Here is a 71922-nt window from a genome sequence, read left to right on the forward strand (position 1 = left end):
ATGCAGAGAGGATCAGCCAAAGCATTTGCTGCGCGGTTCTTCTTTGCTCTAGTCCTGCCCACCGCACCACCTGCCAATTAGCTGCATACCATCCGGTGTTGCGACTGTCATTTGGTCAGTAGTAGCTGTGGGATTGAATTCAATGCAACACATTTGTGTTGTGCCGTAAGGCGGCGGGGAGAACGACTGAATTTTTAAACTGAATGTGTTGTTGAAGTTACTTTTCCTACTGCATTTCTTTTTCTTGCAACTTTGTGCAAGCTTATGCTTCTCATACAATGTTTCATTTTCTTTTGCATTTTTTACGACTGCTTGTAGTAGCTCATGTGTTTCCATTTGTTTTTGTTTCTGCAGCATGGGTATCTATATAACTCGATGGTCGGCGAAGCGGCTACGTGAGATAGCCAACATCGTCAAAGAGAAAAAGAGGGATGTCATAACCAAGTCCTCTTTCGGGGATTTGCTTCATATCTCCCCTTTAGCACCTCCTCCAGAAGCACTTGTCGATTTCATAGTCATGAGGATTGATACTAAGAAGCGGCTGCTCAAGTATGTGTTTGCTGTTTTTGTTTTTGCTTCATTTTTTTTCTATGTTGCATAAATTATTTTGATCTTTCTTTTTCTCGAAACATGTACTGATTTTCTCATGTCTTCTCGCAGGTTAAGTGACCACAAGAAAATCCAACTCACAAGGGATATGGTTAAGAAGCTATTTAATGTGCCATCCGGAAGCAAGCCACTTGAATTTGGGAAAAGGGGGAAAGCAGATTTCCGTGAAATTTATTTGGAAGGCGAAAAGGCTCCAATACCAACCACAGTCTCTGTCCTATCAAACGCTGATGATGACGATGAGGATACCATTAATAGGACATGGATTCTACTTTGCCTTTCGTTGGTCCTAGCTCCTCGTACCGGAAATATGGTGCCTTTGGAATATCTGCACACTTTGCAAGACATGAGTATTGTCCACGAGTTTGAGTGGGATGAGCATATTCTGTTAGACACGATGAAGGAAGTTAAGAAATACCAGGATAAGAGGAATGAAGGCAAACTAAAATTCCATATTGGCGGTTGTCTACCAGTGCTTCCGATACTTCCCTTCATTCCCGCAGCATCCCCATTTTTTTTGTTTTCCGAAGCCTATTGGTTTTTACAGTGGCTTCTGCGTCTCTTCTTTTTTGTAGGTAATTTACATGGACCACATTGACATCCCAAGAGGATGTATAGTTGATCATACCATCGATTATTCTCTGCCACGGGCTTGTTTTGTGAAGGAGTTGGATTTCACCGCTGTTATTGCAGTTGATACCATTGAAGATGGTTTCGGGAAGCGCCCTGTAAGTATTCTTTTTTTTCAAACTGTTCAAACAATACCTTCAATGCAACTCTGTATTCTGTTTTATCACATTTTTTCAAGTGTTTTTCAATATGTTTACTTTTTTGGATTTGCAGTTCAGCTCCACTTCACCTTACGCAACAACCAAGTTTCTGTCATACATAGAGCAGCTTGCCAAGTTACCCAACAAAGCTAGTATGTCCGCAACAAAGATTCCCGATATGGTTGGTGCTGATGGCGTCCAACAACCAACATAAGGTGCTACAAACGAAGCTGATGGCACAACACGGAATGTGCATGAGCCACCTCTGAAAAACACGGAGGGTGGTGATGATGTGTGTGGTTCTTTGGAGGACTGGCTGCACCCTCTACCAGCATTTGACGAATTAGAGGTGAGCCATATTGCATTTCTTCTTTTCTGCAACTCTCTGCTTTTTCCCCGCATAATATCTTGTTTGGTTGACAGAAAATATGAAACTTTGAGGCTAATGTCGTTCCCCCGTTCTTGGGTTTTTGTTTTTATGCATTCCAGCTGCCCCCACACATGCGTGCTATATTCAACAAGCATAAAGACATCCATGCTGCAGAACTTAAAGGTGCATTGAACTCATTTGGGAGTTTGTTGGAGGGCATCTACCTCAAAAGAATGGGCCTGATGTTGTCCAAGGCATCCAAAGCTGGATTTAGGAGTGACGAAGCGAAACATGATGTCACTTTTCATGCAGCAGCAGCTCCAGCTCCTCGCATGTGCAAAGCAACTGCTAATGACTCGTCTCCGCAACAGCAGAAGAAACGGGATACTAATACAGGAACTGCCAATGCATCAGGCACAATTTCATCTCCACAGCAGCCCAAGCAGCCTAACAACTTGGAACAAGGTAATACATCAACTGCTCAATCCACCGTTATTGCCTCGTCTATGCAACAAGCCTCTCAGCCGGACAACACAAAGAGTGTTGATCCAGGAGTTGTAGTTGGGAAAACAAATGCTGACAAAAAAACCCATAAGAGTGAGAGTGAGAACAACATTGGATATGATCGCAACAATGCAAAGGGAGAAGATATATGAAGTCGCGTGAATCTGATTAGGAGACCAGGAGAAACAACTCTCGAAGACGGGCCTTTATTTGGATTGTTTGAACCTGGAAGCCCCGATGCCTTGCTGTTTCAGGATGTGCCACAAGTTGAATCACCTCCACGATCACCTGCTGTTGATATCGAGTCTTTCATGGAGATTCGAGCAAGGAGCCCTTTGTTTGATAACCTTTTTGCTGCCGCTGCTTCACCCGGTCCTGTTTATGATGTCACTCCACTCGCGACGTTCCCGCCAATATCAACAGGCCCTGCAGGTTTATATAAGTTGTTCCCGTGATTTTTTGTTTACGCAACATATCATCCTTTCTTTGTTTTTTGAAACTTAGCACATGCATGATTCAAAATTGTTACTCATCCGCTGTCTTTTTTCATTTTTTTGGGCAGAAGCATGTATTGATGATACAATAGAGCAGGCACAGGTTGAAGTCAGCAGCGGGCAAGGCCATGATCAGAAGCATCCTACAATTAAGAGAGCTGCACCGACCGAATCAACCGCAGCAAAGTTGCCAAAAATGAAGAAGAAAAAAATTGATGCAATGGATGATGCGATATACCACAGGTACTGTTGTACCAATTATAAGATAAAGGACCCACGCAGACGCGAGCCACTGTAAGTTTTTTTCACGCTTTTTGCTCTTTTGTGTGCTGAGAGAAAATAAACCAAAGGAATAGTTTCACAACTTCTAACCAAGTTTCTGTCATCTCTTGTAACAAATTAGCCCTTCGTTCATAAGGATAGGTGGTTTCGATATTTCATTCAAACATTTCAGCAACGGGCTCAAAAAGCGGGCTCATGTGAACAATGAGGTGATGTCACTCTATATTGAAAGTTTCAACATTGAGCACATGTACAGTTCAAGCAAGCCAAGGAAGTTTGCATTCTCACCACATGTTGCTGTGAGTTAACTATCATGTTTTTTCCCTATTGTTGTCACTTGTGATTTCGAAACGCAACATAGTTGGTTTTAGAAGACAGCCACATTCCCTTTTTTCACCTTCTTTTTTGTTGCAATTTTTTTTGCTTATATATGCAGTCAAAACTCTGTGTGGGCCCAAGTTCATTCAATACAAATTCCTGCACGAAAGATTTGAAAAGGGCCTGTGAGAAGAACGACATTGCCAAAGCTGACCAAGTAAGGCTTTTTGTTGATCAAAGTTCTGTCTACAATTGCAATAATTTTTTTCTACCTTGTTATGCAACTATGCCCTTATATCATTATAGCATTCTTATTTGTGATAGAGGAATTGCTTTGCAGTTTCTTCCATCTGTTACAAAAGTTATTTTCTACCTTTGCTTTGTTTTTGAGAGGAACAAGTTCATTTGTTCTGCTTTGCCAAATAAGTTCAGAAACTAAGTTCATTGTTCTGCAACTAAGTTCATTGTTCTGCAACTATTTTCAGAAACTAAGTTCATTGTTCTGCAACTATTTTCAGAAACTAAGGCAATTGTTTCTGCAACTATGTTCAGAAACAACCATCCACGGCACCATCCAACCATCGTGACCCTTTTTTCTTCTTCATTTTTTGCAGTTGTTCTTCACCATTGTGAAACAAGACCATTGGGTGGTCGTTGTTCTAAACTTGATTCGTAAACAGTTCAATGTGTTCGACTCCAACATTAGAGACTCTGATTATGTCAGCATCCTCGAGAAGCCTTGTTCCAATTTGGTATGGGGTAGCATTTTGTTTTTCTTCTTTTTTCACCATGCTTTTTTTCAAATCAATGTTTCGGAAGCAACCAGTCTTACATTTTTGCAGATAGAGAACTTCAAAACTCTAGTGAGAGGAAGAAACCCTTGGAAGCACAATCTTGACATGTTTGAGCGCTTCAGTCCATCAGGCTACCCACAACAGTCAACAACGTACTGTTTTCCGCAACTATACATTATTTTTCTGGCAACTTTTTATTTCATATATGTGATCTCATTTTTCTCCAACCTTTTTTTACTGGCAGATTTGATTGCGGCTTGTTTGCTATTCTGTACATGGAGAACTTAACTACAAGGGGGTTAAAGCCATTCAATACAGTATGACTTTTTGCTTTTCCTCTTTTTTTTCTACTCATTTTTTGTGCGGAATCTGTGTTGCGGAATCTCTTTTCCGGACACACTAGCTTTTCCCTTTTTTTTGCTAGCAGTATCTAAACATGTTTTTTTTTCTTTTGTTGCCGTGTATGATCAGGACACAACCTCGTTGCTCAACTTCCGCAAGTACATCGCAGCAAAGCTTTTCAAACATCCGCAAAACACCCTCAGCTCGGAGGAGGAGCTCGAAAAGTTGCTGAAGAAGTCCTAGTTTCAAGTGAAAAGACGACCGCAACAAGACCTAGCTAGTAGTTTTAGGCTTCTTCTTTTTTTAGTGCATGTGTGCGCGACATGTGTTTTTGCAACTGAGTTCTCTAGTTACTTCATCCTGATCCTGATGTGTTACAGAGACATTACCTGATCTTTTTTGTCATTGATCACATGTAGCTGGGGCATGCCATCTTTTTCGAGCATGAGAAATATAATTTGCAGTTACCTGATCCCTGATGTGTGAACATGACAAAATACAAATTGGGCAGTTACCTGATCCTGATGGTGTGTTTCAATTTTTTTTCATGTTTCTGTAATGTGTTTTTTCATGTAACATTTTTGATACAGTGGTAATCTTTTTTAATGGATGCATCTCTGCAACATATGCACGCCATGCAAAAATGAAAATCAACATAACGAAGATTATTTCTGTAAACAAGATCATGAACAGGGGACAAACTGTATGTTTGCTGCAACTTTTGCATGACCATTTTTTGCAATAATTTCTACGGCACGACCTCTGATGCGGATGTTTCCGCAGCAACACCTCGGTTTGCGAGGGTGATCTTTTAAAAAGAACAACCGGTAGACGCGTAGCAGCCCCATCTCACATCAACTTTTTTTTTCAGTTTTTCTACAACAAATTATTTGGGAGCAGGTTCATTGTTCTGTTTCTACAACAAACCAAAATGAAATACTTTGGGAGCATGGGGACAACTAAACAGGCAATTTTTCTACAACAAAGCATTTTGTTACAAAGAAAATTACACATATTTCTGAAACAGGATTTCTACTGTAACTCAAGTTCACAAAACATTTCTGCAACAACATTTTCTACAAAACATGACCTTCATTGCAGAAAATAGTGTATAACAAACTTTTGTTGCAGAAATTTAAAATAGTATTTTATTGCAAAAAAATAGATAAGAAAAAGATTCTGCAACAAGTATCAGCCTCTGTTTTCCAAACACTGAGAGCAAGTACTTTTTTTTACATTTACCATGATGAAAATAAAACAAAATTTTTGTCTATTATTTTGTCGCCTCCCTGTTTCTGTCTATCTTTTCCCTACAGGTTCAGTTGCGTCATTTGGGCAACTCTTTGATCATTTGCCATCACAGCTCTCAAGTATTGACATTCTGGGACTGCATGTCCAACCCCAGAGCAGAATTGGCATTTTGAGGGCGCTGCTGCCGCCTCCATCGCAGCTTTTAGGGTGCCACATGTCTGAATATTGTGTCCCAATTCATTGCAGTGCTTGAAGCGAATAGTCCTTTTTTGAGTTGTTGTCTTGTCCGATGTTGTTGCTTTTTTCCCTTGTTGTTTCATCTTCTTTTTTTGTTCATCATCTCGCTGCTCTACAAGCATCTTCTTTCTCTTCTCTCTGTCAGTTGGTCGGACTTTCTTAGGCACAAGAGCTGGGTTTTGCAGCATATCGGAGCGTTCTTGTTGTGGCATGTCACCATTCACTGTTACCGTTGTCGCAGCGGGTGGTGTTGGAGGTTCACTCTGTTGCGTGGCTTGTTGATCAGGCATGGCTCCTCTCTTGGCCGCTGCTATGGCAGGCTCAAGGGCTTTAATTGCATCATCCAATATTCTATAGGCATCATCATTGCAACATGCATTAGAGGCAAGCCATGTCAATCTTCGACACAAGGAGTTGTATTTCAGTGTGTTTGTCGAGGGGTGCCCAAAGTCCAGCAAGCTGCCAGTCCTACCCATGCTTGTAGTGGCTGCTTCGGACCACCTCTCCAATAAGTATTGTTGTGGAATTGCTTGCACATTGAGATGAACCATCGCCCTTATTATGTGTGCACAAATCAGCCCATTCATCTCAAAGTAGTGGCAGCTGCACTCAAACAACCCTTCATCCTTCACAACATGCACAGAATACAGCTTCGGGTTCTCATAGGATGTTGCTTTCAGCTCAAACACGACACCTTGCCCTTGGTAGTCAGTGTCTTGGTTGACAATGAAGCTAGTAGATGATGTCACCTGTTTCTGAAACTTACCGAAGACAGTGCGGGTGTAGTACGCAGCAGCTTGGCGCTCGATGTTGTAGCTGCAAGAACATAAAAAGAAATAGGTCAACAACAACATTTTTTATTTTGTTTTTGAATTTTGGGCAAAGCTCAAAAGTGTGCCTACCGAGAGTATAGAGGCGGAGCTGTTGTTTCACCAGTGAATCCAACATTGTCCTCACGATCAAGCATAGTTTCTTGACACATTTCATGTTGTTGCACAAATCTCCAAACGGAATCAGCTGGTCGAATAAGGGTCTTAAAATATGAGTTGAGCCCCTCAGACCTGCCTGTTGTGCTCGTGAACGGGAAGAATTTGTCCTTGAAATATGTTGGAGCCCACGTGCGCCTTGTTCACCACATATTTTTGAGGTGTCTGTTTTCTGCAACTTCAAAACAATGCAACATGTGCTGCCATGTTTCCTCAAATTCCTCCACGGTTTCGGATTGGTTGATACAAGTGTAAAACACATCTGCAAAAGCCCCATCTCTGCTCAATAGCCTTCCCAACTTGGACCGTGCATTGCTAAGCACATGAAACTTGCAACACCTATGGCAAGTGTTCGGGAACACTTGATCAATGGCTGTTGCCATTGCTTGGTCCTGGTCAGTCATGATGTTGGTAGGATGCTCGTTATCCATCGCAACCATCCACTGCTGGAAAACCCACTTAAATGTGTCAATAGTTTCATCCGGCAACAGGGCACATCCTAGTGCAATTGTCTGGAGGTGGTTGTTTACACCAACTATAGGAGCAAATGGCATGGTGTATCTGTTTGTGCAGAATGTTGTATCGAAGAATACACAATCTTTGTATTTCGGGTACAACGCCCTTGTTCTCCCATCAATCCAAAACAATGCAGTCACTGAGTTTGTTGCAGGATCTTGCTGTTTCGCAAAGAAAAATTCTGGATTCTCACCCTTCCTCCTCTCAAAATACTTCACTGTCATATCCATGTCTCGGAATGTTAACCCTCTGCGGAGCTTTGCACGTTCATTTGTAACATCTCTTTTCGCATATGGGAGTATCCTAGTGTCACCTCCATGGATCCTTCCAAGGACGCTCATGCATTCTGAATTGGAGAGGTTCACATCATGCAACGTCAACAACAGTTGGTAATCCTCGCTGGGTATGCTGCGGTGCGAGCGGTAGTACCTAACACGCTCCGGCTGATCCATCATCGGATATGTATGCTCCGCAACAAAATAAGTCATTGTCCATCTCCCCTCCCTTAGCCCAACAATCATATGCGCCTTACAATCATGACGGAGCATTCTGTTTTTTTGACGTTTTCTTGTGACATCCATCCCCTCACTAGGTTGCCTGCTAGAGTTGCTGGTTCTAGTTGCAATGCTCTCTGAACTGCTGTTGGTTTCCGTTTTAACGGGCTTTCTAGCGTGCACACATCCAAAGACCCTTTTTATGAGGGTTGCATCCTCTTTCTTTTGACCTCTCTTCTGGGTGAATTTTGAAGTAGATATATGCGTTCCAAACCCCAACTTGAAGGCATAGTCATTGTAGAATTTGCGAGCATCGTCAACTGTGTCAAACACCATCCCAACATAGGGCGGCAACGGCTGCGAAGAAACATCTCCATCATCTGAATCATATTGGCTTGCATCTTCAGCAAACAACAAACCTTCTGAATCTTCGACATCAGGAGCAGAAAAATTTCCATGGACATAGCTTCCTTCACCTTCAGTTACATGTTCCTGCAACACAATTATTGTGAACAGTCACATCATACTTCAAAAATCACATATGATAGTTGGAACAAAATCAAAATCAATAGTAACTGAAACTGGGAGCAGGGGGGCAACTAACGAGGCAATTTTTTCAGGTTCTCGTTCTGAAACTAAACAATTGTTTCAGAAGCTATAGAGGCTCATTTTTGCTCTGTTTTTTGAGAGGAACGGGTTCATTGTTCTGTTATTCCAACTAATTTCAGAAACTAGGCAATTGTTTCTGCAACTAAGTTTAGAAACATGCTCATTCTTTCACTAGTAAAAAAATTCAGGAACAGGTTCAGAAACTAAGCAGGTTCAGAAACTAGGCAGGTTCAGGAACATGTTCAGAAACTAGGCAGGTTCGGGAACAGGTTCAGAAACACACAGGTGTTCATTCTTTCACTTTGGATCAGAGCTACAGTTTCAGAAACTGGATGTCTCACCGAATTTTGTTGACGGGATCTGCTCGATGTGGGTTTAGGAAACACCACCGAAGGATTTGTGAACCAACTTGAAGATCCAGCTCGCGGCGGAAGCTCCCCGAAGGCGCTTGAAGCTGAGAAAGATGGTCGTGCTCGGTCAGCTAGGTTGGCGTCCGATCCGACCATCTGTCGCGTGATGTGGTGCGCCATGGAGTTCACGCAGGTTGCGGGCGGCGTAGGTTTGTTGGGGCCACGGTGGTTTGCGGGGCAGCGCCGCGGTGGTTGGAGGCGGTGGCTGCGGGGTGCACAGTCTGTCGGAACCGCAACAGCCTATTAGTTTCTGAAACTGAGCAGCAGTTTCAGGTTTTATTTGGTCGGAAGATATCGGATCGGACGGACGACATCGCTTATATCGAACGGCTATAACGGTGATGGATATTTCTTACGTATCCGCCGGTGGACGCGTAGCGTCTCCCTAAAACTAATGACAAAAGTTAGACAAAAAAGAAACATGACATGATGTGACCTTGCATAAGAAAACGTAGGCAGTATTTGAAAAAAAAGACAGCAGGTCCAGCGGGTAGCCGCCTGGATCGAAAAGGAAAAGAAAAACGGCACCACTCCGGACGGCTTTCGCTTAAACAAAAACTACCACGACCACGACGACGCGACCCGAATTAAATTCGTCGCCGGCAAACCGCACAGGAACCACGTGCGAAATAGCGAACAAAAGAGGGCGAGCGAAAACAAACAAATCCGGCAGGCGGGGCCCACCACCCGCCGAACCGCCCACGCACGCAACCGCATCGCATCCATGAGATCCATGATCCATCCCGCCCCGCTCCGTCGCTGACCGCCGGGCCCCGCCCCCCCCCCCCCCCCCCCTCCCCTCGCCAGGAGCAAACGACGCGAGCTCCCTTCCTCCCTCCCTCCATCGCGTAGCTTCCTTCTTCTCTTCCTCCTCCCTCCGCCTCTGCCCCCTCTCCCTCTCCCTCTCCACGCGGCCGGACCAACCAACCAACCAGAGCGAGCTCCCCTCCCTTCCCTTCCCGCCGCCGGCGACCGGAGCCTCCCCCGCGCCCGCCCCGTCGTCGCCTCCCCGGCCCGTCGCCGGCGAGGCCCCGCGGCCTCCACCGCCGGCTCCGAGGAACAAGGTACGCGGAGCCGCTCTACTCGCCGACTGGTTCGGGGCTCCTGATCTGCCTCTTCATTCCGTTCTTCCGCCCCTGGTGCTGGGCTGAGGATTTCACAGTCGGGGGCGGGATTTGGATCTGCGGGGAGAGGGAGGTTTAGCGGGTGAGCAGATTCAGGAATCCGCGCGATTAGCTGACGGCTAGGGGGAGAGAAGCAGGGCACGATTAGTGGCATGGTGCCGAGGCCGTCCCTGTAGCTTAGATCCCGTCGCCTGGGGAGAGGAGGGGCGGTCGGATCGCTCCGCCGCCTTGACCGTTGACAACCGCCGCCTCCGCTCCGGCTGCGAGGGGGGCAGAGCTGGCCGCCTGCTTGATTCGAGTAAAGTAGAGGCGGTCCTGGCTTCTGAGAGCCTGGTTCTGGATTCCTAGTGGCTACTGCAGACAGACAGACACATTTTAACATTTTTGTTTTAGGTTATGGTCCGGATGTTTTTCTTGCAAAACGTTAGGGCGTTCCATATTCCCCCTGTACGATTTATGTGCCCCCGAGCAGCTCAAAATGGTCCGAAACTTAGTCGATTAGCTATGAAGCATTGATGCGGCAATTCCGACGAGTATATGTAACTAATCAATAAACCGCCATGTCATGAAGACAGAGGATAATTGGATGCGTGAGAGATCGAATTACTGCCCCATTTTTTGCTTACATGCCTCTTTGTTCTCATGTCTTGGACGACCGAATGATCAGCAATTTCCTCAATCCTCCTGGTAATCTTGCAAAATGCATCGTGTGCTAGTATTACAATTTGATATAGACATAGCACATAAGCATGAAAACAGTTAGGAAATTGGCTTGTAGCTTGCTGGAAACAGTAAAGAAGTGGCAACGAAATTTGTTACATCCATGACCTGCCGAGTCTGTTGATACTGTTGTAGCATGAGCCCATGGAGGATATTTCTGATTGACAACATCAGCCCCAGCCTCTAAAATATCAACTATAATACTGTTGTTTACACTCCCACCAACTGAAGGTTTGCTGCCTGCCATGCCCCTGCCGGCAGATGCCTTGTTGGTATGTCACTCCCTAGGCAGCACAGCAGCAACATCAGTAAGTCAGAAGCAGCATTATACGCCCTAGCTAGTTGCATTCAACAGCATCAGCAGCCCAGCACCTGGCAGCAAGGGAAGGCGGGCCTGCTATAGGTTTATGTGTGGGCATCTACTGGGTTTACCATGTCACGTGTATCTGGCATAGTGTATCGGCCGCGTGTTGTAACGGACACGCCAGACCTCGCCGTATTGGTGCTTCATAGTCGTTTAGCATCTATTCTTACAATGGATTGTTATGTTTTTTGCTTCTACATATGCTTCTTTATTGTCATGGACAGACATGATGGCTTACCCTTACTATAATATTGTTATGTTGCAGAGATGACTGCTTAAATAGGATAATTATACCACAAGGCAGTCTGGTGTTATATGCTGAGGAATCAGGTTTTAACCATACGATCACCAGAAACTAGAAATGGAGGATGGCCTTGAGCTTAGTTTAGGCCTCTCTTTGGGTGGTGGGTCTTCTGGGAAGTCTAAGGCAAGAGATGCTTCACTAGAGCCTAAAGCGGAACCTCAAGTGGAAGAGAGCAGTAGCAAAGGTGTCTCGCAACCTCCCGATGCTCCTTTTGCGCATTACTATCAAGCAACTGCTGAGAACCAGGAACATAGTAGCAAGCAGAGGCATAGCCCTGCTACCCCGCCGTTTGGGAACTTCTGGGGACAACACGGGGGCTCCTCTGCTCCAGTGGCAGATGGATCCAGTGAACTAATGGCTCACCAATCTCAGCTTCCCCAATATCAAGAGGGGCGGACTCCAAATAATATTGGAAATAATTCTGAGGAAAACATGCCAGTCTCAAGTAAACGAAGGCTGCTTTCTGAAGAGACGAGTCTTCAGAAGAAGCATCATTCTGCTGCTGACCAGCCTGATGCATTCAGTAAGAGCTCTGAGGGAGGTGTGAAAAATGCACCGATTTCAATTAGCACGGATGATGGTTCAACCGGTGAAAATGAGGATGTTGCAGACTCGGAAGCAGAAGGCTCAAACTCTTGGTTGGTTGCACAGCGTGAAGACAGTGCCAAGGGCTCTGTGGTAAACAGAGGATCCGATATAAAGAGATCCAGTGATGATGCTACAGGTGGATTTCAAGGGAAGAGGCAACCGAGCTTTTCAGGAAGTGAATCTAGCTCTGGAAAGTTGCCGCATGGAAATCCCTTACAAGCATCGAATGCAGTGACTGCGCAATATCAAGGCCATACTCAGGTTTCAGCACCCCTGGGCATAACTAATGCACCCAATTTTCCTCCAATGTATACAGTGCAATTGAGGCCACCTGTAAACAATGGACCAGCTGTCCAGACGGTGGGTGGTGCCTCCCAGGTTTCTTTTGGTTACCCAACAGGTCAGCTACCAATACTTGAAACGAGCTCTTCATGGGCATTTGGTACTCCGCCTCAGGCTATTTCTTCTTTTGCTGCAAAGCAAGCCGAACGAGCAGGAGCCAGACAAGCTGATGATGGAAAGAAACCTCAAGGTTAGCTCACCTCATAGCACTCATACTTATGTGGAAATAAATAGAGGAAAGAGTCATGTTGCTAAGGTACTCTAAAAAATGTCGTAAAATGACTCCTATATATGTCTACCTCTCTAAATGACATATGTATTTGTTAGGTAAGAACACTGGTCTGGATATTTCAGTTAAGAGTTTTAGTCTACTGTCCAGTCCCAAATGCCCTTGTTTATTAGTTTCTCCATCAGTTTGGTATGACAGAAGCAATCTGGAGGTGTATAGTTAGCTCATCTAATTCGGAACCACTTTAATTACTAGCAGCACTGCTACTTCTTGATGTGCAAGTGATTTCCTGTAATCTAGTAAGGTGAAATAAACATAGTTGAAAAGTAATTCCTCATTAAGCTTCTTGTGTGCACAGCTATACCTTTTGTTCGTTTAAAATTTGGAAAGTTAATCGCTTCCCTTTCTTTTCTTTATGAACTGCAGAGGCTGGCGCATCCTCCTCTGCTCTTTTGGAGGATGGTAAGGTTGTCGAGAAGGTATTGCCTCTCATGGGCTCGGGCTCTGGTATAAGGCCGGGCATCGCCCCAAATGTCAAATTCGGAGGGTCCGGATCATACCCTGATCTTCCCTGGGTATCCACAACCGGGAGTGGACCAAATGGCAGGACCATATCAGGCGTAACGTACAACTTCGGCAGAAACGAAGTGAAGATCGTGTGTGCTTGCCATGGCACCCACATGACGCCCGAGGAGTTCACTCGACATGCTAGCGTGGATGCCACGGGCCAGGAGAACAACGCCACCATGTCGGCGTTTCCTGTTGGGAACCAAGCTGCCTCGGCCCAAAACTAACTAATTCAGCGGCCTGCGCGCCGGTTCCAGAGAGTGTGCTTGCTGCTCCCTTTGTGTCCATATCATCAGTTCAGTATATTGTTACTGTGTTGATTCAGACCCTATTGATATACTCCTACATTATGTAGACACATGTGTCATGTTGTAACTTTGGCTCCATTTGTTGTGCACGAAACTGATGTATTTATTGTAGCTCCTCATTATGTGTCCTCAAGGCAGAATAGTACATTGGCTACATCCAGCAAAATGGTGTCATGGGGCTGCGTTGCCATGCTCTTTGCCATTTGGTGATGAGGCAGGAAGAACAATAGCAGCATACATATGTGTTCTTATAAAGTCTTTCATTTCAGTGGAATGATTTTGCAACATGGGAACGTATGTAACATACTCCGTCCGCTATTCAAGTTAAATTTGCATCAAAATTTGGGACGGAGGGAGGGAGTATTACCTAACATTTTCGAAAGTAGAATATGGATACCAAGTTCATGGTCAATGGCAACATCAAAATTTCACATAATCAAGCGACGTCATCTCCCGTGCGCTACAGCATTTACATTACGAAGTATACTGATGGTCCAGAGATCTTTGACAGGTTCAGTATCTAAAAATAAATAAAAATCAATGCTAGCTCTGCTAGGCAGATAAGCCATCAGCGTTACACAACAGACCCGGCTTCAAATGCTTTAATTGCTAGGTTTAACTAGCCGCGCTGACACTCCAGCTGCTTCGTGTTCTCCAATAGCACCTGTTTCAACACCACAGCATAACCAATCAGCATTCAGGTTTCATAATATGGGGAATGAATGGAGTACAGACAAGTGTCAATTTTTGTCAATGGTAGGACAACAAGTTTGGAGAAAATGTAACTGAGCAAGGGCGGCCGAGAATATAAGAACTAAATAGCAAAGGAAAGGTCCTTCTTAACCTCTCGGATGTAGGTTGCGATCGCTTTGCACCCTTCGGTTGCAAGGTCCATGACAGTCTCGAATGTATCCATTGGCAGTTTCGCGTCCATCTGAAAATCATCTTCCAAGCATTAGTGTTGGCACTGAATCAGTGATGCCACACAGCAAACTAAGCACATAAGAAATGTGTGCTGCAGATGAGAGGTGGGCTAGGGAGACCCTGAAACTTGGAGCAATCAAAGTTTATGATCGTTTTGTAACCTGCAGAAGAGTCACTTTGTCCATCTTTGCAAGAATGCCAACGGTGACATCCGCGCCTCCAGCGCTGTCTTCTATATAATTCAGATCTGAAATAACATATTAGAATGGTTGAGGCTTCTTCTCCTGAGATGATTCTCAGCATTGTCATAGATGCAAGAACAGAATTTTAATTCCCATACCAAGCAAGGGAGTAGAGCACAGATACCCAGCACTGCAAGAAGTGACTATGTCTCGCATTGGAATCCCAGCATCTGCAAGTGCTAGTGTTGCAGCATTGATGCATGCAGACCTGGTTCCTGATATACACGCAGTCATGACCAAGACAGAAACTTAAGTCATATTTACTACCATTAATGCTACAATCATTTCGAAACAGACAGAAATAACAATATGCCCCAGCAGCACTGGGTAACGGAAACAAGAAAATGTGTGTTTATTAAGTAAAATATTTAAACAATCTCTGGACAAAAAGTAGGCTTGTGTTGTGTGCCTTTGGTTTGGCGACGAAATGAAGTATGTTCTACAAATAGTTATAGAAGTGCATGTAGATTAGAAATGGATCTGAAAGATTCAAATACAGTGCGCTTACCACCATCAGCTTGAAGAACTTGGACAAATATGTCAATCTACAAAACAAAACCAGTAAGAATTCAAAGTGGATCCTGTTTATAATTCAGGATAGAGGTTTCTTGCAGCGCAACTGATTAGATGACTCACCTGTGAGTGTGGCATTAAATGTGTTAATATGCTTGCCTCCATTGTTTGTCGAATAACAAGCGAAATTTCTGTTGATCGCCTGTCACAAAGTTGTAGATTCACCTTGTTACCATATAGTTGTGCAGGAAGTGAAATACTCCCTCCGTCCCAAAATTCTTGTCTTAGATTTGTCTAGATATGAATGTATCTAGTCACGCTTTAGTATTTAGATACATTCATTTCTAAACAAACCTAAGACAAGAATTTTGGGACGGAGGGAGCATTAAGTACACTATAACTGAAGCATCGTGTTATTCCCTTTGCATGCTGTGTGTTCATTTGTTCACCACAAAATACTGCATGAATCAACTAAGCTATACATCAACACTGTCTGTTTTATTTCACATGAGGAAATTCCTGATCTTCTACTTTAATTGCATTGCAATATGATCACGTTACCGGCCTAAAAAGCTCTCAAGATGATCCCCTTAAGAACAGATCAGACATAATTCAAAACTAACAGTCCCCGATACAGAAAATGGTAATGGTATCAGAAATAAGAACATAACATGGAGAAAAAGAAGCCTGGAAATAACGATATGAAAACCTGTCATGTCGAAAGAATGTAATGATAATAAATGAATCCACTATAGTCAGCGGTTAAGTTATTTTCATCAGTTCCTCCTCCTTAAGCTGGAACATACCTGTCACCTTTTGGCTTTCTCCTTCGATCCCCAGTGCTAAATTCTGCCATTCTGTACTCACAACGCACCTGCAGTCACATTTCTCAGGAGCACATCCTATCAAGAGAGCCGTCAATACTTGATGCGCTTGAACTAATAAACTTACCAAAGCCTCTTTATTGTTTTGTTGCTGACTCCTGTTTTGGATCTGAATGTGTAAAACAAGCAAACATAACATTAGGTTTAATCTGGGATTTGTAAGCCATCCATATAGAGGAATAATAACTTGTATGAAAAAGAAATATCATAGCTACACAAGGAAGAGCCACCCTAGGTCCTGTGGAAATACTCCCCATGCTCTACTGGCACTAAAGCAGATCACTAGAGCCAGTCTCCAACATTGATGCTGCCTGCTGGTCGCCGATGACTCCAACAGCAGGGGCTTGATGAGCTGGTGCTTTAATGGAAATGTGGTGTGGCTTGCCCTTTTTAGTTTGTTTCAGTAGTTTGCTTTTACTGCTTTCTGAACTTGGCGTGGATGCCTTGTATATGAGGGCTTCTAATCAATGTAAGGAGCCAGGGAGCTCCTCGCTGTTGATCTGAAAATGTTCAACTGACACCATTGACCTTACGGGTTTCCTAGAACATGTTATTTGCAGTACCAAAACACCAGAAAAATCTCATTATTGAACACCTAGACATGCTGCGAAGATGTTGTCGTTGGCAAAACAATCTGATGATGGGATCAAGGGGAACTAGCTTGCGGCGTGGGGCTTAGTCTGCCGTCCTAAGAACAAAGGTGGCCTGGGTGGAATCAACCTCAAAGTGCAGAACCAAGGCTTGTTGCTGAAACAAATGCACAAATTTTACAACAAGACAGAACTCCCATGGGTGCACCTTATCCGGAATGCCTACTACAATGACAAAACCCCCCAGGCCTCTGATCCTAGTGGGTCCGTTTGGTGGAGAGACCTCCTTAATCTGTCAGACGTTTATAGGGGAGTGACTAGAGTCAATGTGGCTGCTGGCGACACTGTTATTTTGGAAAGATCTCTGGTGTGATAAACTTCTGAATATCTCACACCCCAGGGTGTTCTCCTCCGCCAGATGTGAGGATATCTCGGTCAGAAAGCTGCTGTCATCGGAGTCACTTCGCCAGGTCTTTCATCTCCCATTGTCTATTGAGGCCAAAAATGAAGTGAGAGATCTGCAGAGAGTAACTGAAGGTTTACAGCTTCGATCTGACTCCAAAGATGCTTGGTGTTGTAATTGGGGTGGATATGTCTTTAAAGCTGGCAAGTTTTACACGCATTGTTTCAGTGAAATGCAAGTGGATGAAGCTTTTCTCTGAATCTGGAAGTCCAAATGCACCATGCAGTGGAAGGTGTTCCTATGGCCGTTGCTTGCCGATCGTCTCAACACCAGGAATATGCTCAAACGAAGGCACTACAGAGTTCAAAATGATGAATATAGCTGATTGTTATGTGCTGACCCTCGGAGGAAAATCTGTCCCACCTGTTTTTTTTATGCCCATTCAGTGTGGCTTGTTGGGCAACCCTGGGCATTATCGGGCCTGACATAGACTGTAGACTGCAAATGATCCATGCTGGTAGAGCTGATTGGAAGATGCCAATGTTTATGGATGTGTTTGCAGTTTCCACTTGGGGGACTTGGAAAGAGCGAAATGATAAATTGTTCAGAGGGATCCCACCATCGCATGGCTCCTGGCTATCTGGTTTAAGGGAGACTTTGCATTGCTGGTTCATAGGAGAAAGCAGAAGGTAGAACCTTTCATTCTCTCTTTTGTACAATCTTTGTAATTTCTTTCTGATTTGTAGTTTTGTATATGTACTTGTGAACCCCTCTAACATTTAATTTAAAAGTCAGTGGGAGCCTTTCCTAGTCATCAAGGTTCAAAACATGACAAGACTGTTGTGTCGTCTCAGTGCTCCATGTCATATAATTCCGAAAAGTAACTAGAAAGCTAAAAATAAATCCGTTCATAGACACTAGATCAAACGTGTTGCATGAACTTCAAAAGAGATCCCCAAAATCAGTATATATCCGGAAACTAACTAGAAACTTCACAGTAGCCTTTCATAGACATTCCATCGAACATTCCGTTAATCCTCACGGGCATTAGCTCATACATGGCATGTGCGATTCAAGAAAACCTGCCCCAAATCAGCTTAATACCATTCATCAACTACAGAACTCGCGCTAATCCCTGACAGACACTGCATCGAACAGTTGGAGTGCGCGAGAAAGATGAGGGACATGGACGTACCTCTCGGGGCCCGTAGACGGCGGCGATGACCCTGGTGTTGCCCATCTCGAAGAGCGCCGAGCCGTCGGCCCTGGAGACGACGCCGACCTCGCCCTTGAGCTGCCGCATCTGCGAGACGCCGGCCGCGAAGAATCAGAGCCAGCCGAGCTGGAACCAGACGAAGGCGAGAGGGAGGGAGCGGGGGCTCACCTCGTTGGGGCGGCGCCCGTCGACGCGGAATCCGGTGAGAGGGTTGACGTACTCCATCGCCGGACTGTTTTGCCCTCTCCACTCCCGCTTCCGGCTCCGCTTCGGCGGCGGCGGCGGCGGCGGCGAGGGCTTTGGTGCGGGTTAAGGTCCTCTGACGTACTGAGAAGTGAGAACTACGTACTGCCGAGGGAAGTCCTTCCCGTATCACCGTTCGCTGGGCATCCGACGGTCGGTGCAGCCGTCGGCCCAGAAGAGATGCGGCCCATTTCAGAAAGAAAAAAAAAACGATCCGTTTGTGAGCATATCTGTCGATATTTCGTCTTGTCAAAAAAAAAAAATCTGTCGGTATTGCAGAAACAAAATTTGGAAGCATATCGTTGATGCTGTCCATTTGTGAGCGTATCCGTCAATTGGGGATCGTTGTAATATAGTGCAGGTGGCAAAGGAGATGAATTGAACTATCAAACTAAATTTGACTAAACCGAATTTTGAGAGCAGATATTGTAATGTAGTGAAGGAGGCAAAAGAGATTAAATAAATTAATTGAAGTGAACCGGTCCATAAAATTAGATTAAAAGTCACTGTAATACAGTAAATAAGACCAAAGAGATCGACTAAACTTGACTGAAATGAACTGTGGCCCAAGCTAAACACTTAACATTGCATAATGAAAATGTTCCAGATGCTTGCTTCTTTAGGCCTTGTTCGGTTAAACCTCTCCTCGAAAGGATCGAAGAGGTTTGGAGGGGATTAAGAAGAAATTTGATCTGTAAGGGATTTAATCCTTTTCAATCCACTCCAACCCCTTCAAACAACTTGCAACCGAACAAGGCCTTAGGATGACTCAAGTTAGAGCATTTGACTTCCACAAGAACAGAAATACATCACCATAACCCAGTAAAAACATCGTCTGTGATTGGTCCCTGTAAATTAATTAACTAAAAAAGTAGGATCTTTTCACATTATCATATCCTGATTGGTCCCTGTGATTGGTCATATGAGGAATATTAGCAGCTCGTTCCTTTTTCATCCTCTCGCGCTGTTTCCCTCTCCCCGTTCCATTGGGCTGGGCTTGAACGTGCATGTGGGCTGACTGCTTCTCATCTGTTTTGCTGGTTCCCGGTTGCTACCGTCGGATGCCTAGCCAACGGCGATACGGGAAGTACTTCCCTCGGCTGTAGTTTTTGGTACGTCAGAGGATCTCGTATTCTCGTTCTTCATTCTTTAAAGCGATCCTGTTTATCGCTCACCTAGGAAATCAAACAAAGAATGTTTATTGCTTGTCATGTGAGCTTGAATACTTTATAGAGCGGCCATATTTATTGTGCGGTTTGGGCAAGTCAAGCTAAGAAAAACAAATTATGCCAGCTTGAGTAGCTTACAGTACCTCTTCCAAAGCGGTGCTTTTGACGAATCTTCAAGTCATTTTTCTTATATATGCGGTTTTTTTACCTGCTTCCCTGTTTTTAGTCTCATTCATTGTTCATGTATTTTACATTTTTTTTATTTTTTTCCTCTTTTAATTTTTTACAGTTCAATTTAAATATATATGAACATTTTACAAAACCACGTTATAAACTTTTTAATAAATGCGTATTTGAAAAATGGAATGAGGATACGCAGTAATTGTGCCTGATTGTGGTTCTAGATGAAGATACATAAATTGTTCTAACATTTAATTATATTTTGTAAATCCACATAAATTTTAGAAAGTTCATATTTACCTCTTCAAGGCACACCATAATGAAAGGAAAACAGAATAAATAATTGAAATACACAAAAAATATGTACAAATAATTATTGTATTTTTTAAATGGAACGAAAACTAAAGTCTGGAATAAAGAGGAGAAGTAAACAATAATATAAAAATATAGAAAACGCATGGGAGAACCGCTTAGATTTGGATAAGAAGAATAAGAGGTAGGAAGAAGAGGTATACTACGCTAAATGACTTTAAAAATCATACTCCCTCCGTTTCGAAATATATGTCCTTCTAGAGTTTTTACTAGAAAACTACATACGGATGTATATAGACATACATATTCATTTATTTTGCTCCGTGTGTAATCTTCTAGTGAAATCTTTAAATGACATATATTTAGGAACGGAGGAAATATAAATTATGCACTAAGCACGGTTCGATAGGGTATGTACCTTGTTGAACAATTTTGCTATATTATTTGACTTTCTTATGCTGACCCCGTTCCTTAGGATGCTTTCCCGACACGAGCCAAGACACGATGTGTTATGTAATAGAGCAACTCTAGCACACCTTTTATATCGTCATATGATCCATAAAATAAGCGTCAGTTTACGATTTTACGTGAAGAAAAATGATCCGAACAAACCACATAAACTCATCCGACCCTTAAAGTTTTTAAGCTTTACCATCAAAACTGTTCTCCCGCCAATGATGATGAAAGCCCTAGACACAAGGGAAGTTCTAATAAGTGAACCAAACGAAAACAACACATATGTACACAATGCATGTCACTGCATCTTCACCCATGCCCCAATGCTCGGCACGTCCTTGCAGTATGTGAAATCTTTCACCCCCACAAGCACGACATGTTTGAATTTTCTTTTGCCAGTACTGCCACATAGTCATTTCAATCATTTGATGTATTTCCATTCACTTTTACTCAACTGACATTCTACTAGAAAATAAAACTATTACACTGCATATATATATTTATTAAGTTACTTCAACTTTACGTCCTAAATTCTTCCGCAGCAGCAACGTGCAGGATATCATCATCTAGTATATGTACAACGATTGAAATCAATTAACCATCCGATAGCGCACACACAATGCATGTCACTGCATTATCCTCGCCCATGCGGCAATGCTGGGCACGTCCTTGGCCACCACATAAACGAGGTAGTACCCCGGTGGCGCCAGCTCTGGCTTCCCTGGCGCGTCCACGGTGATCATATAGCTCCGGCCGTCCGCGATGAAGGACGTGATGGGCAGGATGAGCAGGCGCTGGTTCATGGAGTAGCCATGCGTGGTGAAGGGCGGCGCGTACATGGTGACCATCACGTCGGCCTCTACCACTGGCTCCACCGGCGTCCAGAACCTGAATGTGAACTTTGCCCCGTACCGCATCCCCTCCCTGGGCACCGACAGGACGTCGATCTTGGGTCGGTTGGCGGCGAGTCTCCTATCGAGGTAGGGCGGCGAGAAGCGCTCGACGCGCATCTCGGTGGGGAAGTCGACGCCGCTGAAGTTGTACCCCGAGTTCGTGTTGCCGCCGGCCACGAGCACGGTGGCGTCTGGGAGCAAGGCGGCGGTGGAGTGGTAGACGCGCGAGATGGTGGACTCCGTGAGCGGCCGGAAGCGGGACTCCTGCGGCGCCCACGGCGAGTAGAGGAGCGGCGTGCGCACGGGGGCCCGCGCAAAGCCCCACCCGGCGCACCCCTTGGCGGCGCCGTTGAGCAGGAGCAGGTCGCCGGTGGGGAGGATGAGCATGTCGCCCATGACGCGTTGCACGGGCATCTCCTCGGTGGCCCATTGCGCGTCCTGTTTGACGAGGTTGATGCGGCCGCAGTCCTTGAGCGCCCATCCGTACGTGCCGTTCTCGCCCAACTTGAACGCCGTCTTGTTGGCGCCGCCGCAGATGATCACCTCCGGCTCCAGTTCGGGGCCGCCCTGGAGCTGCTTCCCGCGGAGGTCGAGCGGGAGCATGGCGGACATGGCGGAGGCCGGGTAGTTGCGGGATCCGCCTGGGAGCGGCGGGATGTCGCGGATGACGATCTCGGAGCGGTGGTCGAAGATGATGCCCCGGTCGTTGGCGAAGATGAAGAGGTTGCCGTCGGGAAGGAGGTTGACGAAAGGGTAGAGGTTGTTCTCCACGTCGTCGGTGGTGTCCCGGAGCAACGCGAGCGGCACGGACTGGTGGTTGAACATCCCGGGCCTGGGCAGGGGCTCGAAGGAGAAAGCACGGCGGCCGCCGAAGACGGCGAAGCGGCCATCGGGGAGCATCTGCTGGGTGGCGTACCACCGCCCTTCGAAGAGGCTAAACGGGTGCTCCTTCCAGTCGCAGGTGTCGCAGGGCGAGAGGTAGCGGACAACCCTGTCGCCCTCGAAGTAGCCCCCGGACTGCACGAGGTTACCGTCGGCGTCGAACCCCCCGGCGGAGCACCAGGTGTCGGTGAGTATCTTGAGGGGCCGGATGGCGCCGGTGGTGTAGTCGAACTCGACGGCGTGCGCCCAGCAGTCGGTCCTGTGGCGGCGCGGGTCGTGGCGGCAGTTGTCGAACCGGAGGCGCATGAGGGAGCGGCCCGTGGTGACGGTGTCGAACATGATGGCGCGGCCGTGGCGCATGATGGCGATGTGCATGGCGGAGACGCCGGAGTTCTCGCTGACGATGGTCCAGGCGCCGTCGGGCTTGTCGTCGCGCACGTTGACCCTGAGGGAGATGGTGTCGAGGGAAGCCTTGCTGGGCTCGCCGATGGGCGGCACGCGGGTGAGCCCCATGGTGTTTGGCCGCGCCGCGCCCTTCTCCTCCTGCTCCGTGCGGGGCGGGGGCGGGCTCTTCTGCGGACCGTCGCCGAACGGGTCGAGGTATTCGCTCTCCGGCCGCGCGCGGAAGATGTTGAACGGGTCGAACAGGGCCTCGACGCCGAGGAAGGAGGCGAGGAGCGCCATGGAGAGCACGCCGGCGCGGAGGAGGGAGGAGGACCGGGCCATGGCGCCTCCTTCCCCGATGAGCTCGGCCGACCTCCTCGTCCTTGATTGGATGTGCCTAGTTGCCAAGGTCGGTAGCTCCGGCCGGCGAGCTCATGCGGCTGGCTGAGCTAAAATTGGGTCGCCGCGCTGAACGCGACGGCACCTGTGCCTAGCTACCCATTAATAGCGCGCGAGGATGCATGCAACGACGCGCACGTTCAAATATACCGCATGCATGTCCTTGTGCGCGCGGAAGTTCGTCGTTTGGAGAAACCACCTGTTTGTTCTGCGCGGGGAAGCTTAAAATAAAATTACGTTCTTCCCGAATGTGCATCATTGCGGAAGTTCGTCATTTCGAGAAACCACATGATGATCTGGTGTGACAGACTCTACGTATACATATAACGGGTGCAAGACAGTTTTGCGCACTTGGAACGCTCGGGTTAAACAATAAGAGCCTAGCATGTACACACATGACCTCGGAATACAGGAGATCGTAAGGTCGAGCATGAGTCATATAGTAGATATTATCAACATGGAAATGTTCACCATTAAAACCACCTCATCTCAAGTGATGATGGGACATGGGTTGGTGGATTTGGATCATGTCACACTCAAACAACCTGAGGGATGTTTAGTTGAGTGAGAGTTCTTAAGTAATATGATTAATTTAACTCATTATCATGAACATAGTCAAAATGCCTTTTCAAATTATGTTGTAGATGATTAGTTTGCGCTGTTGCTCCCCTGGTTATGATATGTTCCTAGAGAAAACTAAGTTGAAAGATGATAATAGCAATTATGAGAACTGGGTCCGTAAACTGAGGATTGTCATCATTAATGTGCAGAAGGTTTATGTCCTTAATGCACCGCTCGGTGAGGTACCCCAAGCATTGTCTGTAGATGTTGCGAACATCTGACATACACGTTTTAATGACTACATGATTTTATTAGAACTAACCCGGAGTGGCGCTGTTTTCAGCAGAGCTACCGTCGTGTTTTTTTTGTGTGCAGAAATAAAATTTCTCAGAATGGGCTGAAAATTTATGGAGAATATTTTTAGAAAATATAAAAAATACTGTAGCAAAGAGCTGGGCTAGGAAGTGGATGAGGAGGCCACAAGCCTACTAGGCGCGGCCACCCCCTAGGTCGCGCCCCTGTGGCTTGTGGACTCCTCAAGCACCCCCTTAACATGAGACCGACGCCAAAAATTCCTATAAATCCCAAAACCCCCAGAAAGAAACCTAGATCGAGAGTTCCACCGCCGCAAGCCTCCAGAATCTGAAATATAGACATGATTAGATTGTGTTGATCGCAATACGGTTATTCATTTAAAGAGAATAATGGTTACTCAGTTTATTTGAATAATACCTTCAATGGTCTTGCACCTAAAATGAATGGATTATTGAATCTCGATCGTAGTGATACACATGTTCATGATATTGTTGTCAAAAGTTACAAAGTAGTAACGATAGTACCACTTACTTGTGGCATTGCCGCTTAAGTCATATTGGTGTAAAACGCATGAAGAAGCTCCATACTGATGGATCTTTGGACTCACTCGTTTTTGAATTGTTTGAGACATGTGAACCATGCCTATTGGTGTAAACGCATGAAGAAACTCCATGCAGATGAATTGTTTAGACTCACTTGATTTTGAATCACTTGAGACATGCAAATCATACCACATGGACAAGATGACTGAAGGCCTCGTTTTTCAGTGAGATGGAACAAGAAAGTAACTTATTGGAAGTAATACATTTTGATGTATGCAGTCCAATGAGTGCTGAGGCCCGCGGTGGATATCGTTATGTTCTTAATTCACAGATGATTTGAGTAGATACTAGTGTATTTGCTTGATGAAACACACGTCTGAATTATTGAAAGGTTCAACTAATTTCGGAGTGAAGTTGAAGATCATCGTGACAAGAGGATAAAATGTCTACGATATGATCATAGAGATGAATATCTGAGTTGCGAGTTTGGTACACAATTGAGACAATGTGAAAATTGTTTCACATCTCATGTCACCTGGAATACCATAGTGTGATGGTGTGTCCGAACGTCATAGCCGAGCCCTATTTGATATGGTGTATACTATGATGTCTCTTATCGAATTACCACTATCATTTATGGGTTATGCATTAGAGACAACCGCATTCACTTTAAATAGGGCACCATGTAATTCTGTTGAGATGACACTGTATGAACTATGGTTTAGAGAAACCTAAGTTGTCGTTTCTTAAAATTTTGGGGCTGCGACGCTTATGTGGAAAAGTTTCAACGTGATAAGCTCGAACCCAAAGCGGATAAATGCATCTTCGTAGGACACCCAAAACAGTTGGGTATACCTCCTATCTCAGATCCGGAAGCAAAGTGTTTGTTTCTAGAATGGGTCCTTTCTCGAGAAAAAGTTTTTTTCAAAAGAATTGAGTGGGAGGATGGTAGAAACTTAATGAGGTTATCGAACCGTCACTTCAACTAGAGTGTAGCAGGGCGCAGGAAGTTGTTCCTGTGGTGCCTATACCAATTGAAGTGGAAGCTAATGATAGTAATCATGAAGCTTTGGGTCAAGTTACTACAAAACTCGTAGGTCGACAAGGTCACGTACTACTCCAGAATGGTACGATAACCCTGTCTTGGAGGTCATGTTTTTAGACTACAATAAATCTACGAGCTGTGGAGAAGCGATGATGGGCCCGGATTCTGACAAATGGCTGGGGCCATGAAATCCGAGAGAGGATCCATGTATGAAAACAAAATGTGGACTTTGGAAGAACTACTTGATGGTCGTAAGACTGCTAAGTACAGATGGATCTTTAAAAGGAAGGCAAACGTGATGGTGAAAAGTCACAGTTAAGAAAGCTCAACTTGTCGCAAAGATGTTTTCGACAAACTCAAGGAGTTGACTATGATGAGACTTTCTCACTCATAGTGATGTTAAAAGTCTGTTGGAATTATGTTAGCAGTTGCTGAATTATTTATGAAATCTTGCAGATAGGATGTCAAAACATTGTTTCCTCGACGATTTCCTTTAGGAAAGGTTGTATGTGATACAACCAGAAGGTTTTGTCGATCCTAAGGATGCTAACAAGTATGCAAGCTCCAGCGATCCTTCTATGGTCTAGAGCAAGCATCTCGAAGTTGGAATATACGCTTTGATGAGATGATCAAAGTTTTTGGGTTTATACAAGGTTTGTGAGAAACTTGTATTTCCAAAGAAGTGAGTGGGAGCACTATAGAATTTCTGATGAGTATATGTGGTAGACATATTGTTGGTCGGAAATAGTGTAGAATTTCTAGAAAGCAGAAAGGGTTGTTTGAAAGGTGTTTTTCAAAAGAAAACCCGGATTAAGCTACTTGAGCATTGAGCATCAAGATCTATGGATCAAAGCGCTTAATAGAACTTTCAACGAAATGCATGCCCTCACAAGTTTTTGAAGGAGTTCAAAATAGATCAGCAAAAAAGGAGTTCTTGGCTGTGTTGTAAGGTGTAAATTTGAGTGATACTCAAAGCTCGACCACGGCAGAAGAAAGAGAAAGGACGAAGGTCATCCCCTATGCATTAGCCGTAGACTCTATAGTATGCTATGTTGTGTACCGCACCTGATGTGTGCCTTGCCATGAATCTGTCAGGGGGTATAGAAGTGATCCAGGAATGGATTACTGGACAACGGTCAAAAGTTATCTTTAGTAACTAGTGGACTAAGGAATTTTCTCGATTATGGAGGTGATAAAAGAGTTCGTCGTGAAGGGTTACGTCGATGCAAGCTTTGACACTAATCCGGATGACTCTGAGTAGTAAACCGGATTCGTATAGTGGAGCAGTCATTTGGAATAGTTCCAAATGGCGCGTGGTAGCAGCATCTATAGGATGACATAGAGATTTGTAAATCACACATGGATCTGAAAGGTTCAGACCTGTTGACTAAAAACCTCTCTCACAAGAAAGACATGATCGAACCCCATAAATGTATGTGTTTTAGATTAATTGCAATCACATAGTGATGTGAACTAGATTATTGACTCTAGTGCAAGTGGGAGACTATTGGAACTATGCCCTAGAGGCAATAATAAATTAGTTATTATTTTATTTCTTTATTCATGATAATCATTTATTATCCATGCTATAATTGTCACTAGTGGGGACGGGGCCTTTAGCCCTGGCCCGTAAGGGGCTTTAGTCCCGGTTCACCAACCGGGACTAAATGGACGGGACTAAAGGCCTAACCTTTAGTCCCGGCCCTGTTACAAGCCGGGACTAAAGGTGCTCCACGTGGGCGCCTCGTAGCGCCCCAGGGGCAGGCCCTTTAGTCCCGGTTCGTTACACGGACCGGGACTAAAGAGTTTCAGATTTTGCTTATTTTTGGGTTTTTTTGAATGAAATTATTTTTGGGTTTTAGGGTTTTAGGGTTTAGGTGTTCGGGAGATTAACGTGATGCCTCGTTTGGTGTTCGGGAATTAGTTTTCATATAATTTAAATAGAAATAATTATGCATAAATATATAAGATTAACTTATCTTACAAGCGAGCATATATATACAATTTTATGGAGATCTGAATTATCGGGACTAGAGCCCGTCTATTCGATTACATGGACGAACATCAGTAATGACCCCTAGCTACACTAAATCGTCCTTTGTCATCTATAGCTTCCGTCCTTAGAAAGGTCGCAAGCTCCTCTGCAACAGCAATCGCGCGTTGCTCTGGTAGGACCTTCGTCCTCATGGCCGTGTACTATATAAGAAGAGGAGATGAATATGAATATCAATCATGATAACAAAGAATGACGGGTAAAAATAGAGGTGTGAATGTTCATTGCTTACGTCGAATCTGTGATCCTTGTGCTCAGTGGTAAACGTGCGAATGGTCTCGCAAACATAGTATCCGCATAGATGCGTCCCCCGTGGCTGCTGGTCGCACTTTACGAGAATAGAATATATATAATCAAAATAATAATCTAGCATCATAAATGTATTGAAAATAGAAGTATATCATACTACTACTTACCTGAGCCGCTCTAAAGGTCAGCTTCTCAGGCTCGATACCGGGAGTCACGCACTTGAACCGCTTCCAAACCCTGCCCGACAAGGATAATGATTTGCTAAGTTTTTCATTAATTGATATATCAGAAAATCATCGAAAGAGACCGATAGAGCGCAAGAATGATTGAAATTACCCTTGGAGCATGTCCTGCAGGCTTTGGAACTGTTCCAAGGGTCTCGATAATGGGTCGAAGGCATCAACTCTTCCCTTATCAATTTGAATGTCCAAGAGAATCCAATGGAAGCTGCACATGTATATATATATATATGTGTTAGTAACTTATCAATTACACTTATAAGTGAATGGACACAACAGAGTAAAGACCCTCACCTGAAGTTGTATGGAAACAGTATGTGGTCACAGAAATTTTGATCTGTTAGAAACCTTAGAAGGTTTTCCTCCGTCTCCTTGGGTTTATCAGTTAGTGTCGCTATACGTATTTTATCTGGGTCAATAAACCCAATATTTAGGATGTTCTTACTTTTACAATCCAGAATCTTCATTCTGCATAATAGAGTACAAGTTATATATAGACAATGAATTGAAATAACTAAACAAGTTATATGTAGACAACGAATTGAAAAACTTACAGACAATAGCAACTCATAAGCGATTTGTCGAGGGCGTCGCCATTGTACATCTGGAAGAGTTCATCAAAGTCGACATGGATTTCTTCGGGGCGGCCGTAGTACTCCTGTGGGACACTCACCACGATCATCATTCTCCCATTCTTTGATTCACTTAAGTACCATGTATGCAAGTAACGCATATTTGTTGGGAGATCATCTTTGCTGACCAAAGGCTCTCCCATGACAAACTGTGGCTTAGGGGCTACCACAGCCTTGGGTAACCTGTCGTCTTGGGAAGCCAGAACATTTTCAACCGAGACACCCCATTCAGCCGCCCACTTCTTTGCTATATGCAATTTTCATAACCTTGGATCAAAGAACACCGCATAAAATTGTATCACTACAACTATGATTTCAATGGAACATATTGAACCAATCAGATTTTTCAGGTTGTGGAACACTATTCCAATCAGATTGTGTTCCCTTCAACTAATCAAAATTATTTCACTATAACTATTTGAAGCGAACTAACTATGATTCCAATGGAACATATTAAACACTAGTTGATTCTAATACGATTTTTCAGATTATGGAACACTATTCCAATCAGATTGTGTTCCCTTCAACTAATCAAAATTGTTTCACTACAACTATTTGAAGCGAACCAACTATGGTCCTAATGGAACATATTAAACACTAGTTGATTCTAATACGATTTTTCAGATTATGGAACACTATTCCAATCAGATTGTGTTCCCCTTCAACTAATCAAAATTGTTTCACTACAACTATTTGAAGGGAACCAACTATGATTGAAACAAATAAACTTACAATGCCATTACCTTGGATCAAAGAAAGCCTCAAAACTTACCTCGCCCATTGGAAGATCAAGACATGGTGTGCAAAACATAGTTGGATGATGGCAACACCGCGTTGATCGGCCGTGTACTCCAGATTAAGCCCCAAGAACTTCTCATGATCCACTGCGGCGTCAAGCCATCGTTCCTTCAACTGTCTAAGAAAATGCGGCACCTCGTTGCTCTCGTTCGTGTACACGACATCGAGCTTGGTCTTGCCATGTGCGAGCACCTCCCCAAAGCGAGTTGGCATGGTGGAAGAAGAGAAGGGAAGAAGAGAAGGGAAGAAGAGAGGAGAAGAACAGAGCGAGAGCGAGAGAGGAAGAAGAACAGATAAAGAAGGGCGACGCGACACAGGCTCTGCTTCGGTTGTGGTTTTGTGAAGCGGGATGCAAACCGTTTGGGCCTTTAGTCCTGGGTTGAGCCACCAACCGGGACTAAAGAGGGATACCAACGGTTGCCACCACTACGGCAAGCCACGTGTTAGGCCTTTAGTCCCGGGTTGAGCCACCAACCGGGACTAAAGAGGGATACCAACGGTTGCCACCACCACTGCCCACCGCGTAACCCTTTAGTCTCGGTTTGGGACACGAACCGGGACTAAAGGCTCCTTACGGGCCGGGACTAAAGCCTCGAGGGAGGCATTGAAAATTGGGGCGACGTGGCCGGACCTTTAGTCCCGGCCCAGAGGCAGGCCGGGACTAAAGGGTCCCGGCCAAAGGCCCGTTTTCCACTAGTGTGTATTGATTGGAAACTCAAATACATGTGTGAATACATAGACAAAACACTGTCCCTAGTGAGCCTCTAGTTGACTAGCTCGTTGATCAAAGATGATCAAGGTTTCCTGGCCATAGACAAGTGTTGTCACTTGATAATGGGATCACATCATTAGGAGAATGATGTGATGGACAAGACCCAAACTATGAACGTAGCATATGATCGTGTCAGTTTATTGCTACTGTTTTCTGCATGTCAATGTATCTGTTCCTATGACCATGAGATCATGCAACTCCTGGACACCGGAGGAATACCTTGTGTGTTATCAAACATCGCAACGTAACTGGGTGACTATAAAGGTGCTCTACAGGTATCTCTAAAGGTGTCTGTTGGGTTGGCATGGATCAAGACTGGGATTTGTCACTCCGTGTGACGAAGAGGTATCTCGAGGCCCACTCGGTAATACAACATCACAATAAGCCATGCAAGCAATGTGACTAAGAAGTTAGTCACGGGATCTTGTACTACGGAATGAGTAAAGATACTTGACCGTAATGAGATTGAACTAGGTATAGAAATACCGACGATCGAATCTCGGGCAAGTAACATACCGAAGGACAAAGAGAACTGCATACGGGATTATCTGAATCCTTGACATAGAGGTTCAACCGATAGAGACCTTCATATAATATGTAGGAGCCAATATGGACATCCAGGTCCCGCTATTGGTTATTGACCGGGGAGTGTCTCAGGTCATGTCTGCATAGTTCTCGAACCCGCGGGGTCTGTTCACTTAAGGTTCGGTGACGTTTCGGTATAGTTGAGTTATAGGTGTTGGTGATCGAAAGTTGTTATGAGTCCCGGATGAGATCCTGGATGTCACGAGGAGATCCGTAATGGTTCGGAGGTAAAGATTGATATATAGGAAGTCCTGTTTTGATCACCGGAAAGGTTTCGGGCTCATCGATAGTGTACCGGGAGTGCCAGGAGGGTACAGGGGGGCATCAGGAGGGGTGTCTTGACCCAAAAGGCCTCATGGGCTGTGGGAGGAGTAAAACCAGCCCCTAGTGGGCTGGCCGAACCAACCACTAAGGCCCATGTGGCCAGAGGTGGGAAAAACCCAAAGGAAAGGAAGGGAAGGAGTCCAAATAGGAAAGGAATCCTCCTTGGAGTAGGATTGGAGGTGGACTCTTCCACCTCCCCCTAGTTCGGACGAACCCCTAGAGGGTTTTTTGGCTGCCTCCTCCCCTCCCTCCCTCCTATATATACTAGAGGAGTTAGAGGGAAAAGCTAACCTTAATTGCCACGTGTTCCCTCTACTTCTCTCTAGATCTGTTTCTCCTCTAGTCTAGTTCAACGGTGCTTAGGCGAAGCCCTGCCGGATTAGTTCACCACCACCACCACCACGTCGCCGTGATGGAGAACTCATGTACCTCTCTGCCCCTCTTGCTGGATCAACAAGGCGGGGATCATCATCAAGCTGTACGTGTGCTGAACGCGGAGGTGTCGTCCGTTCGGCAATAGATCGGGATGGATCGTAATGGGATCTCGGGACGGATCGTGATGTAATCGTGGTACGGGCTGCAATTTGAATCGCGAAGATGTTCCACTACATCAACCGCGTTATATACGCTTTCGCTTAGCGATCTACAAGGGTATGTAGATTTACTCTCCCCTCTCGTAGATGATCATCACCATGGATAGGTATTGCGTGTGCGTAGGAATTTTTTTGTTTCCCATGCAACGTTCCCCAACAGCGCTCCCCCCTCTCGTAGATGTTGATCCCCATAAATTGATCTTGGTGAGCGTATGAAATGTTTTGTTGCCCATGCGATGTTTCCGAACATGTTGATCATCCCAAATACGCGACTCCGCTAGAGACCTAGAGTTGCTCTAACATTGATTATTTGTGCAGGCCTTGGTTAGGAATTTGCCAATGTAGTTACCCTCTCTTGAAATAGGCTTTCACCCCGCTATATAGATATATCAACCATCTGATACATCAAAGATCCCAATGCTGGGGCAGGCAGCATAAGAATGCCCTCATGAGAACCTAACTAGCTTTTTTCACTCACTTAATTATTACCAATCTCTCTTGTTGGAACACAAATTTATCTTAAGAAACACCAATTGTAATGTAGATGCGCATGCGCGCGTGCAGACGCACACATAATCTACACCATCACCACACATGCATTCACATAGCATCTACGGGAAACTGGATGAGAGCAATGCACCGAATCAGTGAGGCACCAAATGGTCAAATCTAGAATTTATTCTTCAATGAATGGGAGTACCACTAATTGGTTCTCATGTTCGAAAAGAACATAGAGCATCTACAACTGTACCCCTCAAACCTTCATCAAACGTCCGGACAGGCCGCCCGGTTACTGACCGGTCACGAAAAAGGATCCAGACGGACCCCTCAAACAGGCCTAAAACGCCCGGGCTGACCGACACCCCTCATATGCATCCAAATATGGTCCGCATATGGGGATCCCGGGCACACCCGCCACGTACGACCTGACATCCCGCCCCTACCCTAAATTGCATCAAATCCACCCCGCAGACCTGCTGGATCCATTTTCTGTTTTCCTCTCTTCTTCCTCTGCGCGCCGTCTGCCTCGCAGCTCCGCCGCCGTGCGTGCTCCATCGCCTAGTAGCCTTTGCCACCCGATCGCTCGGTCAGGGGGATCATCTCTCCCGACCTCTCCGCACAGGATGTCATCGCCGGTCCGGAAGACATCGCGGTACGTCCGACAACTCTCTGGCTGTGCCTTGCACCGGATGTGTTTGACATAATGTCAGACCGAATTTTTTGGTCAAATTTTTAGGGAAAACGATGGATTTCGATGCTTCGTTCGGCGAGGAGTATGGACCGACGGAGCTTGATCAACTGATTCGAGATGAGTTCTTTGATTCATTGGATTCAAACGAAGAAGTGGACATGATGATGCTCATGAGCATGCAAGAGGGAATGGATCGGGAAGTGGAGCACATTCTCAATTTCAAGGGCTCAATCAAAGGGAAAAGAGTCATCAATCGGGATAGGGTATCCGGAGCAAAGCTACTGCAGAAGATTGCTTTAATCCGGACCCAACTCTCCCGGATGATACATTTTTCATCGTTGTTTTCACATGGCCATTGTTTATGCGCATTGTGGAGGAAGTGGAGGCACACGATGACTACTTCAGGCTCACAAGGGATTGTTACAGTCAACTCTGTTTCTCTGCCAAGCTGAAGTGCATGACTGCTATGAGGATGCTTGCACTTGGTACTGCGGCAGATGCCATTGGTGAAATGGTCAGGACGGGGGAGAGCACATGCCTGAAAATGACTCTCAAGTTTGTCCGTGCCGTGGTGAAGGGGTTTGGAGCAGAGTATCTGAGAGAGCCAAATGCACAGGACATGAAAAAGTTGTTGGCTATTGAAGAGGCCAGATGGTTTCCAGAAATGACCGGATCAATCAATTGCATGCATTGGTAATCAGTGGCCGAGCCAGGAACTATGAAGGCCCCTCGCAAGCCCGAGGCCAAATACTAGCCACAACTATACACGGTCGTGAACAGTAGAAAACTAGCCACAGTACACCAAGGAACACAACCTCACGCCCCAGGCGGTGGCCTGGGCAGCCTAGGGCTTGTCTCCGCCACTATTGGCAATGAAAGAACTGTCTCAAAGGTTTGCGCAAAATTAGTAAGCTAGACACCAAATGGTCAAATTTAGAGTTTATTCTTCAGTTAATGGGAGTACCACTAATTGGTTCTCATGTTCAGAAAGAACTTACTCTGTGTGAGTTGTTAGCATGTACACTTGTATGGGATGATCAGACAACAATTAAGATCGTATGATTAGCTAGCCTAGCATAATTAATTTAACACTGCCATTTGAGGTCCATCCAATGTGCAGAATGTACGGATTGATCAATGAGATCATGTGTACGTTAATTTGGATTTGCTTTTGCAGCATGCATACCAATAATTGGTACGATCGAAGATTGAGATCGATAGGGTGTACATCCATATCATCAGCTAATACTAATATATTCTTTTTGAGAAATTATAATATATTCCAGTGACAATGATCATGTCAAGAGAAAAGGGCATGCATGAAAATACCCAAAAAACAAAAAGGACCTACGCATGATGCATGAGTGATATATATCGATCTGCAAGCACAAACATTATAGTATTGATAACATTATTTAATTGAGTTAGATTTTCTCTTTTCATAGTGTTTGCAGATTTTCCCGTACAATAAAAGTTGTGTGTAATATTAGTATTTGTAACCTTAGGTCGACAATGGAATTAGATTATTGTCTCTTTTCAAGTTTTTGTAGGTCGGCATGATATATGGTTTCTTGAGCATGGTTGGTAAAGCAGTCAGTTGTTGGATTAGCTATAAGCGTTTGATAGTTGCTCCATGAGGCATAGGATTGGGAGCAAGCTGCATGCAAGCTAGCTTTTCTCGGTCCATGTGGTGTAGCCTAGATGGAGAAGTCGCTTCACTCTTTCCAGTAGGATTTTGATGACATGAAACATACTATAGCCTGTCTAGTGAGACTTGTACGTACTCAAGAAAAGAGGATATCGGCATTCACAAGTGTTGTGATATGTTAACGTAATCAATAGAGCACCTCATTATCACCATGGGTATTCACATGTAAAATATACATCAAGTGATCTCAAATTCAATATTCAATCCGAAATAATTAAATCTTAAAGAAAAAGATTCAATTCATCATAATAAGATAGCAAGGGATGAACACCATATGATCCAATCATATTAACAAAGCCCGTGATACATCAAGATCGTGACATCTCAAAAACACGAGAGAGAGAGAGATCAAACACATAGCTACTGGTACATATCCTCAGTCCCGAGGGTGAACTACTTCCTCTTCGACATGGAGACCATCAGGATGATGGAGATAACCTACGGTGATGATTGCCCCCTTTGACAGGATACTAGAAAGGGTTTCGGATGAGATTTCTTCTACTTATAGAGTTGCGATGGCGGAGCGAAAGTTCTAGATTAACTTTTAGGGTTTTCCAATATATATAATTTTTCAGCATTAGAATGCCGTCAAACGGAGCCAGGAGATCATGTGGGAGTTGAGGAACAGCAGTGAACCCAAGGCGGACTAAAAGGCGCTGCGAGCAGGTGATTGCCTCTCTTCGGAGGGCGAACACACGTACAAGTGAGGTAACTCCTTCCCATCATCTACGTTAGCTAGCAAGTGCCATATGTCGGCTTGTAGTTTAGGGTTTTGCTTCAGCACCAACCGACAAAACCATTGTTGCTTTTGTTTCCAAATGCATAGCTCACGTCAAGGTAGAGGGAACTACCTCCAGCTCCGCTCCAACATGGAATGAACTTATAAGAGTTTGGATCGTGTCGAAGTTGCCTCGCAGGCTTAACCAAGTCTCACCATGGGCCCCACTTTCTGCATAGGAAGCGCCCCGGAGGAATGCACCACTAGTGTGACATCCTACTCAGCGCGCTACATACCACCGGTATTGAGCCCCGCCAAACATAATGGGGCAAAACTTTAAAGGGATACAAGCTGAAATAAATTTGTTTCAAAGGGATTTTTTTTAAATGGGGGTAAACCTATGTCATGAACTAATGTGAAATTTACTTTATAATTAAACACAAAAATAGGCAAAAGCGTGGATTTCAGCGTGCTTGGGAGCTTAACTACAGTCAAACCTTACTTCCAAACATGCACAACAAAGCCGCGGCCAGAGACAACATGTACGTATATACATCCTTTTGACCCATCCCATGAGTGTATATACATTAGTTCTCGCAAAGAAAGAGTGTGTATACATTAGTTCTCGTTTGTTTGTTTATGTGTGTGTGTGTGTTCATGCATGCATGGGGCTTAGAAAGGGTCAAAAGATAATACGGAGTATTAGATACCACGCATGTATGTTCATCAAAAAAATTCAGAGCACATGCATGTAAGGTGCCTCCTAGCAGCATGCAGATTTGCACATTATTTATTAGCGAAAATTTGTAAACAACGGAAAACACCTTTTTGAGCCAGGAGTGCTCCTAAGCATGATTACGAGATTAAGATCACCATCGATATTATGATGGATACCGATCAATGCCCAAAATACTGTGCCAGAATGTACATACCCATGTTATCATCATACAATACAACACTAGCTAGGTGCATAAGGCAGTGTGATCAGTGGCCTAGCTAGACCAACTGATCTATATATCCTTGTGATTCCGCGTCAGAACATTCATTCTGAAATCCATGGCCGTAGTGCACTTATGTCTGTACAAATTAACTAGCTAGCTAGCCAGCATCCATCACCAAATCAATCACTATATGCATGAGAATTAAACACACCGCATGATAAGCTCTCCAGTTTGTGTGACACCATATCCATGAATATGCAAGGAGCATGGACATGTTTAAATAGGCGGGATCATAGCTTGAGCTCAAGGTCCACATCATCCAGGTTCGTACTCACCGATGATGAGTCCACTGTCGCCATTTGATTTAGGTCCAGCTGTCGCATGAAACAAATTATCAAAAATAAATTTCCAGAACAATTAACAGCTTATTTATGAGCCAACACAAATTTGATTGTATCAGTGTAAATTGTACAATGAGTCATGTGTTTTCAAATATAAGATGGCGCATTGTTGGACTGGGTTTAAGGACATCATCACATGCACCATAAAGCAAAAAAACCTAGGGACTGGTTTGTAGTACCATGCTAGTAACCATGCACTCATGCAATGCAAGCATGTTGGACTAATTAATAGAACCAAAACATAAAACGAGTGACACTTTCGACAAATAGAAGTGTAATTTGTTATAGTATTTTCTTACCTATCTTCAATATTATTGAAATGGAAAGGAAGTGGACAAGACATGTTGCATTTCAAGAAAGAGTACTCCCTCCGATCCATATTACTTTTCTTTGATTTGTGTTAGACACATCTGTATCTAGACAAATCAAAGACAAGTAGTATGAATTGGAGGGAGTATATCAGATCAAAATTTTCTTACAAGTACAAGAAAACTTTAAGCCCGCATACGTAAACATCACAAAATTAATGTTAGCTTTTTTTATTTTAATTTACATGACACACACATCTTGAAAGCAAATGCATCAACACACTTTTACTTAAGCCTCCCCCACTCCCTCACCCCACCCCCTCCCCCCCCCCCCCCCCCTGGCCAATCCCTAAAAAGTACCATGTAAAAATAAACTTTGCATACGCAATTTATTTTATTATGTATACAGAATAATCTTAGAGAGTAATTAGGAGCAGGAAAAACAATTAAGCAGGTAAACATATATAGTGTTGAGTAAAAAAGGGTATATGATTTGTCCAAAAAACATTAGGTGAATGTTTGCAAAATTAGTTCAAAGATTGCGTACAGAGCAACAAAAAGTATCTCATGCATGTATATATCTAACTCATGTTTTTTGTATCGGTATGATAAATATAGATGTACTTCATGATTTTGGATGTAAATTCTGGAGCAGCATGCGTCATTTTGAACAGATAGATTATCCATGACGGTACAAATACACTTCCACATACCCACCGACCTCGGGTTCGAAGAGAGGCAAGGTGTGGTCGCTCCCCGGATGAGGGTAATGTGTTGCACCATAGGCAGTTGCTCCATGGTAACTCGACACGGATCTGAAGGTTAATTAGATGAATGTTTAATCATATTAATCAATTCTGTCTGGGGCATTTGCAGTTTAGATCGTACGTCGACCTTGCATTGGACGCAAGCTAATACTAATAGATACCTGATGATGGGAGTAGTTGGGGATTCGCCATATCTCATGTCTCCTGATCTCCATCCATTATAGGCCATCTATGTATGTTACAATACACATGCATGTCTGGTTAGGCAGCACACACCGGCATAAGAAATGCAGCATGCATGATGATAAGGCTATCACGTGCATGGGAGAATAAAATCCGATCTTTGGTTGCAATGATACTCTTGTTCTTCCCTGCGGATTCACACGTATACATACACCAAAAGGTTCTAACATAGCGTATCATATTATCGTGCATTATTGATACAGCTAGCACGTACTACTACTAGAAAAGTGTTGCTGGGACTATTTAAAGTGCCAGAAGAAAATTTTAAGCGAAATATAAATATACAAGACAGATTTTCTGTCCAACTTTTCTGATCTTGTGGGGTGCTCTCACTCATTATTTGTTGCTGAATTATAGTGTTTAGTCAACTAAATTATCATATTTGATTGAACACGCATCTTTAATCTTGGGCACCTTCTTCGCAAACCTCTAGCTACCGATAGAAAAGATAACAACATTTAATTGGGCAACATTCTGGTTAACATAGTACCACATCTGCTAGCATGCGTGTATACTCATTGCCTCGAATTTAATTTTGAGCTGAGTAAAATTGCATATGCCACAAGATATGGATGGATCTGATAGGTTGATAAAGCAATGATGTTGGTTAACCACAGCCCTTAACTTGAATTGGGATTTGTGCTAGTCAGATATTTTTAAAGGTTGTCTATCACCATGGAAAAATTTACCACCACTGCAATCAATAATATTACTACATCAATTAAGAATCAATAATATTACTACATCAATTAAGAAATAGTAATACTACTTCTAATCAGTTTTAACCGAAGCAACTCATTTCATATAAATTTTCTTAAAGACTTGCATTTGTGATGAGAGAGAGAGAGAGAGAGCACTGTAGTGTGTCTGATGAACTTAAATATATCAAAAAATGAATGAACATGCATGTTTAATCTCCGGAGCCGTCTAAATTAACCTAACTAGTAGCTACTAAGGCGATAACAACAAACAACTGGTCAAACGTTTTGGTAAGTGTGAAACCATCTAACTAGCATGTATATAGTACTCGAAACACTTGGTTAATTCTCAACTGAGTAAACTTACACATACCACAAGATTTGGATGGAACGGGTAGTTCGATGAGACGTTGGTGTTGTTAGCATGGAAGGAGGAGGAGGGCGAAGACGACAGTGAGTAGTTCAACGACGACCGTGCATCTTCCTGCTCGATCAACCAATCAAATTCCAAAATCGTACCAAATCAGAAATCATGCACCTAATAGACATGTCTTGACAAGATCAGACACCCCGGTTAATGAACATAACACGAGCTATTTAAACATCAAGCTAGCTACTTCGTGCATGAACATGCGATGAGTAATTACCTGCAGGTTGAAGCTACCGGTTCCATGGATCGACGACGACGACGGAGGTGGCTGTCCGACGAGAGGAGGGTGGTGCTGGTACTCGGCCATTTCAGCCTGCAACCTGATCTTCTCAAGCTGCGCGACGCCGAGGCCCCGCTGCGGCTGCCTCGGCTTCTCGACGGCGGCAGCTCGCTTGCCCCTCCTGGACCCCGACCCCGACCCCGACGAGGAGGAGGAGGATCTCCCCCTGCCCCACTCCATGCTGTCCCCAAAGTTGCTTGCACTCATGGCCTCATGGGATCGAACCCAGGTGTAGCTACCAACAGACAAGACCTAGGTAGGAGACGACCAAGAAATGGGGGCAAGAAAAGGAGGTGGAGGAAAAGGGGAAGCTGGGTGGTGTCGAGAGGGCCGGCCACTTAAAGTGAAAGGGAGAGATCGCCTTGCACGCCCAGTATCGATCCCTCTTAATTATTAAATGGAGACTCCAGGCTGCCTAAACGAAAGCTTGATTTCATTATTTATGTTATATAAGATAACCATATATATAGTGACATGGCCTTGATTTGCTAGTTTATGCAATCGATCGATACCATGTGACCCAAACCACATTAACAAAAGAAGAGTCAAAAGGGGTTCAGATCAGAGACAATCCCCTAATTAAAATGCCACTCCTGACTAATACAATTCCCCCTACATTATGCGAATTTTTGGAGGCCGGGCTCCATGGAGCCCTTTTTTTCCAAAATCTTTAAAAATGACATTTCCATGTTTCACAAAAATTCAAAAAGAAAATCATGTGCAAACTTATACATATTCATGACGGGTCTGAAAATTTTCGTTCAAAAATATTAGGATTTGCATGCTTTGCAAAAAGACAAAATCTAGGCCCAACAACAAAACAATTTGACCCATTTTCATTTACGTATTTGTCTTTTTTGTGTACGTCATGTATGAAAGTATATTGTTCTGAAACTTTCCTCAGACGTGTTAAACATGTATTTGTGTATGTACAATTTTTTTTCAAATTTTGTTGCGCTATATAAACATGATTTTTTTAAAAACGAGCTCACTGGAGCCAGGCCTCCATTGGTCATTTGCGATATTAAGCACCGGTATATTTCTGCTAACAGGTCCCAAAAAACAATATTCGAGGGGATTTTCTTAGAAGATTCCTCAAATATAACCTTCTCTCCCGAAACTTCCCCTCAGCCAGTAGCTCAAATATATTCTAGAGTGGGCTATTACTCAGTAAAAATAGGAACATGTCCTTCCGCTTCCCACTTGCCAACAAGTTTCCCGTTCGACAATCTCGCCGCCGCCTACCCCTGACCCCAATGATAGCCGAAATGGATAGCCCCACCCATGCCTCACTCCCGATCACCCGTGCCAGCGCTGAAGACCCAACATTAGCCGAAAATTCGGTGTTGCGAGGACCCAAATTGCGGCGCCAAGACAAGAATATCAATGAGAGCTCTGGTCACCCGGTATCGTCGCCCTCAATAAGCCACCCGACAACAATTGGCCCAACCAACTCACAAACAGGATTGTTGGCCATCGGGCAAGGCGGAGGACAACATAACTATAGCGGTGAGGGAAAACAAGGTTGCGGTCACCCCGACGCCTTCCCCTTGGCCTCTCCTGGCGCCAAGGCCTACTCCTCTGCCCTCCCCTCCACCTTTGGCTTTCGAAGAGGAGCAAAATTTATACGAGGCCAAGATGCTAGAGAAAAGGCATGCGAAGAATTTTTCTTTCTTTCTTTCTTTCTTTCTTTCTTTCTTTCTTTCTTTTTGTTTTGCAATTTCTCAGTTGAGTGATGCATGATATGATATTGATTGTTAGGTTATTTTTCTTCTGTAGTGAGCGATATGGAGACGATTTCATGGAACAATTGAATGCAAACCACACACTCGGCATGGACATCATTTCTATATCCATGCCATGTGCCCAACATAAGACAAGAAATGCTGAGATGGTGGAGGGGGTCGAGGAGATGGGCAGGCCGGATACCTAAACATGCAAAGCTAAGCAAGAAGAATTGCAGTATTGTACCATACAAGGAAGGGTTGATTGCATCGGTGGAGGTGAAGAGGGAATTGGCGGCCGATCGGGAGGAGGAGAGGATGGCTAGTTTCCATGAGTGGAAGATGGTGGAGGAGGAGGAGTGGAAGGCCAAGGTAGCGGCCGATATGCGAAAGATGCAAGCGAAAGAAAAAAATATATTATAACTCGAGGTGCAAAGGCTTGCGTTGGAGGCCGAGGAAAAAGGAAAAATATTGAGATTGAGGAGCAAAGACTTGCGTTGGAGGGCGAGGAGCAAAGGATCAAGACGGTGACAGAGGAGCATCCTGTCATGTTCATGGGTTCTAGCAAGATGGACGAGAGTGCAAAACAATATGGCAAGTTAACTCGTGGTGACATCTTGCATAAGTTTGGCGGTGTTGACGGCAACAATGGTAGCACCGGCGGTGATGACACGAGTGCGTGAGGCTTCTGTGAACAATGATGGATTTCAATCCACCGTGTGCTTGATGTTTTTTTTAAATGAACTTGTTCATTCCGTGTTTTTGGCACAAATTATGGTTGTGTTTAGTTGTTTGTTGGATCGGATGAACTATATTTATGCTTGCGGTTGAATTATGATGTGGTACGTCTGAATTGTTGATGTTTGTTTTAAAATGTAACGAATTTGTCATAATTATTTGAAAAAAAGTTTAGATGAATTAAAAAATACTTTGGGGGATTAACTGTTAGTAGATCTACTAGGGTAGGAAAAGTTTAATCCCCTAAAGAAATAGTTTTTTCATGACAACGGATAGGATGGTGGGTCTGCTATAGATTCTCTTACATAACTAGAGGATAACCCCATGGTCACTGGATCAAACGATGGACACAAACACATATTGTTCATGTGCCGCCCAAGGCTTCCATGTAAGAACGGCTACAAAGCTACCCGAGTTGTTTACATTGGGAAAACTCACCACCATGAACTACCCAATTTCTCATATTTTTAGACAACTGGAAGATTGTTCTCTGGCACACAGCCATATATTGTTCATGTGCCGTCCAAGACTATGAGCCACAGCACACAAATAAATAAATAAAATGCAACGATGAGTGTCTTAAAATCGGGCCAACCCACCACCAATGGCACGGTAATCTGTTAGTCTTACAACCTACCACTCACTAGTCACAACAAATAAACGTGAATAGAATTAGGGAATTACTGTAGAGTAGTGCTCAATTTTTTTTGGAACCGTCACGGGTGATTCTGCAATATTTGTGTCTTCAGAATGACATATCTAGCCCTTTTGAAATTCTAGAAATGCATTATATTGCCTATCTGTATATCTTGGTGTACCCTCTCATATCCACTAGCAACATGACACAAAGTTTCCACATATGTCTCACATCCAAAAAGAGCGTAGGGGATTTTACAGGAGATATTATTCATATGTGCCAAGGGCCTATAATTCCTAGTAATGATAGTATATGCCTAAAATGACATGGAAGAAATTGCGGATAAAAAAAGGAAGAAACTTTTACACGAGCAACAACTACATCACCACTGTATAAGAGGGCCACCTTGGATTGTCCTCTCACGTCAGCCCTTCCGCCATCAGAAATGGAAGCATGTAAGAAAAAAACTATAAATATATATACACATATGTATCAAATGCAGCCCCCACCATAATGAAAAGTCAACAAAATTCACATCAAGCGCAAACTAAAAAAAGTAAGTTGGCCAATTAAATGCAGAGAATAATGAAGCCCCTTTATTAGTGGTGACACTAGAAGGAATTGTGCTCCTCGATCGTGTAACACATATGTGTACGGAATTTTCTCTTTATGGTTAAACAATGTTTTTCACGGGTAGCTTGATTTGCTCAAAGATGATCGTGGAGATCTTTGTCATCAGTGTGACATCTTGATTAGACCACCAGGAAATATGACAGGGGAGCGGGTCAGGTTCTGGGGAAATCTTGTTGGCGATCCGGGAATCAGAAGCTTCGCTGGGCGCACGGATGAGACATTGGGACTGAATCAGCAGCACCGTGGACGTGATCACTGTTTAGGTGGAGAGGATCGTATCTTCCTCGATCGAACACACAGCCACACATATTTTTATATTGGCTTATTAATTATTAGTTGCCCCAGTGCAACTATCACATTAAAATAAAATTCCATGGGGACATTAGATATTATTTAAATGATTTTGTTTCACAAAGGATAACTTTCATACGTGTGCCATTTCAACGTTTGGTCCACACACCCTAATCATCGTTGGTTCTGAATTACGCGAATCTGACGGGTATAGTGTTGTGTGTGTGTTGGGGGGGGGGGTGTTAGAGCGTTCGGCCAAACAGCCTTGCACGACCCGCGGCGTGTGGTTGCCAGCTTTGCGCGTGTGGGTAAACCGGTCCTCGTCTACACGAACATCATTCAGTTCATTAGCGCATGGCTTCTCACGACATTGTATGGGTGAACTGCTCTTCATCCACACGACGCTCGTAAGGTGATAGATGACAACTACAGTTGTGCATATGTGGCAACTAGTTAATCACACATGTCAATTATGGTTGATCGTAGATTATAATTATGGTTGAACCGCAAATGAAAACTAGTTAATCACACATGACAACTATTGTTTGACCATATGTAGCAACTAGTTAATCGCATGTTGCAACTATGATTGACCATACACATGACAACTATGGTTTTATGGTTTGATCGCATGTGGCAACTACCACTAATTAGACATGTCAACTATAGTTAACCAAAATAGAGAAATTGCAATTCTTTACAACTAAAGTTGTCATCCCTGGGTAATTAAAGTTGCCATCAAAAAAATGTCAAGGCGGAATTAATTGGTGCCACATGGGGGGGGGGGGGGAGGGGGTAGTTGTTGTTCGTTCGGTGTGTGGCACGAATTGAGTGCGCCTGGACATGTAGACAGTTCTAATGTTTGCCCATAGAAAATCATGTGGGCTGCCTTCTCGATATGCCACACAAGGTCATGTGGTCGGGTGTTCATTTTGTCACATGTGTGATAAATATCGCAACCCTTTTCTTTTTTGTAATAGGCATGCCAATATGTCTAATATAAAAGAATATCGTTGGGGCCATTAGTTGTTGCAATATAAATCTTGTATGCACATAAGACCAGGATATATGAAGCTCTATAAAAATACATAAGTACTCACATGAGTTTTTTCATAGCACTCCCTTTGGGGTATCTAGTAACTTCCTCTACCGGTGAAGTATATTAAAAATAGTTAGTACGGCATTATCAAATTATCTGCCCGGTATATGAGTAGACTCGCAGAGCATAGAATCACTTTTCCAAACTAATATACGTATGTGATCAGCCAGCCATGTCAGCAAATGCTTCAGTGTAGCATGTGTCTTTGGCACCTGAATAATATACTTAAACATGTTACGGTTGGATGGTTAGGTAAACAGTGGTACCTCCACCTCACCAGGGTTTAAATTTTAAATTTGATATTCATGCTCGCATTATGTCTGAATTTATTTCAGGCTTCCGGTGATGTTCGTTCAGAGGAAGGAGACATGATGTTGACTGCAAGTCGTCCGTGATGATTTCGTAAAATCTCAAGGTGCTATACCGATTCAGTCTCTCGAAGATGCTCATAGAGGTAGGGTATGGATGTGCATATTCATAGGGATGAACGTATGCTCGTGTTTATAAGCGATTTCGATTGTACTGTGTTCAAAATAATAATACTTAAATATGTTGAGGGTCATATGTAGAATGTTGTAGTTGAGGAACGTACTTCCCCGTTGAATTAATTCATAGAGTTATAAAGAGTTATACATAGTTTACTTCATCAGACCAACCTTAGTTGATTGCAAAAAAAAAAAAAAAAACTTTCAACATACTCTTAGGCGTATTTGCTCCCGAACGTATTAATTTCTATTGAGTACTAAATAAGTAAGCTTCATACCATCAATATACAAACATATCAAACAACAGGAACTGTGGGCAGCTAGCTATATAACTTTGCTTTGCTATGAGAAACATATTGATCAAGTTAATCAAGTGCCAGCTAAGCCAGTTTGCCAATCTGAATTCTATCTGGTTGCACCAAGGACTTTTTACATTTGTACCTCCACCATGCTTGTTAATCAAGTTAGTTTGTACCGTGATTCATTAGTAATACATTATGTTGGAAAAGGCAGTGCCTAAAAGACGTTTAGGCATGCTTTGGCTCTAGTCAATGGTCAAACGTCTCGCCTAAGGCATAAATGGAAGTCTAGGTAGGGAAAGCAAGAAATCATCTACCCAAGCGAGAAATCTATCTAAACGGGCCATATTCCAACGACAGTATGTATATTACCGCCTAGGCTACCCTTAATGTGCTGAAGCACTGTCTAGGCTCTAGGTGAAGGCCAACCGCTTCGCTTACACCTACTATTTTTTTAACCTTGGTAATACATTTGAGTTTATCAATGCATTTATTTGTTATGCAATTTAGCAACATGAAAACAAAAAAGTTAAGAGACGTCAATGATATTTGTACCATTAGAATGATGCATGAACAGGGAGTTATGGGTGGTTGGGGGGGGGGGGGGGGGTAGGGGGGATGCTCGCTATTTTGAATTTTTTTTCTTTACATATTTGAAAGTTTCAAGAAAAATAAAAAAAACATTTATGTGAAAACTTGTATGTGTAATTTTGTTTGAAAATATTGAGGTTTATATATTGAACCACTCTTGGACTTTCCTTTTTAAGAAAAATAAAAAAAATTACTGATCCTTATTTTTTAGGGTACCACACTTGGACTTTATGTTTACATAGGGACCTGTGTAATTTTGTTTGAAAATGTTGAGATTTGTATGCTACTCGGGAAAAAAAGAAAACTGGCCCGGCAAAAAAAAACCGGCCTATTTTCAAATACGTATTTGTCTTATTTTTGTATGCCGCGTGTAAAAGTATGTTGTCATAAAATTTGGCATGTATGTAGTATACATGTGCGTATACCTATATTCATAAATCTTTCCTAATTTTTTTGTGATGTACAAACACAGTATTTTAGTACTACCTTCCTTTAGTTTTTTTTGGGGGGGGGGGGGGGGGGGCACCATGCGCTTTCCTATTGGAAAAAAAGATGCAAATTAAAGTGCAGGATATTGTGATTTGGACCTACCCAACATCGGTTCCTCTCTAACTCCTTAAAGGGAACAGCACCTAATCCTTGGTGCATTGAGATCTTAATTGCTTATTCTTTGCAAGCTAATATTTTTGTAGGGGAGAGACGGTGATCGAACAATTAAAGTGGTCGATTGGAGTTCTAAAAAAAACAGTTTCATTATAAAACAGCAGCACGCCATGCATGCTCCTCAATAGTTTAGCAGATTGCGGCTATTTTAAATTTTATTTGGCCTAGACTTGGGTTAGGTGCAAGTAACTTGGTTTACAGAGCGCCCCCTCAACTACAAAAGAAGCTAGCTAAGAGCATCTCTAACATACCCTGTAAAATGATCAAATTCGTAAAATTCTGACGAGTATACGGGTTCGGTCCGTTTTAGTGGCCAGAACTGACCCCGTATCACGCATCCGGCCCGTAATTTTTTTACCGCGGCCCCTAAAACGACCCCTCAAGCCGGCATATATGCGGTTTTACAGCGCGTTTACGGGTCAAACCCTATCCTCCGCCGATGTAGCTCTGTCGCGGTTCAACTCCCACTCCGCCCTAATTTCTCGTCGCCGGCGAGACAAAAAAACCACCAGCGGGCCGTCCCGACCATGGACGGCCACGGAAATGGAGGGGATGACACCGAGCACCGTCGCCGCCGCGTCTCCGACGCCACACGCAAGCGGGGATCATGGAGGTGGCTGAAGTATTGCCTCCGGCCATCACCGGCTTTCTGTTGCTGGGAGTTCGTCCGCGGGCGCCTCGTCCTCGCAAACCATCACTCCGGTGAAGAGAATGGCGGAGGAGCTCGGGCCGCTCGCCGTCAAGCTGGAGGACGACGACGGCGAGCTGCGTGGAGGAGTCATCGGCCCCGAGGATTACCTCCCCCCGGGGCAGGAGGATCACCTCATGCGTGTCATCATGGAGCACTCGGTGAGGGAGGTGGCGAAGGGCGCCACGCGCAACAGCCGCGAGCTTGAGGTCGAGCAGATCTTCCTCGAGCAAGGGGTCACGACGTCGCAGGCGAGCGCGTCCAAGGAGGCGAACCTGCGCATCCTAAAGGCCGAGCAGGACAAGATCTGGATCGACCTCGATTCCGACGAGGAGTAAGCTCCTCCGGCTCCTCCACCGCGTCGTCGTCGCCGCCGCGCCCGTCGTTTTTGGTAGCATTGGCTCGGGTGCCCGTAGATCTCCCTACCTAATAGTAGTATGAAGAACTAATGTAGTTTTATGAAGAACTGATATAGTTTTTGCAAGAACCATGCTATAGTTTGATGAATGATGTAGTAGTTGCTTTCTGCGAACACTTTTTTTTAAATTTTACAGTTTCATATATAGGGTCTGATCTTTTACGCACGACATGGCCCCGCAAAATCGCTCCGCATCGATATGTAAACCCATTTTACATGTCGCTCTTTTGCGTCGAATTTTGTTTGGAGACTCCTTTGTGGAAGCTTGAGCCCGGCTGGACTCCATATGTACAACAAAAGGTAAAGGCAGGTAAAATATATTCTTTCTTAGACTTTGGCCATGCATGCATGTTGGGCTGCCACCTTGCTGCTTTTCAAGTTTGAAACAGAGCATGTTAAGTTGTACATGTGTTTCTTGATTAGCCATATGTCATGCTCTCACAAGCATCATAGTTAAGCAATGGTTCTCTGCCATGTCACCCTAATTAAACTTTTGTGTATTGGACAAACAAAATATGTAAAGAGGCACGCGAAAGGGATAGAAAGCAGAAAAGAATCGAACGCTCTCTGCCTTGAAGACTAGATTAAGGAAGAAAACTCAGAATCGTTAGCTAGCTAAAAGCACTGATTAACAGCTAATTTATCTGTGATGCCGTAGTTCCATCCTCTGCGGTTCATTATTAATTTGATTTGATGGTGTCGTGTGGTAGCTAGCTAGCTAGCGCCTTAATTATTATACTCCTATATCTAGTCATCAATCAAGTCAACTTTAATATCCACACGATCTAATCAGAATTAGCATGTCACCGTGTTGAACGTGGCATCTTTCAAGAGACTATTCCGGGGTTGATTTCTGTCTCGAACCTGTAAGCTAAAGAATTGATCTCTTTCACATGTGTGACTCTCAACAGACTCAATTAAAATTTGAAAACCTTCCTTCTAAAATCTCATTTGCACCTACACTAGTGGAAAACGGGCCTTTGGCCTAGACCCTTTAGTCCCGGCCTCCATCTAGTCCCGGCCACGTGTCACATCCCTAACCCCTTAAGCAAGTTAGTCTTGTGCTCATGTCTTCTTTGCATTGCATCTAAGAAATCTTCAACAAGAACAAAGAAAGAGGTGAAGGAAAAACTCAAACCCTAGCCACTTCTTCAAATAAAGGAATTCTCAAAAACTAGTCAAAATCAATGAACCCAAAATGGCCTCAAGAAATGTTCAAACTTTCTGATAAATCATGAAAGTAAAGGAGCATTGAAGAAAACTATTTTCTTGACACTTTAAGCATTTTTAAATAAATGCAAAAGCTACTCGTTTCAAGTTTTAAATTTGAAATCAGAAACTTTAAACTTTCAAAAATGTTGAAAACTTTGAAAATGGTTGGGAATATTCCAACAAATATTCAGGTGTGTTTAAAATAGCTTTTACAACTTATTTTGGGAGCTGAAACAAATAGCAAATTATTGAAGTAGCCAAAACAGAAACAAAAAAAATGGAAAACTCTTACCCGTCGCCTAGCCTGGCCCAGCCCATCTCCCTCAGTCGTCTCCTCCCCCGCGCCAGTAGGAGCAGGAGGTGGCCGCCGCGTTCTCCGGCGCGGCCACGCACCTGTGCGCCTGCCTGGCTGCCGCCTCGCGCTGGCAAGGCCAGGGATAAGCTCCCCGAGGCCGCCCCTATCCATTCCCAGCGCTAGTTCTCCCCCTCCTCTCGGATCTCTCCTACCTCCTTCTGCCGCCATTGGAGCCCGAGCAGAGCTCGAGCTCGTCGTCGTTCTAGCCGACCTCCCTTCCTTCTGAGCCGCGCTTTAGCTCCGCCGCAACCCCCTGGAGCTTCCTAGCCACGAGCCCGACGCCCAGATGCAGTGAATCAACGAGCAGCTATCGGTTTCTTCCTCGGGTCACCGAAGATCGCCGCCGACGTTCTCCCTCTCCAGGCCGTCCCCGAGCAGACTAGCGCCACCACGGCACTCCCCGTGAGCATGCGGTCATTTCCCCTAAGATCTCCCCGTCGATCCCCTCCTCTAGGCCTAGTTTCACCGGAGCCCGACAAGATCCGCCGCTGCAGCTCATCGCCGGTAGCCCTCCGGTGATCAGCTCGTCCTTCCGAGGGCACCAGCAGCTTCAGGCTGTCGCGTAGATGCTATAGGAGCTAAAAACCGTGCATAGTTCTCTCTGTATCGATGGCCTCGATGACGCCCGAACCTTGGCCGCCGCCAAGCTCGTCGCCGGCGTCATCTCCGGCCAGATCAGCCCCGGCTAAGTGCAGAAATGGAGCTGCGGGAGATGAGCCGTTCTTCTGGTGCTCTCCGCGCAGCGTTTGGCCCCCTGTGCGCCGTTCCCGAGCCCCTCCGCCGTGCTGGTGGTCGCCGGAGGCTCCCCGCCGGCGAGGACGACCTCGTCGCCGGTGGATCTCGGCTGGCCTGAGCCACTGACTGGTGGGGCCAGCCTCTGGCAAGATTAAAGATAATAAAAATAAATCAGTAAAAATAATAAGACACTGACATGTGGGTCCAGTGGATTTAATTAACTAAATAAGATTAATCCTAATCCAAAAATTGACCAGAGAGACTGACCAGTGGGTCCCACTGGTCAGGTTTGACTTTCAACGGCCAGATGGACCTGCTGATGTCATGCTGATGCAATAAAAGTATTTTCCAGTATAAAAATAATTCCAGAAATGTTTAAAACTTCAAAAATTCATAGAAATTAATCTGTAACTCCAATGAAAATAATTTATATATGAAAAAGTATCAGAAAAATTCAAGGAATCTGAATATGCTACTTTCATTCATGTTTGAAAAAGTTATAGAACCCAAACATGTAGATTAATGATTAAGCCAATTCTTATAAATACTTTATAAATGGAATTTGGAAAATATTCAAATTTCATTATGCTTGACATGATCAAGCATTAATCTAATAACAAACCAGTACTTTAAAATGACATCTCATGCATGCTAACATCAAGTTGATCTGAGCATCAGGTCGAATCAATTAAATCGGTATCCGAGAATACCTCGTTTGAATTGATATTCGAATGTGATTCAAATCAACTTCAAACCTAACACATGTTGATTATAATAGTTTATCACCTTGCATTCTCATGCCATGTTCATGCATCATCTTGTTTGCATATGATTGTTATTGATTGTTGCCATTCATTTCGGTAGGCTCCGCACCCCCGGATTTCACCGAATATCCGTCTGACGGATATTGTCCCTCCTCTGAGCAACAAGGCAAGCAACCATTTTTGATCATCCCGATAAATCCCATGTTCTTGCTCCTGCACTTATTTGTTGCATTAGGATCAAATGCTTCAACTGCTTTTGCCACGATTAGTTGAACCCACTTCCTTTGCATGACCTAACCTTGTCACAGTAAATAGCCGAACCTTGCAACCTAGCATACCTGGTAGTTGCTTGAGCCTTGATGTGCCTTATCCTGCTATGCATGCTATGCTTAGAGTTGTGTATGGTCTATCATCTGGGAGATGAACAGAATTGTGAGAATGTGTTCGGTAAGCAAAGGTTGTGTGTTGAACCTGATTTGGTAAAGGTACCGGTGAAAGGCTGTGTAGGAGTACATGGCAGGTTGTTTCATTGGAACCGTCCTTAGGAACTGAGTTCCGTGTATGTAATCCGAGACTAGATACTACCACACGTTGGGATACTTAATTGACCCTCTGGACTTATTAATCGCTTAGTACTCGGTCTAGGAGTTGCAAGTAGTTTCTGGTGTTTATAGTAATGCTGCAGGCCGTGCATGGTGCTGACCTGAGAGGTGGGCTGTGATGCGGTAGGCAGTGGCACGGTGTACCAAGTGGCACCCGGATGGTGGGCTTGGGAACCCTGCGCACATCGTTTGAGGCCGTGGCGGAAACCTCGGCCGGACTTCCGTACGGGTTACTCTCAGATAGGCGATAAACCTGGACTAGGTACTAGTGTGGTTAACGGTCGTGGCCGACTCCCTCGCTGGGCTTCCGCTTGAAGGTTGCCGAGGTGCATGACGTGCACATGGCGATAAGTGGCGAGAGCGTGTGTGACGAAGTACACCCCTGCAGGGTTATGATCTATTCGAATAGCCGCGTCCGCGGATATGGACTACTTGGAGACATATGTTGTTCATAGATAACTTCAATGGCTACTCATAAAATTATCAAGATAAGCGTGAGTGTCGTGGACGGCATTTCCGTATGGAGACGGAATGATTCCACGATAGTGTATTGTTGTGGTGTTAGTGGACTCGTGTGCGAGAAATCAAGTTGTCAAAATTATTTAAAAATGCAAGTTGTCTAGCCACGAGTCAGACGCTGGCTTTCGGCATGAAACCCCACAATACCCTTTTGATACCTTGCATGAGTAGTTAGTTATCCTAAAGTCTTGCTGAGTACCTTCGTACTCATGTTTGCTTAATAAATGTTGCAGAGGTTGCTAATGACCCTAATGGAGGGTTCTTCGTAGACATCGACGACGACGAGTAGCTGGTGTCCCAGCTACGATCTGGCCCTATGTTGGATCTGTAGTATAGTCAGGCCATGTGCCTTCTAGTTGCGCTGTCTGTACTCAGACAGTTTAAACTCTTCCGCTGGCTTGTAATGAATGACTGCTATTATGGGTCGTGAGACCCTTAATGTGTAATATTATGTGTGTGGCTCTTCCGAGCCTCTTAAATAAAGGTTGTATGTTTATGGTTATGTTGTGATGCCATCGATGTATCTATACATATCGGTATGCCATGCGTACATGTGTCGTACTTGATATGTATGGGGTTCGATTACTTACTCGTGAACTTTAGTAGCACTCCTTACAAGGAAATGCCCCTTTGTGATCCAATGAGCCTTGGTAGTTCGCTACTGCCCCGGACACATTGGTTGACCGGCATGTGTCCTTCTTAGCTGTTGTGTCTATCTCCTTTGGGGAAATGTCACGCGATGTAATGGAGTCCTTGTACCTTGCTACGACTCGTCTACATTCGCTGATGACCGACACCTGCTTTGTTGGGTCATGTATGCCTGTCCTTGTGCGGTACTGCCACTTTGGTTTATGACTAGACATGTCGATCCGGGTTCTTTGACATTGGAATGCTAGCGACACTATTGCATACGTGAGTCAAAAGACGCAAACGGTCCCGGCTAAGGTAAGGCTGCAGCCGTGGAGTTAACCGTGCGTGAGACCGTAAAGGAATGCGATGTGTTACAGGCTGGATTCCTATGGCTTAGGATCGGGGTCCCGACACCACGTCGCCCCAAAATCGCAATGCCGTCCACGAGGCTTTGGTCCCGGCCCGTAAGGAGCCTTTAGTCCCGGTTTGTGTCTCAAACCGGGACTAAAGGGCTACGCGGTGTGCACCCCGCATGTGCGCCACCTTCAGTCCCGGTTTGTGTCTCAAACCGGGACTAAAGTCCTCTGCCTATATATATTGGCCACAGCCCCCCTCTCCCCTATTTCTTGCATTTTTCTTGGATGGAAGAGTGTGGGTGTGTGCTAGCTCTCCATTTTTCTTGGATGCACTAGAGGTGTTTGTTGAAATGTGTGTTAGAGCGATGCCACTTCAGTTCACCGAACACAACTACGATATGAGATGCCCGAGCCACGCTTAAACCTCTTCCTCTTTATTTCTACTTATTCTAAAAGGTTAGCAACTATATTTCCTCGTTTAGACCGTGCGGTACTAATTTTTAGGATCGTGATTGTATTTGATATACTGTCGTATAACGCAGATGAGCCATCCATGGATGTACGGTGATCGACGCACAACCGCTTACAGAGAAGGCATGCATTCTTTTCGAGATGCAGCCGATGCGAACAAGCATGGTGGTGGCTATATGTTTTGTCCATGTGTTGAATGTCGGAATGAGAAGGATTACACTTCCTCAAGAGTCATTCAGAGCCACCTGCTGCGGTCCGGTTTTATGTCGGGCTATAATGTTTGGACCAAGCACGGAGAAAGAGGGGTTATGATGGAAGACGACGATGAAGAAGAAGAGAACGATGATGACAACTACCGATCTATGTTCCCTGAGTATGCTGATACCGCAATGGAAGACAATGAAGAAGAAGATCAGGATGAAGAAGAGGAACCAGATGAGCCCGCTGATGATCTTGGCTGGGTCATTTCTGATGCACGGCGAGGTTGCGACACAGAAAAGGAGAGGTTGCAGTTCGAGCAGATGTTACAGGACCACAACAAATTGTTGTACCCAACTTGTGAAGATGGCCAGAAGAAGCTGGATAGCACACTGGAATTGCTGAAGTGGAAGGCAAAGACCGGTGTGACTGACTCGTCATTCGAAAAATTGCTGGTACTGATGGAGAAGATGCTTCCAAGAAAGAACGAATTGCCCGCCAGCACGTACGAAGCAAAGAAGCTTGTCTGCCCTCTAGGATTAGACTGCAGAAGATACATGCATGCCCTAATGAGTGCATCCTCTACCGCGGTGAGAAGTACGAGAATATGGTTAAATGCCCGGTATGCACTACATTGTGGTATAAGATCAGAAAAGATGACCCTGGTGATATTGAGGGCGAGCCACCCAGGAAGAGGGTTCCTGCCAAGGTGATGTGGTATGCTCCTATAATACCACGGTTGAAACGCCTGTTCAGAAATAAAGATCATGCGAAGTTGTTGCGATGGCACATGGAAGATCGTATGAAAGACGATAAGTTGAGGCACACCGCTGATGGTCGGCAGTGGAGAAAAATCGAGAGAGAGTTCCCGAGATTTGCAGGTGACGCAAGGAACTTATTGTTTGGTCTGAGTACAGATGGCATGAATCCTTTTGGGGAGCAGAGTTGCAGTCACAGCACCTGGCCCGTTACTCTATGTATCTACAACCTTCCTCCTTGGTTGTGCATGAAGCGGAAGTTCATTATGATGCTAGTGCTTATCCAAGGTCCAAAGCAACCTGGCAACGATATTGATGTGTACCTAAGGCCATTAGTTGATGAACTTTTACAGTTGTGGGCCGAACCAGGTGTACGTGTGTGGGACGAGCACAAACAAGAGGAATTTGACCTTCGAGCGTTGCTTTTCGTAACCATCAATGATTGGCCTGCTCTTAGTAACATTTCAGGACAGTCAAACAAGGGATACAATGCATGCACGCACTGTTTGGATCAGACAGAAAGTACATATCTGGACAAATGTAGGAAGAATGTGTACCCGTACAATCGTCATTTTCTTCCGCCCAAGCATCCCTTAAAGAAAAAAGGCAAGCATTTCAATGGCAAGGCAGAACCCCGGGGGAAGCCTGTCATCCATACTGGTGCTGAAGTATTTGATATGGTCAAAGATTTAAAAGTAATCTTTGGAAAGGGTCCTGGCCGCCAACCTGTTCCTAACGGACCTGATAAGCGCGTACCCATGTGGAAGAAGAAATCTATATTTTGGGAGCTACCCTACTCGGAAGTCCATGAGGTCCGCTCGGCAATCGACGTGATGCACCTGACGAAGAATCTCTGCGTGAATATTCTAGGCTTCCTGGGCTTGTATGGGAAGTCAAAAGATACACCGGAAGCACAGGAGGACCAGGAACGTCATAAAGGAAGAGATGGCATGCATCCAGGGCAGTTTCAAGGGCGTGCCAGCTACGCTCTTACTAAGGAAGAGAAGGAAATCTTCTTTGAAGTCCTTTTCAGTATCAAGGTCCCGACTGGCTTCTCGTCGAATATAAAGGGAATCGTAAATATGAAAGACAAAAAATTCCAAAACCTAAAGTCTCATGACTGCCACGTGCTTATGACGCAATTGCTTCCAGTTGCATTGAGGGGAATTCTACCGGAAAATGTTCGCCTGGCAATTGTGAAGGTATGTGCATTCCTTAATGCAATTTCTCAGAAGGTAATCGATCGAGAAAGTCTATCAGGGTTACAGATTGATGTGGTCCAATGTCTGGTCAGCTTTGAGTTGTTGTTCCCGCCATCCTTCTTCAATATAATGACACACCTCCTAGTTCACCTAGTCGAAGAGATTAGAATTCTCGGTCCTGTGTTTCTACACAATATGTTCCCCTTCGAGAGGTTCATGGGAGTCTTAAAGAAATATGTTCGTAACCGTGCTAGGCCAGAAGGAAGCATCTCCAAGGGCTATGGAACAGAGGAGGTCATTGAGTTTTGTGTGGACTTTCTTCCTGACCTTAAGCCGATTGGTGTTCCTGAATCTCGGTATGAGGGTAGGCTGACAGGAAAAGGCACACTAGGAAGGAAAGCAAAAGTATGTATGGACGAGCATTCTTTCTCTCAAGCACACTACACAGTTCTACACAATTCCACCGTGGTGGCTCCGTATATCGTGAGACACAAGAATATTCTACGCTCCGAAAACCCGGGGAAGGCTGACTCTTGGATTAAAGGGGAACACGAGAAGACTTTCGGGAGTTGGTTGCAGACACATCTCATGAATGACGACACCATTGGAGATCAGCTGTACTGTTTGGCCAGGCCACCATCTTTGACTATATGTACTTTCCAAGGGTATCAGATAAATGGGAATACATTTTACACGGTTGCCCAAGATAAAAAGAGCACCAACCAAAATAGCGGTGTCCGCTTTGATGCAACAGACGAGAATGGGCACTGTTTGGAAACATATTATGGGTACATAGAGGAGATATGGGAACTTGACTATGGACCTACTTTCAAGATCCCTTTGTTTTGGTGCAAATGGGTGAAGCTGACAAGAGGCAGGGTAGTTGTAGACCAAAAGTACGGCATGACAACAGTGGATCTCAACAATCTTGCGTACATGGACGAACCATTTGTCCTAGCCAATGATGTCGCTCAGGTTTTCTATGTGAAGGACATGTCTACAAAAACGAGAAAAAGAAATCAGCAAAAGAAGATATCGTCCGATGAGCCAAAATGCCACATAGTTCTTTCAGGGAAAAGAAACATTGTGGGAGTAGATGACAAGACAGACATGTGAGTAGATTATAATAAGTTTCATGAAATTCCGCCCTTCAAAGTGAAAACTGACCCAAGCATCCTACTGAATGATGAAGATTCTCCATGGCTACGACCCAGAAGAAAATAGAAATAATAGATAGGAATATTGGTGCAATAATTTAATAATGTATTAAACCTTTTATGTAATGCATGTATGGAATGTACTAAACCTTTTAGTTTTGAATTATTTATTCAATTTCAAACACTTTTGATTATCATAGTCTTGTCAAATTCTCAAATATGCAAAAAGAATTTTAATAAACATAGTTTTTAATTGAAAATAACAAAATAGTTAATACTTTGGATAGTCAAAATAATTAATTTTGAAAATAGAAAATAGTTTTGACTTATTTATTCAATTTCAAACACTTTTCATTTTCATAGTTTTGTCAAATTCTCAAATATGCAAAAAGAATTTTAATAAACATAGTTTTTAATTGAAAATAAAAAAATAGTTAATAGTTTGGATAGTCAAAATAATTAATTTTGAAAATAGAAAATAGTTTTGAATTATTTATTCAATTTCAAACACTTTTCATTTTCATAGTTTTGTCAAATTCTCAAATATGCAAAAAGAATTTTAATAAACATAGTTTTTAATTGAAAATAACAAAATAGTTAATAGTTTGGATAGTCAAAATAATTAATTTTGAAAATAGAAAATAGTTTTGAATTATTTATTCAATTTCAAACAGTTTTCATTTTCATAGTTTTGTCAAATTCTCAAATATGCAAAAAGAATTTTTAATAAACATAGTTTTAATTGAAAATAACAAAATAGTTAATAGTTTGGATAGTCAAAATAATTAACTTTGAAAATAGAAAATAGTTTTGAATTATTTATTCAATTTCATACACTTTTCATTATCATATTTTTGTCAAATTCTCAAACATGCAATAGAAAAGGTTGTCTACCCGGGGTGTCGTCAATTTCTTCCGACCAATCATACCGTAAGAAAGAAAGGCAAGCATTTCAACGGTGTGGCAGATCACCGGAAGAAGCCTAACCTCCCTACTGGTGATGCGTTATTGGCTATGGTCAAGGATTTGGATCAAATAGTAATCTTTGGAAAGGGTCCCGGTGGTCAATCTGTTCCAAAAGATGACGTTACCGGACACGTGCCCATGTGGAAAAAGAAATCTTTATTTTGGGAGCTACCCTATTGGAAACACCTAGAGGTCCGGTCTTCAATCGACGTGATGCACGTGACGAAGAATCTTTGTGTGAACCTGCTAGGCTTCCTGAGAGTGTATGGAAAGGAAAAAAAATGAAATCCCTTTGTAACAGATGAGTTCTCGATCGAAACCCTGATACTTCGAGAGAGACTGTCCGTTTTGTACACAAAGTGCATCCAGTTTTTGTCGTAACCCTCTCGACTTTTTAACACATGCTATGTGGGTGAAATGATGATACCATGCCAACTTTCAACATTTTCAGAGTTCATTTGTAGTGCTTTTCAATTTCAGGGTCAACTAGCTAGCTCAAAGAAAAATAAGTAACTGCACGAAAAATACCAAATGAAGTTAAAAATTGTTGAAAATTTGTGATGTGCCTTTGAATGGTACATTTTGAACACACAAAAAGTATGGAGTTCAAATAAGTTCAAAAAAAATGAAATCCCTTTGTAACAGATGAGTTCTCGTTCGAAACCCTCATACTTCGAGAGAGATTGTCCGTTTGTACACGAAGTGCATCCAGTTTTTGCCGTAACCCTCTCAACTTTTTAGCACATGCTTTGTGGGTGAAATGATGATACCATGCCAACTTTCAGCATTTTCAGATTTCATTTGTTGTGCTTATCAATTCCAGGATCAATTAGCTAAAAAAAAGTAAATGCACGAAAAATACCAAACGAAGTCGGAAATTGTTGAAAATCTGTGATGTGCCTTTGAATGGTGTATTTTGAACACACAAAAAGTATGGAGTTGAAATAAGTTAAAAAATGAAATCCCTTTGTAACAGATGAGTTCTTGTTCGAAACCGTGATACTTCGAGAGAGATTGTCCGTTTTGTACACGAAGTGCATCGAGTTTTTGTCGTAACCCTCTCAACTTTTTAGCACATGCTGTGTGGGTGAAATGATGATACCATGCCAACTTTCAACATTTTCAGATATCATTTGTAGTGCTTCTCAATTTTAGGGTCAACTAGCTCAAAAAAATAATTAAATGCACGAAAAATACCAAATGAAGTCAGAAATTGTTGAAATTTTGTGATGTGCCTTTGAATGATGCTTTTTGAACACACAAAATGTATGGAGTTCAAATAAGTACAAAAAATGAAATCCCTTTGTAACAGATGAGTTCTCGTTCGAAACCGTGATACTTCGAGAGAGATTGTCCGTTTTGTACACGAAGTGCATCCAGTTTTTGCCGTAACCCTCTCAACTTTCTAGCACATGCTATGTGGGTGAAAATGATGATACCATGCCAACTTTCAACATTTTTAGAGTTCATTTGTAGTGCTTTTCAATTTCAGGGTCAACTAGCTCAAAAAAAAGTAAATTCACGAAAAATATCAAATGAAGTCAGAAATTTCATAAAGTTTTTTTTTGTTAAAATACTTAATAGAAAACAAAAAAAGAGTCAACTAAAAAGAATCAACTAAAATAGTAACTAAAATGAATGAATTAAAAATAATTAACTAAAATTATCAAAGTGCTTATTTGTTGGAAAGAATCAAGTAAAACATTAACTAAAAAGAAACAAAAAAAGATCAACTCAATAGAAAACTAAAATAGAAGAGAAAAAAAATATTTAATAGCAAAGAATTAAAATATAAACTAGGACTAAAAATTATTAAAGTAAAAAAATGCCGCCTATTGGGCCATCACGGCGTGCATACGACTAGAAACCCTATCCGACAGGTAGGCGAGGATGCAGGCCCGCGGGCCCAATAGGCCCAACATGCAGCGAGAGGAGAGTTAGGCCCATAGGCCTGCAATAGAGAGAAGCTCAATTGAGCAAGGCGCGACAGTGCTTATAAAGCACTGCCAGCGCCCCTCGCTAGGCGAGGTGGGACTAAAGGTTGCCCTGCGTCGCACCAGAGCCAGCCTAGGTCTTTAGTCCCGGTTCGGGGCTCGAACCGGGACTAAAGACCACCTTTAGTCCCGGGTGGAGCAACGACCCGGGACTAAAGCCCCTCGTTTCCTGCCTCCTCGCCTGCCAAAAAGGGGTCTTTAGCCCCGGGTCGTGGCTAGACCCGGGACTAAAGGGTGTCTTTAGTCCCGGTTCGAGCCCCGACCCGGGACTAAAGCCCCTCGTTTCCCGCCTCCTCGCCTGTCGAAAAGGGGTCTTTAGCCCCGGGTCGTGGCTAGACCCGGGACTAAAGTGTGTCTTTAGTCCCGGTTCGAGCCCCGACCCGGGACTAAAGCTCCACCTATATAAGCGGGAGTTGGAAATTTCCAACCCATCTCCTCTCATTTTCTTCCTCCTCTCGCTCTCGCCTGCGCACCGCACGACGACGCGATCGACGCCGCCAGGCTGCCGGACCTGCGCCTCGCTCTCGCCGTCGTCGACGCCCGCCGTCCTCCTTGCCGTCGCCGATACGCCTCGCCTCGCCATCGCCGTCTCGCCTTGCCTCGCCGTCGCCGTCTCGCCTCTTCGACATTGTTTCGCCGTTGCCGTCTCACCTCCGGCCCAGAGCTCCTCGCCGACCCCAACTCGCCTCGCCTCGCCGTTGCCCCGTTGCTCCGCCGTGAGCTCCCCCTATCCTCCCTCTCCCTCTCCCCCTGTGCCGCCATTATTTTTATAATTTAAGAAAGTTTTTTCTTTTCAAAGTTTGTAGAAAAACTATTAATACCTACACAATAGAATCGGTATTATTTGATCCACCGGGAAATTTATTTTCATACTATTTTTACTATTGCAGCCACTCATCCCAGCAAATTTAGTGAAACTCAAGAAAAAAACGAATTTAGGAGAAACTAACCTTTTAAAAATGGAAGAAAAGAGTAGCCAACGTGTGTAGTGAAATAAGTTTGCTAGTTGTGTACAAACCTTTGAACTTGGCTCGTCCGTTGTTTCCGTCCAACTACATGCATAACTTTGAACTAAATATGTACTCCTTGCGTTCCTAAATATTTGTCTTTCTAGAGATTTCACCATGGACAACATACAGATCTGTATATAGACATAATATAGAATGTAGATTCATTCATTTTGCTTTGTATGTAGTCCAGTTGAATCTCTAAAAGAAAAATATTTAGGAACAGAGGGAGTAATTATTAAAACGGTGGTCAAGAAACTCATCTGAAGTGTCAAGATGCAATAAACATTTCGCAGATAAATATTGTGTGTTAGCATAACACCGAATCAAGATTGCATGACTTGACAAACCAGTCCCTTGCAATTTGATCGAGTGGTGTATGTAGGGTTTTAGACTAGCTGTTGTATGTAGTGTTGATAGCATCACTAATACAATTGCAGATGCTTACATACACGAATTTTTACACACACTTAAAACTTTTGTCAATATATAGTTGAACTAGTTGATTTAATAAAACTACTTTATTTTACTATATATACAATTAGTTTATTTTTAGCAAGAAAATTAATAGAACTAGTTTATTTTTTTAGTTTATTTTACGATGCCTATCCCGCATCCTCGTCGTCGACTCGGCGGAGGACACCTGCTTGATCAGAGGGGCCATGTCCAGGACTGGGCTCCGCCCGGCTGGTATTGGGAGGTGCTACCATCCGAGGGGCGTAGGTTGGTGAGGAGCCAACCCGTTGTTGACCCGATCCTTGTTTAGTGGCGGTCGCGTGGGCCAGTGACGGTGCCGAGGCTTCCGGACACCGCGGAGGTGGTACGTCACCGTGTCAGCGAGGAGGATGAGCACGTTCGTCGCTACATGGTTGCGTTGGAGGGCAGGTTCGACCATACCTGGCAGGTTCTTCAGGGATCTCACTGGAGCTATGATCCTGTGATGGTTCCTTCTCTTTGGGTGTCCACCGCCCGCGACGATACCCGTCGGGCGCTACGGTTCTAGCTGTATTAGTGATGCTATATGTATGATAGTATTCGAGGAGTATTAGTGATAATATTCGACGATGTACGGACACAAGAGATGATGTAGTTTTGCTTATAATTGAATGCATGCTAATTTGAATACTACTTTATTTTACGATTTGGTTTTGCTTATTGAATGCTCAAATTGGAAAAGTACTCCTACTTTGAATACTAAAATTAGAGAGCACTATGCAGAAATCTAGGAGTCCCGGGTGGAGCCACGACCCGGGACTAAAGTTGTTTTGGAACGGAGTTCCTGATAGAATAATTCTTTTTTTGGTACAAAGTTCAACAAAGTCCTTTGACACTAGACAATGTGACATATAGAAGGGTAGATGAGATCAGGAAAAATAGGATCATTTTCTACACATCTAGAATGTCGCCATTTTGTTAAATCCTTAAAGGTTAAGAGAATCCGTTAGACATATTTTAGAGTTTAGGTTCTAGCCAAGACCCGGGACTAAAGGTCCTCCTATATAAAACGACACTTCGAAGTTTCCAACCCCTCTTATATAGTTTGTTAGTTTATTAGTTAATCAAATGTCCATTTTTTGCAGAACTATGGATCCACATATCAGGAACCTCGAAGAGGAAGAACTTCTCGAAGATATAATCAAAGACGGCCCCGATGTTGAACCAGCTGAATCTCCGTCGTCATATCTAAACCCCTCCGGATATGGAATGGAGGTCGACCGACACGAAGATGAAGCCGATGGGGCAGGATATAGGTCCAATGACGGAGAAGGTGATAGCTCCACTGATGGAGAAGCCGGTGGAGAAATAATAAAGTCCGGCGAGGTATACATATGAAGTTGGACAATCACTTGTAATATGTGAAAAATATTGGAGATAGCTCTATATTGTATACATATACATTCATTTGACGAATGTTTCTCCCTCTTAGGCCTCCACGTCGAGCAAAGCTACGAAACGAGGCCCGACTAAAAAGTTGGATGCACGGACGCATTACACCTTTGAGGTGATATTGCCTACGGGCGAACCCAAGCTTCCTAAGAATGCTGCTGACACATTTAAGTAGCAATGTGGAGTTCTCGTTAGGGATCACGTCCCGATCAGCGTTCGGGAGTGGAACAAGCGCAAAGGGGCAGCCGATAGTGACTATATCGCTGAAAGGTACAAAGATAATCTTTGGAATGATCTCATGTCACATTTCAACCTGCTAGAATGTGAGAATGAAGATGCCGCAAAAAAACTAAGGGCCAAAGTCAAGCAGTGGACTCTAAAGAAGATGGCCGGACTGTTCTAAAGCTGGAAGAAGAAGCTATGGAAAAATTATCGGAAGACAAAGAAAGTGCCAGTATTCGAGGGATATCTAGCCAAGCAGGCGAATCAATGGAAGGCATTTCAAGAGTACAAGGAGTCAGAAGATGCCAAGGCATTATCAGAAAAGAACAAGAAAAATGCCGACAAGAAGAAATATCACCACACGCTGGGGCCAGGGGCTATGAGATTGCCATCCCAAAGTGGGATAAGAAAGAGCAAGATCTGCTAGCTAAAGGCATCATACCTAAACCCATCCGTGATGAGTGGGAATTGAGAGCAAGAAATTGGTTCCTTGCGCATGGTGGTTCGTACGACGAAGAAACAGGGGACCTCATCTGCAGTGACGGTCTTAGGATACCCAGGGAGAATTGGAAAAGGATAGTGAAAGAAATTAAGGAGGGAAAAAGACAGTTCACTGCAAATAGAGAGAAAGATTTGCTCACACTAGTCCTCGGCAATGACGAACATGGAGGACGAACGCGAGGCTTCGGTCCTTCTTACCCGTGGTGGCTTGGGTTTGCCAGAGACCAAGAGACTTACAGAAGCCGAGCGAGAGCAAAGAAGCGACAGCAGGATGAGGAGAATGACAAGTTCAACCAGTTGCTTGCCAGGCTTAACGAGCAACATAAGCAGATTGATGAGCTTAGAGGAGTAGCGCGCCAGGAAGATCCCGCACTCGATATTACCGGCGCCCCATCTAAGAGGAAAAGTAGCGTGGCTGAATGTGAGGCCCCGCCCGACGATGCACGAAGAATGATAGAGGGCGGTCCCGGCTACCCCGTGGATGCAATCAAGGAGTCAACATCATGTGAACTCCATCAGAAATTCAAGAACATATCCATGAAGGTGGCCGTCGGACAAGCTTTATCTTCTGGCCCTGATGCACACTGGCATGGCCGTGAGATTCCAGCTGGCTTTGCTAAAGTCAGGGTGGATGAAATCATGGCGGGGTTTCATGATATGGAGCTCGACATAGCTGGACCCGAAGATGAGAGGACACTCAGAGAAGTACTGGGTGGAGTCATCCTATGGGACAAGAACTACATCAAGCTTCCAGGCTCGGCCCCAAGGACAACACCGCCTCCGAGTCGTCGCAGGTCACCTACACCTCCATCACCTCCAAGCCCTCCACATGACGACGGCCAGCACAACACGAGTCCATCTCGATCACCGCCGTCGGACTTGGGTCGTCCGTCTCCGCCGCTGCCCGCTAAGGATACTAAGCGGAAGCGTGCCAGCAAGAACGCTCCGTCGATAAGTTCTAAGCAACGGAGCTCCCCAAAGCACAAACTGTCGCCCCTCCCAAAGGTACCTCATGCTAATCTTCCTATCAGACCTTATGATCGTACCGACGAGGAAAACGCCAGGATAGCAAAGGAACATTCTGATGCGCAGATGAAAAAGAAGGAACCCGAGCCCCGCCCGGAATACACCGAGAACCAAATAGCATATGCAAAATACTTCACGACCCTTCCATCACAGTATGACTTACACCATAAGCCTGATGACTATACACGCACATTGCAGAAGGAAGGGAAAAAGAGCAGACCACGTGCAAGTGCAAGTGGGAGCAAATCAAGTTCAACTACAAGCAAAAAAAGATCAGACGTTCCTCAGCTTGGACAACAGGCCAAACAGTCGATCCCACCCCTCAGGGTGTTACCCGAGAATGTTCCCTCTCTGGTGCAGGGGCAAGATTTGGAATTAGCAAAGAAGTGGGCAGATGAATGGAGTATCCCGGTTGAAGACGTTCTGGCTTCCCAAGACGACAGGTTACCCAAGGCTGTGGTAGCCCCTAAGCCACAGTTTGTCATGGGAGCGCCTTTGGTCAGCAAAGATGATCTCCCAACAAATATGCGTTACTTGCATACATGGTACTTAAGTGAATCAAAGAATGGGAGAACGATGATCGTGGCGAGTGTCCCACGGGAGTACTACGGCCGCCCCGAAGAAATCCATATCGACTTTCATGAACTCTTCCAGATGTACAATGCCGATGCCCTCGACAAATCGCTTATGAGTTGCTATTGTCTGTAAGTTTTTCAATTCGTTGTCTACATATAACTTGTTTAGTTATTTAAATTCATTGTCTACATATAACTTGTATTCTATTATGCATAATGAAGATTCTGGAATGTAAAAGTAGGAACATCCTAAATATTGGGTTTATTGACCCAGATAAAATACATATAGCGACGCTAACTGATAAACCCAAGGAGACGGAGGAAAACCTTCTAAGGTTTCTAACAGATCAAAATTTCTGTGACCACATACTGTTTCCATACAACTTCAAGTGAGGGTCTTTACTCTGTTGTGTCCACTCACTTATAAGTGTAATTGATAAGTTACTGACACACACACACACACACACACACACCCACACACACACACATATATATATATATATATACATGTGCAGCTACCATTGGACATTCAAATTGATAAGGGAAGAGTTGATGCCTTCGACCCATTATCGAGACCCTTGGAACAGTTCCAAAGCCTGCAGGACATGCTTCAAGGGTAATTTCAATCATTCTTGCGCTCTATCGATCTCTTTTAATGATTTTCTGATATATCAATTAATGAAAAACTTAGCAAATCATTTTCCTTGTCGGGCAGGGTTTGGAAGCGTTTCAAGTGCATGACTCCCGGTATCGAGCATGAGAAGCTGACCTTTAGAGCGGCTCAGGTAAGTAGTAGTATGATATACTTCTATTTTCAATACATTTATGATGCTAGATTACTATTTTGATTATATATATTCTATTCTCGTAAAGTGCAACCAACAGCCACGGGGGACGCATCTATGCGGATACTATGTTTGCGAGACCATTCGCATGTTTACCTCTGAGCACAAGGATTACATATACGACGTAAGCAATGAACATTCACACCTCTATTTTTACCCGTCATTCTTTGTTATCATGATTAATATTCATATTCATCTCCTCTTCTTATATAGTACACGGCCATGAGGGAGAAGTACCTACCAGAGCAACGCGCGATTGCTGTTGCAGAGGAGCTTGCGACCTTTCTGAGGAAGGAAGCTATAGATGACAAAGGACGATTTAGTGTAGCTAGGGGCCATTACTGATGTTGGTCCATGTAATCGAATAGACGGGCTCTAGTCCCGATAATTCAGATCTCCATATAATTGTATATATATGCTCGCTTGTAAGATAAGTTAATCTTATATATATATGCATAAACATGTATATTTAGAATTATATGAAAACTAATTCCCGAACACCAAACGAGGCATCACGTTAATCTCCCGAACAGCTAAACCCTAAAACCCTAAAACCCTAAAATAAATAAAATCTGCAGAAACTCTTTAGTCCCGGTCCGTGTTAAGACCCGGGACTAAAGGGCCTGCCCCTGAGGGCGCTCCGAGGCGCCCACGTGGAGCACCTTTGGTCCCGGCTTGGAACAGGGCCGGGACTAAAGGTTAGGCCTTTAGTCCCGCCTCTTTGGTCCCGGTTGGTGAACCGGGACTAAAGCCCCTTACGGGCCGGGACTATAGGCCCTGTCCCCACTAGTGCTAGAAGGAATAAAATATGTTGCCCTCTAAGTATGAGAGGCGGTTTTTTTCTTCCTTTGAACTGATTGGAAGGAAGGGTTTCTATTAATAGTAACCATGTAGGTGTAAAGTATGTTCGCCATTCGAACTAAAATATGAAAAATAGTCAGCTTTCTTTCTTCTCCTTACGTTGCAATAATGTTTTTGTATTCTTACTAACTTAAATTGTAAGGCCTCCATTCAGATTTATAACTCTCATGCTTATTTGCTGTTAACTTTATTATAATAATAATAATTATTATTATTATTATTATTGCATTCAATTTATATTCATAAGAAGCTTTCAAAAGTATAACTTTTATTGCACATAACTCATATGTTGCTCATTTAATTGATGATCAGAATAAATATTAAGGTACATGTGGACCTTATAACCCGAAAATGGAGGGATTCCATTTTTAACTTGCCTTAAATAGTATTGTTGCATGGAAGAAAACTTGGGTAAGACTCTCTTTCAAGTTGGCAGAGTTAGTACATTATTACAATGATTATGAACTTAAAAAGATACAAAGATGCCATTGAATTGTAAATTGTAGTTTTGCTATAATTTTCAAAGGTAAACAAATATAGACATCTACATGTTGATACTTCTTTTTGTACGTAAATGTATGTAAAGAACACACAACAAATTTTAATGCTCAAAAGCTTCTTTTTTAGAGAACGGAACAATTTTTCCAACAAGGTGTAACAATGTTCATTTTTTCATAAAAAAACACGCCCGTATAGATAGACACGAGCATGCATATGTGTAATAAAATAAGAATTGCGTTACATTTGAAACCACTTCAGAGCATAACTACTCACCTGAGGAAAATGTCGATCATTTTGCTTAAAAAAACATGTCGGTTACAGCATAGTTTCATTTTAAATTGAAAACATTGTTTCGATAACATGAAAATATTGATACCACACACGAAAAGCCAGATACTACATAAATACCCCACTAGAAGCTAATTTTATCACCTCACTTTTTACATTATCATACGCACAAAATAAACTATGGGACGACGAATGCATTTTGTAGTCATCATTTCTTGGAGTTCAATCATGATATTCTTGAATTTAACTTGGGACATTCCATTACTTGTAAGATTTTAGTGGTTACTTCTTTTTTTTAGTGTTTTGGTGGGTTACTACGCGGATTATTAGCACTCATGGAATATTCATAATGGGCAGAGGAAAATTAGGGGCTTTTGTGGAAGGTATGATCATCAAATTTAAGGTTATGCGGAATTTTATGTATGAATGATCCAAAACATGATACAAAAGGAATATCCAACACATTAATATTGTGGCTTCTCGATACAAATCCAATGAGCCCAAGATAACATCAATCACAGTGTGAATGCAAATTTGGCAACCAACATACTAAATGTTGTACAAGTCCATGACAAAGCCCACCATCGGTGTGACCACCCATGGTCGTACGATGCCTGTACCAGATGGGAGAATCAAGAAAACTCGTAACTTTTCCTAACTCAACTCGTAACTTTGGTTTTTTGAGTGGATAAGAAACCCGACAGGTAAGCTAGATGTAGTCACCATGGAACCCTTGGGACAATGGTGTTGGGTGACGTAGCAAAGATTCAAAATTTTCATGGATCTTCCTATGGAGAAACCAGCAACGAGAGATGGGTGAGAGCATCTTCGTACCTTTGAAGATTGCTAAGCGGAAGCGTTGCTAGAACGCGGTTGATGGAGTCATACTCGCTACGATTCAGATCACGGTGTGATTCCGATCTAGTGCCGAACCACGACACCTCCGCGTTCAACACACGTGCAGATCTTGTTGGAATTATGCCCTAGAGGCAATGATAAATATAGTTATTATTATAATTCCTATATCAAGATAATCGTTTATTATCCATGCTATAATTGTATTGAAAGAAGACTTATATACATGTGTGGATACATAGACAAAACACTGTCACTAGTAAGCCTCTAGTTGGCTAGCCAGTTGATCAAAGATAGTCAGAGTCTTCTGATAATGAACAAGGTGTTGTTGCTTGATAACTGGATCACGTCATTAGGAGAATCACGTGATGGACTAGACCCAAACTAATAGACGTAGCATGTTGATCGTGTCATTTTGTTGCTACTGTTTTCTGCGTGTCAAGTATTTGTTCCTATGACCATGAGATCATATAACTCACTGACACCGGAGGAATGCTTTGTGTGTATCAAACGTCGCAACGTAACTGGGTGACTATAAAGATGCTCTACAGGTATATCCGAAGGTGTTCGTTGAGTTAGTATGGATCGAGATTGGGATTTGTCACTCTGTGTGACGGAGAGGTATCTCGGGGCCCACTCGGTAATACAACATCACACACAAGCCTTGCAAGCAAAGTGACTTAGTGTAAGTTGTGGGATCTTGTATTACGGAACGAGTAAAGAGACTTGCCGGTAAACAAGATTGAAATAGGTATGCGGATACTGACGATCGAATCTCGGGCAAGTAACATACCGAAGGACGAAGGGAATGACATACGGGATTATATGAATCCTTGGCACTGAGGTTCAAACGATAAGATCTTCGTAGAATATGTGGGATCCAATATGGGCATCCAGGTCCCGCTATAGGATATTGACAGAGGAGTCACTCGGGTCATGTCTGCATAGTTCTCGAACCCGCAGGGTCTGCACACTTAAGGTTCGACATTGTTTTATGCGTATTTGAGTTATATGGTTGGTTACCGAATGTTGTTTGGAGTCCCGTATGAGATCACGGACGTCACGAGGGTTTCCGGAATGGTCCGAAAACGAAGATTGATATATAGGATGACCTCATTTGATTACCGGAAGGTTTTCGGAGTTACCGAGAATGTATCGGGAATGACGAATGGGTTCCGGGTGTTCACCGGGGGGGGGGGGCAACCCACCCCGGGGAAGCCCATAGGCCTTGAGGGTGGTGCACCAGCCCTTGGTGGGCTGGTGGGACAGCCCAAGAAGGCCCTATGCACCAAGGGATAATAAATCAAAGAGAAAAGAAAAAAAAGGGGAGGTGGGAAAGGAGAGAAGGACTCCACCTTCCAAACCAAGTTGGATTCGGTTTGGAAGGGGAGACCTTCCCCCCTTGGCTCGGCCGACCCCCTTGGGGCTCCTTGAGCCTCAAGGCAAGGCCCCTCCCCTCCCACCTATATATAAGGAGGTATTAGGGCTGATTTGAGACAACTTTGCCACGGCAGCCCGACCACATACCTCCACGGTTTTTCCTCTAGATCGCGTTTCTGCGGAGCTCGGGCGGAGCCCTGCCGAGATAAGATCACCACCAACCTCTGGAGCGCCGTCACGCTGCCGGAGAACTCATCTACCTCTCTGTCTCTCTTGCTGGATCAAGAAGGCCGAGATCATCGTCGAGCTGTACGTGTGCTGAACGTGGAGGTGCCGTCCGTTCGGCACTAGATCGTGGGACGGATCGCGGGACGGTTCGCGGGGCGGATCGAGGGACGTGAGGACGTTCCACTACATCAACCGCGTTCACTAACGCTTCTGCTGTGCGATCTACAAGGGTACGTAGATCAGAAATCCCCTCTCGTAGATGGACATCAGCATGACAGGTCTTCGTGCGCGTAGGAAATTTTTTGTTTCCCATACAATTACTGTTGGGGAACGTCGCATGGGAAACAAAAATTTTCCTACGCGCACGAAGACCTGTCATGGTGATGTCCATCTACGAGAGGGGATTTCCGATCTACGTACCCTTGTACATCGCACAACAGAAGCGTTAAGAAACGCGGTTGATGTAGTGGAACGTCCTAACGTCCCTCGATCCGCCCCGCGAACCGTCCCACGAACCGTCCCGCGATCCGTCCCACGATCTAGTGCCGAACGGACGGCACCTCCGCGTTCAGCACACGTACAGCTCGACGATGATCTCGGCCTTCTTGATCCAGCAAGAGAGACAGAGAGGTAGATGAGTTCTTCGGCAGTGTGACGGTGCTCCGGAGGTTGGTGGTGATCTAATCTCAGCAGGGCTCCGCCCGAGCTCCGCAGAAACGCGATCTAGAGGAAAAACCGTGGAGGTATGTGGTCGGGCTGCCGTGGCAAAAGTTGTCTCAAATCAGCCCTAATACCTCAGTATATATAGGAGGGAGGGAGGGGAGGAGGAATCCTCAAAACCTAAAGGTTTGGCCGAAATTGGAGGTGGAGGAGTCCTACTCCAATCCTACTTGGAGTAGGATTCCACCTTCCCACTTGGAAAATCTTTCCACCTTGTGTTTTTTCCTTCTCAAACCTTATGGGCCTTAGTGGGAACTTATTCCAGCCCACTAGGGGCTGGTTTATCTCTTCCCATAGCCCATGAGACCCCTTGGGGCGTGACACCCCTCCTGATGGTCCCCGACACCCCTCCCGGCACTCCCAGTACACTACCGATGAGCCCAAAACTTTTCCGGTAATGCACGAAAACCTTCCGGTAACCAAATGAGGTCATCCTATATATCAATCTTCGTTTCCGGACCACTCCGAAAACCCTCGTGACATCCGTGATCTCATCCGGGACTCCGAACAACATTCGGTAACCAACCATATAACTCAAATACACATAAAACAACGTCGAACCTTAAGTGTGCAGACCCTGCGGGTTCGAGAACTATGTAGACATGACCAGAGAGACTCCTCGGTCAATATCCAATAGAGGGACCTGGATGCCCATATTGGATCCTACATATTCTACGAAGATCTTATCGTTTGAACCTCAGTGCCAAGGATTCATATAATCCCGTATGTCATTCCCTTTGTCCTTCGGTATGTTACTTGCCCGAGATTCGATCGTCAGTATTCGTATACCTATTTCAATCTCGTTTACCGGCAAGTCTCTTTACTCGTTCCGTAATACAATATCCCGCAACTTACACTAAGTCACATTGCTTGCAAGGCTTGTGTGTGATGTTGTATTACCGAGTGGGCCCCGAGAGACCTCTTCGTCATACGAAGTGACAAATCCCAGTCTTGATCCATACTAACTCAACGAACACCTTCGGAGATACCTGTAGAGCATTTTTATAGTCACCCAGTTACGTTGCGACATTTGATACACAGAAAGCATTCCTCCGGTGTCAGTGAGTTATATGATCTCATGGTCATAGGAACAAATACTTGACACGCAGAAAACAGTAGCAACAAAATGACACGATCAACATGCTACGTCTATTAGTTTGGGTCTAGTCCATCACATGATTCTCCTAATGATGTGATCCCGTTATCAAGTAACAACACTTGCCTA

The 71922-nt window shown here is 44.0% G+C and overlaps 4 protein-coding genes and 1 pseudogene across 5 annotated transcripts; 1 reads left to right on the forward strand and 4 right to left on the reverse strand.

The window, feature by feature from the left end:
• Window positions 1-5793: 5793 nt before the first annotated feature.
• On the reverse strand, window positions 5794-11077 carry LOC123402054 (annotated as a pseudogene).
• LOC123449927 (protein NINJA homolog 1) lies at window positions 9748-13806 on the forward strand. Its single transcript, XM_045127300.1, has 3 exons — window positions 9748-10050; window positions 11460-12618; window positions 13084-13806. The coding sequence occupies exons 2-3, from the start codon at window positions 11556-11558 to the stop codon at window positions 13449-13451; spliced, it is 1431 nt and encodes a 476-aa protein (XP_044983235.1). The 5' UTR covers window positions 9748-10050; window positions 11460-11555; the 3' UTR covers window positions 13452-13806.
• Window positions 13807-13937: 131 nt separating this feature from the next.
• Window positions 13938-18647, reverse strand: LOC123449937 (exosome complex component RRP41 homolog). The gene is made up of 10 exons (XM_045127312.1): window positions 18473-18647; window positions 18284-18391; window positions 16163-16204; window positions 16018-16085; window positions 15335-15413; window positions 15207-15243; window positions 14797-14913; window positions 14618-14703; window positions 14377-14466; window positions 13938-14196 (listed from the first exon to the last, which is right to left on the reverse strand). The coding sequence occupies exons 1-10, from the start codon at window positions 18527-18529 to the stop codon at window positions 14152-14154; spliced, it is 729 nt and encodes a 242-aa protein (XP_044983247.1). The 5' UTR covers window positions 18530-18647; the 3' UTR covers window positions 13938-14151.
• A 2383-nt stretch (window positions 18648-21030) lies between these two features.
• Window positions 21031-23312, reverse strand: LOC123419123 (aldehyde oxidase GLOX1-like). Its single transcript, XM_045107135.1, has one exon. The coding sequence runs from the start codon at window positions 23163-23165 to the stop codon at window positions 21291-21293; it is 1875 nt and encodes a 624-aa protein (XP_044963070.1). The 5' UTR covers window positions 23166-23312; the 3' UTR covers window positions 21031-21290.
• Window positions 23313-36411: 13099 nt separating this feature from the next.
• LOC123419139 (protein SPEAR3) lies at window positions 36412-39968 on the reverse strand. Of its 2 annotated transcripts, none has more exons than XM_045107136.1 (5): window positions 39554-39968; window positions 39280-39390; window positions 38127-38194; window positions 37920-38013; window positions 36412-36863 (listed from the first exon to the last, which is right to left on the reverse strand). In XM_045107136.1, the coding sequence occupies exons 1-5, from the start codon at window positions 39821-39823 to the stop codon at window positions 36780-36782; spliced, it is 627 nt and encodes a 208-aa protein (XP_044963071.1). In that variant the 5' UTR covers window positions 39824-39968; the 3' UTR covers window positions 36412-36779. The 2 variants fall into 2 exon arrangements, with proteins under 2 accessions (XP_044963071.1, XP_044963072.1); XM_045107137.1 differs by having other exon boundaries at window positions 36770-36863; window positions 37912-38013.
• Window positions 39969-71922: the final 31954 nt, after the last annotated feature.

The sequence above is a fragment of the Hordeum vulgare genome, chromosome 1H (assembly GCF_904849725.1).
Source record: "Hordeum vulgare subsp. vulgare chromosome 1H, MorexV3_pseudomolecules_assembly, whole genome shotgun sequence".
In the NCBI taxonomy this organism is placed as follows: Eukaryota; Viridiplantae; Streptophyta; class Magnoliopsida; order Poales; family Poaceae; genus Hordeum; species Hordeum vulgare.

Bases quoted from the DNA above. Each gene is read 5' to 3' on its own strand.
- LOC123449927 (XM_045127300.1), top strand. From the start codon at position 11,556: ATGGAGGATGGCCTTGAGCTTAGTTTAGGCCTCTCTTTGGGTGGTGGG. The intron at 12,619-13,083 runs GTTAGCTCACCT...TATGAACTGCAG, and splicing joins TGATGGAAAGAAACCTCAAG to AGGCTGGCGCATCCTCCTCT.
- LOC123449937 (XM_045127312.1), bottom strand. From the start codon at position 18,529: ATGGAGTACGTCAACCCTCTCACCGGATTCCGCGTCGACGGGCGCCGC. The intron at 15,414-16,017 runs GTATGTTCCAGC...ACTTTGTGACAG, and splicing joins AGAAAGCCAAAAGGTGACAG to GCGATCAACAGAAATTTCGC. The intron at 14,704-14,796 runs GTATGGGAATTA...ATGTTATTTCAG, and splicing joins GTGCTCTACTCCCTTGCTTG to ATCTGAATTATATAGAAGAC.
- LOC123419123 (XM_045107135.1), bottom strand. From the start codon at position 23,165: ATGGCCCGGTCCTCCTCCCTCCTCCGCGCCGGCGTGCTCTCCATGGCG.
- LOC123419139 (XM_045107136.1), bottom strand. From the start codon at position 39,823: ATGAGTGCAAGCAACTTTGGGGACAGCATGGAGTGGGGCAGGGGGAGA. The intron at 39,391-39,553 runs GTAATTACTCAT...TTGATCGAGCAG, and splicing joins CCGGTAGCTTCAACCTGCAG to GAAGATGCACGGTCGTCGTT. The intron at 38,014-38,126 runs GTATCTATTAGT...ATTAACCTTCAG, and splicing joins CCAACTACTCCCATCATCAG to ATCCGTGTCGAGTTACCATG.